The 69,059-nt window shown below is 43.9% G+C and overlaps 2 protein-coding genes across 3 annotated transcripts in view; both read left to right on the top strand.

The window, feature by feature from the left end:
- Positions 1-41,443: 41,443 nt before the first annotated feature.
- On the top strand, positions 41,444-60,730 carry LOC106586866 (arginine and glutamate-rich protein 1-B). 2 transcript variants are annotated; one of them, XM_014174590.3, is made up of 4 exons: positions 41,444-42,016; positions 43,888-44,152; positions 58,742-58,825; positions 59,329-60,730. In XM_014174590.3, the coding sequence occupies exons 1-4, from the start codon at positions 41,685-41,687 to the stop codon at positions 59,491-59,493; spliced, it is 846 nt and encodes a 281-aa protein (XP_014030065.1). In that variant the 5' UTR covers positions 41,444-41,684; the 3' UTR covers positions 59,494-60,730. The 2 variants fall into 2 exon arrangements, with proteins under 2 accessions (XP_014030065.1, XP_014030066.1); XM_014174591.3 differs by having other exon boundaries at positions 43,927-44,152.
- Positions 60,731-65,558: 4,828 nt separating this feature from the next.
- Positions 65,559-69,059, top strand: part of LOC106586865 (ephrin-B2a) — a 27,899-nt gene continuing 24,398 nt past the window's right edge. Inside the window, exon 1 of the mRNA XM_045707410.2 lies at positions 65,559-66,459. Coding sequence (XP_045563366.1) covers positions 66,347-66,459 — 113 coding nt within the window. The 5' untranslated portion in view covers positions 65,559-66,346. The remainder of the gene's footprint in view (positions 66,460-69,059) is intronic.

Consider the following 69,059-nt stretch of genomic DNA (forward strand, 5'->3'; position numbering starts at 1 on the left):
GGAGAACTTACTCGCGGAATTTTACATCTGACTAAGATGTTTGGTGCAGTATTTCTCAAGTGAAAAAAATGTGCAAGAAAAATATTTGTCTCTTGTTGAATGACAACCAACACTTTATTGAAGAATCCTGTTGACCAATCACCGACGAAGGGGCCTAGACATTGGCTACTGACTTCAGCTTGCTTGTCGTGTGCAAAAACAACCAAATTTAAAATTAAAAAAAATCCTTGCCGAAGACCAAAACTAACAAAAAACGTAACAAAATGTCTTCATAATACGTGCACAAACTGTTCCAAATTGTCTGAGATGGGAAGCTTAACATACCATTGATAGTCCTATAGAGAGCTATATTACAGTTTTTCTCAATTGTTTACACACAAATACTGGTACTTGAGACACAATGACCACAACATGTAACTCATGCACCAACCCCCTGAACCAATTCTGCTAAACTAAACTACTTTACACTCAAATTGCAGTTCTAAAACACACTTTTTTCAAAACACTACACACAATTCTTTGCATTTGGCACAATTTTCATGCAGAAAATCTCTCGTTTTCACAATGAACACACTGCCATTCAAATATGCACACTGACTCATCACATTGGCAAACACCCGTCACACAGTTTTACAATTAGCAATCAGAGCTTTAGCATAAAAGGGCAACAGGTGAGCTCTTCTGTTTTGGAGCAATGGATGCCAACATTGGAAACAGAGGCAGAGCCAGAGGAGTGAGAGTAAGAGGACGAGGACGGGGAGGACAAGAACGAGGAAGGCCAAGGACCGTAATCTCTGATGAGATCCGAGCCACTTTGGTTGATCATGTGGTCAACCATGGTCTAACAATGAGGGAGGCTGGGCAAAGAGTACAGCCAAATTTGAGCAGGTTCACTGTAGCATCCATCATCCGGACATTCCGAAATGAGAATAGGTAAGAAATCTACTCTCACTAGAAAATTGCAGTACTGCATATCAATACAGTACTCAATGAGTACAGTAGTACAGTATTGCCTGTGGACTGTTCTGTAGGACTGTAAAAATAAAGTATTTTTGAAGTATTTGGGAAATGTATTCCTACTTTGTATTTACAGTATTTGACTATTTGTTTGGCAGAACTGAAAGATTACCAACACAAGGTGGTCAGGAACGTGTTCTGTCTCCTGAACAGGAAACTGAAATCATGAACATGGTCCTAGAAAATAACGCCATAACATTACGGCAAATACAAAGAAAAATAATAGAAAACAATTAGATATTTCAAAATATTGATAGGGTAAGCTTATCAACACTGGTCCGTGTCTTGCACAGAAATAATCTCAGGATGAAGCAGGTCTACAGGGTGCCATTTCAACACAATTCAGAAAGAGTCAAAGAATTGCGATATAACTATGTACAAGTGAGTCCTATACAATCCCACAATTGATGCATACTCTCAACACTGTATAAATTATACATACTTCAGTATTGTAATCATAATGATTGTGCTTCACAATAGTGACCACTCCATGTCTATTTCTGATATTGTCATGTGTGTTTCAGAGAGTCCTTGAGCTAGAGGTGGCTGCAGTGGAGCACCAGTTCATCTTCATTGATGAGGTTGGATTCAACCTCACAAAAAGACGAAAGAGGGGAAGGAATATCATCGGCCAGCGTGCCATTGTTCAAGTCCCTGGCCAGCGCGGAGGGAACATCACAATGTGTGCAGCGATTACCCACCACGGCGTCATCCATCACCATGCTACCCTTGGCCCCTACAACACCGCCCATCTGATCACGTTCCTGGACACCCTACACAACACACTCATTCCACCAGATCAGGTAGATGGCCCAGAGCAGCTCAGGTACGTTGTCATTTGGGACAAGGTAAGTTTCCACAGGGCTGCTCTGGTTCGTAACTGGTTCACTGCCCACCCACGCTTTTTAGTTGTTTATCTCCCTCCATATTCTCCATTCCTCAATCCTATTGAGGAATTGTTTTCTGCCTGGAGATGGAAAGTGTATGACCGAAATCCACAAATGCGTATACCTCTTCTCCAAGCTATGGAAGACGCATGTGGAGATATAGCAGCTGATGCTTTTCATGGCTGGAATCGCCATGCTAGGCGATATTTCCCCCGCTGCTTGGCCAGGGAAAACATTGCTTGTGATGTGGATGAGGTGCTGTGGCCAGACCGCAACAGAAGAAAGGATGCAGCATAGTTAATTTTTTTTATTATTTTTTTTTTACTGTAACTCTATACATTAAATTCTTCTGTTTTGTATGTAGACCACTGTATGTGCAACTTTGTGTTGGTTGGGAATGGGATGTACACTGTGTACATTGTTTTTCTGGGGAAAAATAAAATATATTTGTTACCGTGTATTTGTGTGTTCTGAGTATAAAAACAATATTCTCAAATATTTTACAACACACTTATGTATGTACTGTCTGTAGTGATGGCAACACTGAACCAGAAAAAGGTCTAAGTCATTATGATGAATGGAGAAGAAGTGTTTTCCATTCATCATAGTGTTTTACATTGAGCACATCATTGTTCAACTGGTTCTTATAAATGTCTATTCATATGATGGTTTGTGTGTGTCATTTGAAAACAAAATACCATTTTGATAAGAAATAACATTGTTTTGAATGTAAAGTTTCATTTTGCTGGAGAATTGAGGGGTTTTGCCCATTGTGTGTGTTTTTTTTATTTGTGTGTAGAGTTCTGAGAATATGAGGCATGCTTTCAGAAAATGTGTGTAAACAATCGAGATACTGTAATGGTGTTCTTTTTGTAGGCACTAACTCCGCCATGGTTGATTGGACAAAGCCTATGGGGAAATGAAAGGAGTTTTTGTATGGTTTTTGGATAAACGCCGAAAGTAAGGTCTTGTGGTACATGTGAGATCTGACACGTTTTATTCTATGAGATAATCTTTATCAGCTAACATCACCGTTTGTGAATTTGTAAACATTTATGTAATCAAAACAAGCACATAAAAAGCTTCATAATTCATAAAGGTTATAATAACTGACTGACATTATCTCATAGAACAAAATGTATAATATCACCTAAGCCTGTGTTAACCTCAGACCAGCATTTATCCCAAAACACTATTCTTTCCCCATTCAGTTTCCACACTCAGTTTCCTCTCTCAGTTTCCCCCTCAGTTTCACCATTCGGTTTCCCCATTCGGTTTCCCCATTCAGTTTCCCCTCTCAGTTTCCCCTCTCAGTTTCCCCACTCAGTTTCCCATCTCAGTTCCCCATTCAGTTTCCCCATTCAGTTTCCCCTCTCAGTTTCCCCATTCAGTTTCCCCACTCAGTTTCCCCATTCAGTTTCCCCATTCAGTTTCCCCATTCAGTTTCCTCTCTCAGTTTCCCCATTCAGTTTCCCCATTATGTTTCCCCACTCAGTTTCCCCATTCAGTTTCCCCATTCAGTTTTCCCCTCAATTTCCTCCTCAGTTTCCCCATTCAGTTTCCCCATTCAGTTTCCCCATTCAGTTTCCCCATTCAGTTTCCCCTTTCAGTTTCCCCATTCAGTTTCCCCATTCAGTTTCCTCGCTCAGTTTCCCCTCAGTTTCCCCACTCAGTTTCCCCATTCAGTTTCCCCATTAAGTTTCCCCATTTAGTTTCCCCAATCAGTTTCCTCTCTCAGTTTCCCCATTCAGTTTCCCCAATCAGTTTCCCCTTTCAGTTTCCCCGCTCAGTTTCCCCACTCGGTTTCCCCATTCAGTTTCCCCACTCAGTTTCCCCACTCAGTTTCCCCATTCAGTTTCCCCATTCAGTTTCCCCGCTCAGTTTCCCCATTCAGTTTCCCCTCTCAGTTTCCCCATTCAGTTTCCCCATTCAGTTTCCTCTCTCAGTTTCCCCTCAGTTTCCCCATTCAGTTTCCCCATTCAGTTTCCCCATTCAGTTTCAGCCACTCAGTTTCCCCATTCAGTTTCCTCTTTCAGTTTCTCTCAGTTTCCCAACTCAGTTTCCCCATTCAGTTTCCCCATTCAGTTTCCCCACTCAGTTTCCCCATTCAGTTTCCCCATTCAGTTTCCCCTCTCAGTTTCCCCATTTAGTTTCCCCTCTCAATTTCCCCACTCAGTTTCCCCATTCAGTTTCCCCCTCAGTTTCCCCACTCAGTTTCCCCATTCAGTTTCCCCATTCAGTTTCCCCTCTCAGTTTCCTCTCTCAGTTTCCCCCTCAGTTTCCCCACTCAGTTTCCCCATTCAGTTTCCCCCTCAATTTCCTCCTCAGTTTCCCCAATCAGTTTCCCCAATCAGTTTCCCCAATCAGTTTCCCCATTCAGTTTCCCCTCAGAGTTTCCACACTCAGTTTCCGCTCTCAGTTTCCCCCTCACTTTCATCATTCAGTTTCCCCATTCGGTTTCCCCATTCAGTTTCCCCATTCGGTTTCCCCATTCAGTTTCCCCTCTGAGTTTCCCCATTCAGTTTCCCCAGTCAGTTTTCCCCTCAATTTCCTCCTCAGTTTCCCCATTCAGTTTCCCCATTCAGTTTCCCCATTCAGTTTCCCATCTCAGTTTCCCATCTCAGTTTCCCATCTCAGTTTCCCCATTCAGTTTCCCCATTCAGTTTCTCCATTCCCCACTAAGTTTCCCAATTCAGTTTCCCAACTCAGTTTCCCCATTCAGTTTCCCCATTCATTTTCCCCGCTCACTTTCCCTATTCAGTTTCCCAGCTCAGTTTCCCCTCTCAGTTTCCCCAATCAGTTTCCCCAATCAGTTTCCTCTCTGTTTCCCCGTTCAGTTTCCCCACTCAGTTTCCCCACTCAGTTTCCCCACTCAGTTTCTCCATTCAGTTTCCCCATTCAGTTTCCCTGCTAAGTTTCCCCATTCAGTTTCCCTGCTAAGTTTCCCCATTCAGTTTCCCCATTCAGTTTCCCCATTCAGTTTCCCCTCTCAGTTTCCCTGCTCAGTTTCCCCTCTCAGTTTCCCCTCTCAGTTTCCCCTCTCAGTTTCCCCAATCGGTTTCCCCAATCAGTTTCCCCATTCAGTTTCCCCAATTAAGTTTCCCCATTCAGTTTCCTCATTCAGTTTCCCCATAGGAATGGCTGAACAAACCATAAGTAACTAATTTCTGTTTTTCAGGACTACAAGCTGGGGAACTCTATTGGGGGGATATGCCTGCAGTTACTTTAAGAAGTATTCATTGGTACTGTTGTGAAGACACGAACTGGCCCACAAACTGGTCCAATCCAAAGCTTTTCTTTTCCTGTCCTACAATGGAAAAATTGTATAAGCAACAATGCCACGTATTTTACACAATGATTAGTTGTCTCCAAACAGCTCCATCACTGACAGGGACAGCTAACCCAAACATGAACATTTGTTAGATATTTTCAAAACCTCAACAGTGGTCAAGAGTCGATTCCAAATTCCACAACAACAAAAAAAAATGACTATTTCTACTGCTTAGTGTTGTATTACTCATGTCCTAATGTTACAGATCTACGTCGTTTTAACGGAAGAATCAACAATCTAAATTACCAAGAAGTTTGTGGATTGGGATCTATTAAGGAAGAACAGTTGACATCTCATTGTGTGTTAAATAACACACACCCAGATACACACTCCTAGACAGGGATCCTGGAATCATTTTGCCCGTCGCCTCTGTTATGTCTTTCAACTGTTAATTGATAATTGTGTTAACATTTCACAAATGGCCGGGAGGCTGCCAGACCATCTGTGATTGATTAGTATATGGATCACAGTTAACGTGTGTGTGTGTGTGTGTGTGTGTGTGTGTGTGTGTGTGTGCGTGTGTGTAATAGTGATGTTGTAAACTTGGCAGTAGAAAATCTTAACAGTATTTTTGACCTCTCAGCTTCCTTATCAAATCAAAAAACATTATATTTGTTTAACAAAAAGATCTGTGAAAAGCTTAGAACTAGAATAGCAACAACTGAGGGAGAGAGGCGAACAAAGAGTGTGAGAGAGAAACACAGAACATACAAGGTCTGAGGTCATGTGCCTTTAGCCTAAAGAGCTGGAACCCAGACTTCAACAACAAAAAAATGGAAATACAGACATTGTCATCCTACAAGAAACATGGTATAGAGGACATGTACCCACTGGTTGCCCTCTAGGTTACAGAGAGCTGGTAGTCCCATCCACCAAACTACCTGGTGTGACCTAACCCAGTCTATTAAATTAATCAAAACAGGAACATTTTACATCTGGCTAGAAATGAATGAGTAAATTATCTCAACAGAGAAAAATGTCCTCCTGTGTGCTACCTATATCCCCCCAGTAGAATCCCCATACTATAACGATGCCAGCTTCTCCATCCAAGAGGGGGAGATCAACCATTTCCAGGCCCTGGAACATTTCCTTGTCTGCAGCGACCTAAATACCACAACTGGACAAGAACCTGACACTCTTAGCACACAGGGGAACAAACACCTACCTTGAAGTGACAGCATTCCCTCCCAATTATACCCCCCTAGACACAACTAAGCCAAAACAACCAACACAAACGGGTCACAACTCCTGCAGCTCTGTCGCACGCTGGGTCTGTACATAGTCAATTGAAGGCTTGGAGGGGACTCCTATGGTAGGTACACCTACAGCTCATTCCTTGGCAGTAGTACTGAAGATTACTTAATCACTGACCTCAATCCAGAGACTCTCAGTGTTCACAGTCGGCCCACTTACACCCCTATCAGATCACAGCAAAATTACAGTCTAGTTGAACAGAGCTTTACTCAATCATGAGGATTCAAAGCCAAAGGAACCGCATAATACTAAGAAATGTTATAGATGGAAAGAAAGTAGCGTGGAAACCTACCAAAAAACAATTAGGCATCAACAAATTCAATCCCTTTTAGACAACATCCTGGACAAAACATTTCACTATAATAGTGAAGGTGTAAGCTTGGCAGTAGAAAATCTTAACAGTATAATTGACCTCTCAGTTTCCCTATCAAATAAAAAAAAAATGAAGCAGACAATCTAAGAAAATTAACAGCAATGACAAATGGTTTGACAAAGAATGAGAAATTGACAAACCTATCCAAACAAAAACATAGAGACCCAGAAAACCTGAGTCTACGCCTTCACTATGGTGAATCACTAAAACAATACAGAAATACACTACGGAAAAAGAAGGAACAGCACGTCAGAAATCAGCTCAATGTAATTGAAGAATCCATAGAATCTAACCACTTCTGGGAAAAGTGGAAAACACTAAGCAAACAACAACATAAAGAGTTATCTATCCAAAATGGAGAAGTATGGATGAACCACTTCTCCAATCTTGTTGGCTCTATAACAAAGAACAAACAGCAAAAAATATATATATATATGATCAAATAAAAATCTTTGAATCAACTATTAAAGTCTACCAGAACCCACTGGATTCTCCAACTACAATGAATGAACTACAGGACAAAATACAAACCCTCCAACCCCCCAAAAAAGCCTGTGAGGTTGATGGTATCCTCAATGAAATTATAAAATATATAGACCACAAATTCTAATTGGATATACTTAAACTCTTTAAGGTCACCCTCAGCTCTGGAATCTTCCCCAATATTAGGAACCAAGGACTGATCACCCCAATCCACAAAAGTGGAGACAACTTTGACCACAATAACTACTGTGGGATATGCGTCAACAGCAGCCTTGGGAAAATCCTCTGCATTATCATTAACAGCAGACTCGTACATTTCCTCAGTGAAAACAATGTACTGAGCAAATGTCAAATTGCCTTTTTACTGAATTACCGTACCACAGACCACGTATTCACCCTGCACACCCTAATTGACAAACAAACAAACCAAAACAAATGCAATGTCTTCTCATGCTTTGTTGATTTCAAAAAATCTTTTGACTCAATTTGGCAAGAGGGTCTGCTGTACAAAATGATAGAAAGGGGTGTTGGGGGAAAAAACATACAACATTATAAAATCCATCTACACAAACAACACCATTTATTTTCCTTAGGACGGTGGGCTGAGACAGCGATGCAGCTTAAGCCCCACCTTCTTCAACATATATATCAATGAATTGGCGAGGGCACTAGAACAGTCTGCAGCACCCATCACCCTACTAGATTCTGAAGTCAAATCTCTACTGTTTGCTGATGATCTGGTGCTTCTGTCGGCAATCAAGGAGGGCCTACAGCAGCACCTAGATCTTCTGCACAGAATCTGTCAGACCTGGGCCCTGACAGTGAATCTGAGTAAGACAAAAATAATGGTGCTCCAAATAAGGTCCAGTTGCCAGGACCACAAATACAAATTCATTCTAGACACCGTTGCCCTAGAGCACACAAAAAATTATTCATACCTCAGCCTAAACATCAGTGCCACAGGTAACTTCCACAAAGCTGTGAATGATCTGAGAGACAAAGCAAGAAGCGACTTCTACGCCATTGAAAGGAAGATACAATTTCTGTGTGTGTGTGTGTGTGTGTGTGTGTGTGTGTGTGTGTGTGTGTGTGTGTGTGTGTGTGTGTGTGTGTGTGTGTGTGTGTGTGTGTTATATGTGTTTGTGTGTGTATGTGTGTGTGTGTGTGTGTGTGTGTGTGTGTTTGTGTGTGTGTATGTGTGTATGTGTTTGTGTGGGCTTGCGTTTGTGTGTGTATGTGTTTGTGTGTGTGTATGTGTGTGTATGTGTTTGTGTGTGTGTGTGTGTGTGTGTGTGTGTGTGTGTGTGTGTGTGTGTGTGTGTGTGTGTGTGTGTTATATGTGTTTGTGTGTGTATGTGTGTGTGTGTGTGTGTGTGTGTGTGTGTGTGTGGTGTGTTTGTGTGTGTGTATGTGTGTATGTGTTTGTGTGGGCTTGCGTTTGTGTGTGTATGTGTTTGTGTGTGTGTATGTGTGTGTATGTGTTTGTGTGTGTGTGTCTGTGTGTGTGTGTTTGTGTGTGTGTATGTGTGTGTATGTGTTTGTGTGTGTGTGAGCTTGCGTGTGTGTGTGTGTGTGTGTGTGTGTGTGTGTGTGTGTGTGTGTGTGTGTGTGTGTGTGTGTGTGTGTGTGTGTGTGTTTGTGCGTGTGTATGTGTGTGTATGTGTTTGTGTGTGTGGGCTTGCGTGTGTGTGTGTGTGTGTGTGTGTGTGTGTGTGTGTGTGTGTGTGTGTGTGTGTGTGTGTGTGTGTGTGTGTGTGTGTGTGTGTGTATGTCTGTGTATGTGTTTGTGTGTGTGTGTGTGGGCTTGCGTGTGTGTGTGTGTGTGTGTGTGTGTGTGTGTATTGCGGGGCTACTGCACTCTGCATGGGATTGTATCTTGCGGTGTGACCTGTGTCTTCTCTATGATGTGCTTTAAGCCCCAGTGCTGTCCTGCTCTCTGGGTGTCAGTGGGAACCTTTGTGTGTGTCGGTCTCCAAGGTCACCCCTCCTCGTGACTTCACTCTGTTCTCAGCCCTTCTCCTACAATATGACTTCCTGGCCTGGCAACAAAGGCTATTTTAGTCAACAATGATTTTCCTCTGAGCTAGAGAGAGAGAGAGACTGACACAGAATCTCCTGGCCTGGCCTGGCCTGGCCTGGCTGAATAGGGCTGGCTGGACAAGCTTCCGTACCCTCACATCAACAACTGTCTGTCCTAGGCTACTGTCCCATACAGTCACACAGCAGACAATGAAACCCAGGTCGTAAACTACATCCAAAATAGATTGTCCTCTAGTCCAGTTGAACACAACAGTCCGCTGTAGGTGTGAAAGGTATTGTGTCTTTGGTAGCAGAGATGGCCACTTGGATCGAGTTGTAGTCAGTATGTTTCAAATCAAAACACTTCCCTTCGCACTACCTAAAGCGGAGGCAAATGTGTCATGAATTCAAATGACTAGAAAGCAGTGAGCATATTGGTTAGAGTCAACCTTCAGTGTTGTTATTTCTACAGTATGTTTTCCATGAAGGCATTATTTATGTATTTATTATTTGGAAACTGAAATGCACCTCTTTGAACATGCCCTGCAGTGTTCTGGTGGTCTGTACAGTGATCTGGTGGTCTGTACAGGGATCTGGTTGTCTATACAGTGATCTGGTTGTCTGTACAGTGATCTGGTTGTCTGTACAGTGATCTGGTGGTCTGTACAGTGATCTGGTGGTCTGTACAGTGATCTGGTGGTCTGTACAGTGATCTGGTTGTCTGTACAGTGATCTGGTGGTCTGTACAGGGATCTGGTGGTCTGTACAGTGATCTGGTGGTCTGTACAGTGATCTGGTGGTCTGTACAGTGATCTGGTGGTCTGTACAGTGATCTGGTGGTCTGTACAGTGTTCTGGTGGTCTGTACAGTGATCTGGTGGTCTGTACAGTAATCTGGTGGTCTGTACAGTGATCTGGTGGTCTGTACAGTGATCTGGTTGTCTGTACAGTGATCTGGTGGTCTGTACAGTGATCTGGTGGTCTGTACAGTGATCTGGTGGTCTGTACAGTGATCTGGTTGTCTGTACAGTGATCTGGTGGTCTGTACAGTGATCTGGTGGTCTGTACAGTGATCTGGTGGTCTGTACAGGGATCTGGTGGTCTGTACAGTGATCTGGTTGTCTATACAGTGATCTGGTGGTCTGTACAGGGATCTGGTGGTCTGTACAGTGATCTGGTTGTCTGTACAGTGATCTGGTGGTCTGTACAGGGATCTGGTGGTCTGTACAGTGATCTGGTGGTCTGTACAGTGATCTGGTGGTCTGTACAGGGATCTGGTGGTCTGTACAGTGATCTGGTGGTCTGTACAGTGATCTGGTGGTCTGTACAGTGATCTGGTGGTCTGTACAGTGATCTGGTGGTCTGTACAGTGTTCTGGTGGTCTGTACAGTGATCTGGTGGTCTGTACAGTGATCTGGTGGTCTGTACAGTGATCTGGTGGTCTGTACAGGGATCTGGTGGTCTGTACAGTGATCTGGTTGTCTATACAGTGATCTGGTGGTCTGTACAGGGATCTGGTGGTCTGTACAGTGATCTGGTGGTCTGTACAGTGATCTGGTGGTCTGTACAGTGATCTGGTGGTCTGTACAGTGATCTGGTGGTCTGTACAGTGATCTGGTTGTCTATACAGTGATCTGGTGGTCTGTACAGTGATCTGGTTGTCTGTACAGTGATCTGGTTGTCTGTACAGTGATCTGGTTGTCTGTACAGTGATCTGGTGGTCTGTACAGTGATCTGGTTGTCTGTACAGTGATCTGGTGGTCTGTACAGTGATCTGGTGGTCTGTACAGTGATCTGGTTGTCTGTACAGTGATCTGGTGGTCTGTACAGGGATCTGGTGGTCTGTACAGTGATCTGGTGGTCTGTACAGTGATCTGGTGGTCTGTACAGGGATCTGGTGGTCTGTACAGTGATCTGGTGGTCTGTACAGTGATCTGGTGGTCTGTACTGTGATCTGGTGGTCTGTACAGTGATCTGGTGGTCTGTACAGTGTTCTGGTGGTCTGTACAGTGATCTGGTGGTCTGTACAGTGATCTGGTGGTCTGTACAGTGATCTGGTTGTCTATACAGTGATCTGGTGGTCTGTACAGTGATCTGGTGGTCTATACAGTGATCTGGTGGTCTGTACAGTGATCTGGTGGTCTGTACAGTGATCTGGTGGTCTGTACAGTGATCTGGTGGTCTGTACAGTGATCTGGTTGTCTGTACAGTGATCTGGTGGTCTGTACAGTGATCTGGTTGTCTATACAGTGATCTGGTTGTCTGTACAGTGATCTGGTTGTCTGTACAGTGATCTGGTGGTCTGTACAGTGATCTGGTGGTCTGTACAGTGATCTGGTTGTCTGTACAGTGATCTGGTTGTCTGTACAGTGATCTGGTGGTCTGTACAGTGTGGGAGTTTTAACAACAGAAGCTGAACATATGTGCATGAGTTGGCGTGTCTTTACCTTGGCAAAAGCCAGTATGCAGTAAAACCTTGCACTATTTGTACGTATGTCTGTCTGTCTGTCTGTGTGTGTGTGTGTGTCGTGTGTGTGTGTGTGTGTGTGTGTGTGTGTGTGTGTGTGTGTGTGTGTGTGTGTGTGTGTGTGTGTGTGTGTGTGTGTGTGTGTGTGTGTGTGTGTGTGTGTGTGTGTGTGTGTGTATACTGCAAAATACGCGTGCGTTGGCCATGGTTGCAGTGTGTCGGCCCCACCTGGGATTTGAACCGGTGACCCTTGGAGCCCAGGGGGCCTATTGCCACCGACTCAAATCCACACAGGCCGGACCAACCCCTTTTCTAGCCCTCCTCCAACCCCCTCTCTTCTTTGATTGAGACAGGAACTCAGCCTTTCATCACAGTCTGGTTCCCATTCCTTAGATTTCCTGCGACAGCACACGCAGTGTCTGGCACAGCCCAGAGTCTGTGGGAGAACAGGGCTCTTGCTGCAGACACACACGAGAACAAACACCCAGGAGAATGCATACGCCACCTACAGGCATAAACCCACACAAGGAGGCGTACACATATCTAAATAGTTATGCACAGGGGAAGAGGCAGATTGCTATGATCTCAAAATATTAAGATCAAAGCGCCAAAAAAAAAACTGAAATGAACACAAACTCTCAAGATCTCTCTCTCCTCCATGCAAATAAAGGTGAAAGTGAAAGTATTTGCTGCAGTGTCTGTCTAGCTATTCGGGCCAAGTACAACATGAATGGCTTCATTCTGAAAATCACTAATCTAATGCATATTTTCCTTTGTCCAGGCCAAGAATTAGTTCCGAATTGACCCGCCTGGTAATTGACCAGCCAGGTAAAACAAAAGGTTAAATAAAATAAAAAATAAAAGTCTCTCTCCTCGTCTGACATGATAGTGTCCTTTCCATAGGAACCAAGGTAATGACATGACCCTACCCTCTCTCTCAGGGATGGGGTTAACCTCCTAAAATGATGCTCTCTGCATGGGGCAACCAGGAAACAAGGGATTAAGTGTAACTCCTCAGCTCAGGGATGGACAGTGACGTTTGTATTCTGTATTCTTTTTCCCAGAGGTTGCTATATTTATGGCTATTGTTTTGCTCTGGGAGCTCGCCTGTCTGTAAGGGGGGGGGGGGGGGGGTGTGTGTGTGTGTGTGTGTGTGTGTGTGTGTGTGTGTGTGTGTGTGTGTGTGTGTGTGTGTGTGTGTGTGTGGTGTGTGTGTGTGTGTGTGTGTGTGTGTGTGTGTGTGTGTGTGCACATGTGCGAGGGAGTGTTTCACCCACTCTCTCTTTCTGGCTGGACTCTGTCCAGAAATGGAAATAATATAGATTCTTAACAAAGAGCAATTTCTTAAGCAAGAAATTAGCTAACACTTCATCCCTTCAACCCTCCCTCCCTCCCTCCCCCCTCCCTCCCTCCCTCCCCCCTCCCTCCCTCCCTCCCTCCCTCCCTGTGTTTGAATCCCACCAGGTGAGCCCCTATAGACTGTAGGGGGAGCAGGCTTTAACTAAGTCATCAGACGGCCTAGAACCTCAATCAAAGTCCATCTGGACCCTGAACCACGAGTTACCCTGTCCTCAGTATGAGAAAAACAAATAAACAATGAGAATGGGTAGAGAGTGTGTGGAGTCAGAGAGAGACCGAGAGAGGGAGGAAAAGAGAGAGTTGGGCAGTATGCTAGTCATATAGGAAAGAGAGGGTAGTATGCTAGTCAGGAAAGAGAGGGTAGTATGCTAGTCATATAGGAAAGAGAGGGTAGTATGCTAGTCATATAGGAAAGAGAGGGTAGTATGCTAGTCATATAGGAAAGAGAGGGTAGTATGCTAGTCATATAGGAAAGAGAGGGTAGTATGCTAGTCATGTAGGAAAGAGAGGGTAGTGTGCTAGTCATATAGGAAAGAGAGGGTAGTATGCTAGTCATATAGGAAAGAGAGGGTAGTATGCTAGTCAGGAAAGAGAGGGTAGTATGCTAGTCATATAGGAAAGAGAGGGTAGTATGCTAGTCAGGAAAGAGAGGGTAGTATGCTAGTCATGTAGGAAAGAGAGGGTAGTATGCTAGTCATATAGGAAAGAGAGGGTAGTATGCTAGTCATGTAGGAAAGAGAGGGTAGTATGCTAGTCATATAGGAAAGAGAGGGTAGTATGCTAGTCATGTAGGAAAGAGAGGGTAGTATGCTAGTCATATAGGAAAGAGAGGGTAGTATGCTAGTCATGTAGGAAAGAGAGGGTAGTATGCTAGTCAGGAAAGAGAGGGTAGTATGCTAGTCATGTAGGAAAGAGAGGGTAGTATGCTAGTCAGGAAAGAGAGGGTAGTATGCTAGTCATATAGGAAAGAGAGGGTAGTATGCTAGTCATATAGGAAAGAGAGGGTAGTATGCCAGTCAGGAAAGAGAGGGTAGTATGCTAGTCATATAGGAAAGAGAGGGTAGTATGCTAGTCATATAGGAAAGAGAGGGTAGTATGCTAGTCATGTAGGAAAGAGAGGGTAGTATGCTAGTCAGGAAAGAGAGGGTAGTATGCTAGTCATGTAGGAAAGAGAGGGTAGTATGCTAGTCAGGAAAGAGAGGGTAGTGTGCTAGTCATATAGGAAAGAGAGGGTAGTATGCTAGTCATATAGGAAAGAGAGGGTAGTGTGCTAGTCAGGAAAGAGAGGGTAGTATGCTAGTCATGTAGGAAAGAGAGGGTAGTATGCTAGTCATATAGGAAAGAGAGGGTAGTATGCTAGTCATATAGGAAAGAGAGGGTAGAATGCTAGTCATATAGGAAAGAGAGGGTAGTATGCTAGTCATATAGGAAAGAGAGGGTAGTATGCTAGTCATGTAGGAAAGAGAGGGTAGTATGCTAGTCATATAGGAAAGAGAGGGTAGTATGCTAGTCATGTAGGAAAGAGAGGGTAGTATGCTAGTCATATAGGAAAGAGAGGGTAGTATGCTAGTCATATAGGAAAGAGAGGGTAGTATGCTAGTCATGTAGGGAAGAGAGGGTAGTATGCTAGTCATGTAGGAAAGAGAGGGTAGTATGCTAGTCATATAGGAAAGAGAGGGTAGTGTGCTAGTCATATAGGAAAGAGAGGGTAGTATGCTAGTCATGTAGGAAAGAGAGGGTAGTGTGCTAGTCATATAGGAAAGAGAGGGTAGTATGCTAGTCAGGAAAGAGAGGGTAGTATGCTAGTCATATAGGAAAGAGAGGGTAGTATGCTAGTCATGTAGGAAAGAGAGGGTAGTATGCTAGTCAGGAAAGAGAGGGTAGTATGCTAGTCATGTAGGAAAGAGAGGGTAGTATGCTAGTCATGTAGGAAAGAGAGGGTAGTATGCTAGTCATATAGGAAAGAGAGGGTAGTATGCTAGTCATATAGGAAAGTGAGGGTAGTATGCTAGTCAGGAAAGAGAGGGTAGTATGCTAGTCAGGAAAGAGAGGGTAGTATGCTAGTCATGTAGGAAAGAGAGGGTAGTATGCTAGTCATATAGGAAAGAGAGGGTAGTATGCTAGTCATATAGGAAAGAGAGGGTAGTATGCTAGTCAGGAAAGAGAGGGTAGTATGCTAGTCAGGAAAGAGAGGGTAGTATGCTAGTCATGTAGGAAAGAGAGGGTAGAATGCTAGTCATATAGGAAAGAGAGGGTAGTATGCTAGTCATGTAGGAAAGAGAGGGTAGTATGCTAGTCATATAGGAAAGAGAGGGTAGTATGCTAGTCATGTAGGAAAGAGAGGGTAGTATGCTAGTCAGGAAAGAGAGGGTAGTATGCTAGTCATATAGGAAAGAGAGGGTAGTATGCTAGTCATATAGGAAAGAGAGGGTAGTATGCTAGTCATATAGGAAAGAGAGGGTAGTATGCTAGTCATATAGGAAAGAGAGGGTAGTATGCTAGTCAGGAAAGAGAGGGTAGTATGCTAGTCAGGAAAGAGAGGGTAGTATGCTAGTCAGGAAAGAGAGGGTAGTATGCTAGTCATATAGGAAAGAGAGGGTAGTGTGCTAGTCATATAGGAAAGAGAGGGTAGTATGCTAGTCATATAGGAAAGAGAGGGTAGTATGCTAGTCATGTAGGAAAGAGAGGGTAGTATGCTAGTCATGTAGGAAAGAGAGGGTAGTATGCTAGTCATGTAGGAAAGAGAGGGTAGTATGCTAGTCAGGAAAGAGAGGGTAGTATGCTAGTCAGGAAAGAGAGGGTAGTATGCTAGTCATATAGGAAAGAGAGGGTAGTATGCTAGTCAGGAAAGAGAGGGTAGTATGCTAGTCATATAGGAAAGAGAGGGTAGTATGCTAGTCATATAGGAAAGAGAGGGTAGTATGCTAGTCATATAGGAAAGCGAGGGTAGTGTGCTAGTCTTATAGGAAAGAGAGGGTAGTATGCTAGTCATATAGGAAAGAGAGGGTAGAATGCTAGTCATGTAGGAAAGAGAGGGTAGTATGCTAGTCATATAGGAAAGAGAGGGTAGTATGCTAGTCATATAGGAAAGAGAGGGTAGTATGCTAGTCAGGAAAGAGAGGGTAGTATGCTAGTCATGTAGGAAAGAGAGGGTAGTATGCTAGTCAGGAAAGAGAGGGTAGTATGCTAGTCATGTAGGAAAGAGTGGGTAGTATGCTAGTCATGTAGGAAAGAGAGGGTAGTATGCTAGTCAGGAAAGAGAGGGTAGTATGCTAGTCAGGAAAGAGAGGGTAGTATGCTAGTCATGTAGGAAAGAGAGGGTAGTATGCTAGTCATATAGGAAAGAGAGGGTAGTATGCTAGTCATATAGGAAAGAGAGGGTAGTATGCTAGTCAGGAAAGAGAGGGTAGTATGCTAGTCATGTAGGAAAGAGAGGGTAGTATGCTAGTCATGTAGGAAAGAGAGGGTAGTATGCTAGTCAGGAAAGAGAGGGTAGTATGCTAGTCGTGTACGAAAGAGAGGGTAGTATGCTAGTCATGTAGGAAAGAGAGGGTAGTATGCTAGTCAGGAAAGAGAGGGTAGTATGCTAGTCATATAGGAAAGAGAGGGTAGTATGCTAGTCATGTAGGAAAGAGAGGGTAGTATGCTAGTCATATAGGAAAGAGAGGGTAGTATGCTAGTCATATAGGAAAGAGAGGGTAGAATGCTAGTCATGTAGGAAAGAGAGGGTAGTATGCTAGTCAGGAAAGAGAGGGTAGTATGCTAGTCATGTAGGAAAGAGAGGGTAGTATGCTAGTCATATAGGAAAGAGAGGGTAGTATGCTAGTCATATAGGAAAGAGAGGGTAGAATGCTAGTCATATAGGAAAGAGAGGGTTGTATGCTAGTCAGGAAAGAAAGGGTAGTATGCTAGTCATATAGGAAAGAGAGGGTAGTATGCTAGTCATATAGGAAAGAGAGGGTAGTATGCTAGTCAGGAAAGAGAGGGTAGTATGCTAGTCATGTAGGAAAGAGAGGGTAGTATGCTAGTCATGTAGGAAAGAGAGGGTAGTATGCTAGTCATGTAGGATAGAGAGGGTAGTATGCTAGTCATATAGGAAAGAGAGGGTAGTATGCTAGTCAGGAAAGAGAGGGTAGTATGCTAGTCAGGAAAGAGAGGGTAGTATGCTAGTCATATAGGAAAGAGAGGGTAGTATGCTAGTCAGGAAAGAGAGGGTAGTATGCTAGTCATTTAGGAAAGAGAGGGTAGTATGCTAGTCATGTAGGAAAGAGAGGGTAGTATGCTAGTCATGTAGGAAAGAGAGGGTAGTATGCTAGTCATGTAGGAAAGAGAGGGTAGTATGCTAGTCATGTAGGAAAGAGAGGGTAGTATGCTAGTCATATAGGAAAGAGAGGGTAGTATGCTAGTCAGGAAAGAGAGGGTAGTATGCTAGTCATATAAGAAAAGAGAGGGTAGTATGCTAGTCATACAGGAAAGATAGGGTAGTATGCTAGTCAGGAAAGAGAGGGTAGTATGCTAGTCATATAAGAAAAGAGAGGGTAGTATGCTAGTCATACAGGAAAGATAGGGTAGTATGCTAGTCATATAGGAAAGAGAGGGTAGTATGCTAGTCATACAGGAAAGATAGGGTAGTATGCTAGTCAGGAAAGAGAGGGTAGTATGCTAGTCATATAAGAAAAGAGAGGGTAGTATGCTAGTCATACAGGAAAGAGAGGGTAGTGTGCTAGTCATACAGGAAAGAGAGGGTAGTATGCTAGTCATGTAGGAAAGAGAGGGTAGTATGCTAGTCATATAAGAAAAGTGAGACAGCTACAGAAAAAATGAATATGGTGGGGGCAGAAATATGAGGTAAATAAACAGACTGACAATGAGAGATGGAAGAGAGAGCAGAGAGGCAGGAGACCCTGACCTCTACTCACACATAATGATTCAGGAGAGAGAGAGAGAGAGAGAGAGAGAGAGAGAGGTCATTGACCCTAGCCACGGGTGTGGGAAGGAGAGGTCCAGGTGATGAAGTTCCATCCATCCTCATCATCGTTAACATCAGGGTTAGCCCCATTGCATACTGTAGATAATCCCAACAGACCAGATGGTCTCTGACTCAACTGTCTACACTTCACTGACAGTCTGCCTGGTCTGGAATTCCCCTTTCTTCCCCTTCTCTCTCACTGGTCTACACTAACCCTAACTCCAACAATAACCCTAACTCCAACACTAACCATAACTCCAACACTAACCATAACTCCAACACTAACCGTAACTCCAACACTAACCGTAACTCCAACAATAACCCTAACTCCAACACTAACCATAACTCCAACACTAACCATAACTCCAACACTAACCATAACTCCAACACTAACCATAACTCCAACAATAACCGTAACTCCAACACTAACCGTAACTCCAACAATAACGCTAACACTAGCTTCATGTCCCATCTCAACCTTCACATAGCCTTAACCCTACATATTCTATTACTATGCACATTAACTTAAAACACACATGCAGTCGCCTACTTTCATACATTTCTTCAGTCATTAGTTCAGCAGCTATTATTAATGTGAAAGGTTAACATCATGTAGATGAGATACTGTACTATATTTGTTGCATAAATGAATATTTCCATGAGTGAATTATAATACATTACACTTTATCAATAGAGTAAATTCTACTCCACATATACACACACACTATCGTACTGTAGGTGACATGACCTGAGCTACGAGAGTATTGTGTGTTTAAAAACAGGAACAGACCCTTGAGAAAACCCCAAACTGAAAGGCTAGCTATAATTAGCCGAGTGTTGTGTTACTTCCATTAAACCTGGAGGATATGGCGTCACTGTGCAGTGATCAGCAGCCAAGTTGGCCTGAGAGCTACCACCAGCTTGGGTTTACTGACTAGCTAAATATTTACTGTAGTAAAGTTTTACTCACTGGGACTTTGATTTGTGGTTGTCTCACCAAAGCTATATTAAAAGATGAACGCACCAACTATAAGTCACTCTGGATAAGAGTGTCGGGGGGATCGATACATTAGAGTATCACAATATTATTATTGACATTATTCTATTGATAATGTGACTCCAAGTATCGATTCTCAAACAGATTCCATATATACAGTATATATAAATATGTATGCTGCAATATTTTATGTGTCGGGGAGCTAGGATCAGTCTGTTATATCTGGAGTATTTTTCCTGTCTTAACCGGTGTCCTGTGTGAATGTAAGTATTCTCCCTCTAACTCTCTTTCTCTCTTTCTCTCTTTCTCTCGTTTCTCTCTTTCTCTCATTTCTTTCTTCTCTCGGAGGACCTGAGCCCTAGAACCATGCCTCAGGACTACCTGGCCTGATGACTCTTTGCTGTCCCCAGTCCACCTGCTGTCCCCAGTCCACCTGCTGTCCCCAGTCCACCTGCTGTCCCCAGTCTACCCCAGTCCACCTGCTGCTGCTCCAGTTTCAACTGTTCTGCCTCGTCTATGGAACCCTGACCTGTTCACCGGACGTGCTACCTTGTCCCGAACTTGCTGTTTTGGACTCTCTCTCTACCGCACTTGCTGTCTCTAACTCTAATGATCGTCTATGAAAAGCCAACTGACATTTACTCATGAGGTGCTGACTTGTTGCACCCTCTACAACCACTGTGATTATTATTATTTGACCCTGCTGGACATCTATGAACATTTGAACATCTTGGCCATGTTCTGTTATAATCTCCACCCGGCACAGCCAGAAGAGGACTGTCCACCCCTCATAGCCTGGTTCCTCTCTAGGTTTCTTCCTAGGTTCCTGCCTTTCTAGGGAGTTTTTCCTAGCCACCGTGCTTCTACATCTCTATGGCTTACTGTTTGGGGTTTTAGGCTGGGTTTCTGTACAGCACTTTGTGACATCGGCTGATGTAAAAAAAAAAGCTTCATAAATAAATTGATTGAAAAATAAATTTGATTGATATACGTCTGCGTATTTTGTACGGTAGTTAAAGTTAACATTAGCAGGTGCTAGTCGGCTGTACCAGTGCCAAAGCTCTGGTATTTGTCCTTCGATAACTTGTTCTCAATCTTGTTTTTAAATGGTGTGCAAACATGTTTTTAGCACTTTTATTTCCATGACTGATCAGAACAAATTTTTCTCATGCTTTCCCTTGCTCTCTGCAGCAGGACATATATATAGTGAGCAACATGTTTGGAACGTCAAATTACAATAAATATAAAATCACAATACATATTATATTGGCACCCAAGTATCGTGATAATATTGTATGGTGATAATATCATATCGCGATAATATCATTTGATGATAATATTGTATCGTGATAATATCGTATGGTGATAATATCGTATCGTGATAATATCGTACTGTGATAATGTTGTATTGTGATAATATCGTATTGTGATAATATCGTGCCGTGATAATATAATCTTGTGATAATACCGTATGATGATAATATCATATGGTGAAAATATTGTATGGTGATAATAGCAAATCGTGATAATATCATATGGTGATAATATTGTATCGTGATAATATCGTATGGTGATAATATCGTATTGTGATAATATCGTGCCGTGATAATATAATCTTGTGATAATACCGTATGATGATAATATCATATTGGGAAAATATTGTATGGTGAAAATATCATATTGTGATAATAGCATATCGTGATAATATCATATGGTGATAATGTTGTAACGTGATAATATCGTATGGTGATAATATCGTATGGTGATAATATCGTATCGTAATAATATCGTATGGTGATAATATCGTATTGTGATAATATCGAATCGCGAGATCCCAGGAAAAGTCCTGACAGGGACTAGAGCAGAGGTGTGGCAGAGTAAAAACATGGTCACCCACCATGCCAGGGGTAATAAGGACAGCTATGTGTGCTCCTAGCAGACCTCATACAGCTCTGGGCTTTAAACCAATACAGTCCTGTGTTGTGACAGTGAACTGGCCGGCTTCATCAGCTCCACAGGGATGGGCCAAACCATTGCTGGGGCTGGGTGAGGGGGTGAACTACACCACTCAGTGGGTGTGTGGGTGGTTGGAAAAGTTGGGGGATCTACTTGCTTTGATCAAATTTGACTGGTAGTTGTTTCTTTGGGGTCATTGTAGGGTCAGGAAAAACAACAGATTGGTTTGGTTTTAAACGGTGATAAATGTTGTGTAAATTACTTGACAAATGGGAATCGGAAAATGTCCTGCTTTTATTTGATCTATTTCTCATTCTCATTATCTGTCACACACTCACTCCCACTCTCTTCCTCTTTAACCACTCTCTTCCTCTTTCTACCACTCTCTTCCTCTTTCTACCACTCTCTTCCTCTTTCTACCACTCTCTTCCTCTTTCTACCACTCTCTCCCTCTTTATTCCACTCTCTTCTTCTTTCTACCACTCTCTTCCTCTTTCTACCACTCTCTTCCTCTTTCTACCACTCTCTTCCTCTTTACCACCACTCTCTTCCTCTTTCTACCACTCTTCTTCCTCTTTCATACCACTCTCTTCCTCTTTCAACCACTCTCTTCCTCTTCTAACCACTCTCCTTCCCTCTTTCTTACCACTCTCTTCCTCTTTCTACCACTCTCTTCCTCTTTCTACCACTCTCTTCCTCTTTCTACCACTCTCTCCCTCTTTATTCCACTCTCCCTCTTTATTCCACTCTCTCCCTCTTTATTCCACTCTCTCCCTCTTTATTCCACTCTCTTCCTCTTTAACTACTCTCTTCCTCTTTCTATCACTCTCTTCCTCTTTAAGCACTCTCTTCCTCTTTATACCACTCTATTCCTCTTTCTACCACTCTATTCCTCTTTATACCACTCTCTTCCTCTTTCTACCACTCTCTTCCTGTTTATACCACTCTATTCCTCTTTCTACCACTCTCTTCCTGTTTCTATCACTCTCCAACTCTACTCCTCTATCTTCTCCCACCTCTCTCTGTTTAACTGTAGGGCAACACACTGACCTCTCGCCCTCTGCACATCCCTTATCAGAGAGACTGACGTCAAGGTTTGTGTGGGGTCCCCTGTGGCTCAGTTGGTAGGACATTGAGCTTGCAATGCCAGGGTTGTGGGTTTGATGCCCACTGTGGGGGAAAATGTATGTACTCACTACTGCGTCCGCTAAATGACTGAAATGTAAGTGTACAAAATGTGTGTGAGAGATCACTTGATGTGAGATCACGGGTTGCGACCACGGCGTTAGCCGGGTTGCGACCACGGCGTTAGCCGGGTTGCGACCACGGCGTTAGCCAGGTTGCGATCACGGCGTTAGCTGGGTGACTAAGTGCTGTTACATGTTATTAGTGTGATTTATTTGTCTCTTCTCTACTCCTAAAGAGTTTACAAATCGTTTGCGCTCAATTCTTGCAGGTCAGGAAGGGGAGGTGCTACTCTACTCTCTCTGGCAGATGCTGCTGTCAATCAAAGGCTTGTTTCCAGATAGAGACACATAGCTCACTAAGTTTTAGAAAACTCTCATATGTCACAGGGTCAGTGTGAATATCTACCCCTCAGTCTGTCTGATGGTGTGTGTGTGTGTGTGTGTGTGTGTGTGTGTGTGTGTGTGTGTGTGTGTGTGTGTGTGTGTGTGTGTGTGCGTGTGTGTGTGTGCGAGATTGATTGACAGGGGCAGATGGTAGTGTGACCAGGCACCTGTGGAGCAGTGGAATTGGGCTCAGATGCCCCCCTTGACTCTTGCTACTGACCACTGGACACCAGAAACACAGTCATAACACCACACCATCTATTGACCACAGAAACACCCACAGTCACCCTGTCTTTAATAACTATCTAACGGGTATGAGTTTGTTGCGATGATCTGAATATTGGAATCTAGGTGAAGACATTGAATAATGAATCTGATTGGGAGCAATATTTACAGCGCAGATGTCACAATCTTCGTCGTCTGAGGAGGAAGAATCATCGGACCAAAATGCAGCGGATAAAGTGCTCATCTTCATTTTTATTAAAGAACCACACTAAAAACTAAAAACAGTCCCGTAAGGTGCACTGACTATACAAGGAAACAACTACCCACAAAACCCATGAAGAAAAACCACTACTTAAATATGATCTCTAATCGGAGGCAACGAGGATCAGCTGCCTCCAATTAGAGATCAACCCAAACATACACAACATAGAAATAGAAGAACTAGAAAGAAAACATAGAAATAGATAACATAGATCAAACCCAAAATCCCAAAACACACAAAACAAACACCCCCCTGCCACGCCCTGACCATACTATAATAACAAAATAACCTCTTTACTGGTCAGGACGTGACAGCAGATGAACATTCGTAAGACTCTCACGTGGAAAACGTTGTTATGATAATTGTATACTGAACAAAAATATAAACGCAACATGTAACTATTTCAAAGATTTGACTGAGTTACAGTTCATATAAGGAAATCAGTCAATATAAATAAATGAATTAGGCCCTAATCTATGGATTTCACATGACTAGGAATACAGATATGAATCAGTTGGGCAAAGATACCATTAACAAAAGGTAGTGGCGTGGATCAGAAAACCAGTTCTCGCCAATATGCAGCAACTTCACACAGTCATTGAAGCGGAGTAGGACGACATTCCACAGGCCACAATCAGCAGCCTGATCAACTCTATGCAAAGGAGATGTGTCGTGCTGCATGAGGCAAATGGTGTTCACTGCAGATACAGTGCCTTCTGAAAGAATTCAGACCCCTTGACTTTTTCCACATTTTGTTATGTTACAGCCTTATTCTAAAATGTATTCAATAAAATAAAAATCATAACCACTCTCCATCTATCTCCACCTCTCTCTCTCGCCACCACTCTCCCTCTATCTCCACCTCCCTCTCTCTCCACCACTCTCCATCTATATCCACCTCCCTCTCTCTCCACCACTCTCCCTCCATTTCCACCTCCCTCTCTCTCCCTCTCTCGCCACATCTCTCCATCTATCTCCACCTCTCTCTCTCTCTCTCTCTCTCTCTCTCCACCTCCACCTCTCTCCATCTATCTCCACCTCTCTCTCTCTCCATCTATCTCCACCTCTCTCTCTCCCTCCCTCTACCTCTCCATCTCCACCTCTCTCTCTCTCTCCATCTCCACCTCCCTATCTCTCCATCCATCTCCACCTCTCTCTCTGTTATGGTGTGGTCTAGCTGCCTCTTAATTTAGCTCAGTGGGTATGCACTGTGAAGGGCAGCAGATAGTCTTATCATTGATAAGGTCGTGGGCATGTTAAACAGTGGACGTTCCCCAGATGGAGAGATCAGACAGTCAGCTGACAGTGAGGAGAAGGTCAACTCCAGGTCAACCACTGTGACTGTACTAGCACCTCTCCAAAGAAGGGTGTGGCGCTGTGGAGGGAGGGAGGGAGGGAGGGAGGGAGGGAGGGAGGGAGGGAGGGAGGGAGGGAGGGAGGGAGGGAGGGAGGGATGTAAACACTGGTTTGAGGTGAAGTAATGTGTGTGAGACTATGCATGTGATGCATATGAAAGAGAGAGAACGAAGAAGAAGAAAAGTATGTGTGTTTGATAGACACAGCAGCTGTCCTCTGCTCTGCATGCCTTTGCCACCTACAGAGGGGCTATCTGAGGACACAGAGGAAACAGGAGGGCACATTATGTCTGGGCGATATGGCCAAAATCTAATTTCGCAAACATTTTCCCGCATTTTTGACAGAATGACGGTATTTGGCGATATTTGGAAACACATAGCTTCTAAGTGTTTTTAATGGGGCTTTGTCCATTCTGATTGTTTATACTGTTCAATGAAACTGAATGAAAAAGCCACAGAGGGGTTATTTTGACAGAGTAGGAACCAAAGTGTCTGTCAGTGTTTCCCAGTGGACCCTAATGGATGTTACATTAAATGCTTTCTCTTACTAGGTTGTGACTAAACGGAGTATAGCTATGACAGGAAGTTACATTTTTTTAGCAGGTTAGGAAAGCATTTTAGCTGACCCTAACCCTACCCTTCCTCCTTAACCTAATTCTCCTAACCTGCCAGGTAACTAACGTTAGCGATTAGCATTAGCACTAACAAGAGTTACTTTATCCACAACTTGCTAAGAAAATAAAAACACATTTTTTGCAGAGAAAGTAAGATACACAAACTAATAGTGTGATTATTGAACGCTTGTGGATTTATGAGTTTTTTCCTAATTGTTTACACACTAAAATTTGAACTTGAAATGCAATCACCTGAAACCTGAAACTCGTGTACTAAATCCCTAAACCAAGTCTGCAGAATTGCGAGCACAATTCGTGCTTTACACCCAGCTTTCAATTATATATATCACACTTTTTGCAAAACACGACACACAGTTCTCTACATTAGGCACAACATTCAAAATTAAAATCCCTTTAGTCCCTTTGGATATCAACACCAATCACAATGCCAAGCTCTATACACCAATTGGCAACACCCACTCCTCACAGGTGTGAACACTAGTTGCTGAATTGTTCACTTACAAATCAGAGCTTTAGCACTATAAAAGGTCACAGATGAGCTCTCCTGTTTTGGAGGAAAATGGAAGTCAATGGTGAAGCAAGAGCTAGAGGTGAAGGAGTGAGAGGAAGAGGAGGAAGAGGAGGACGAGGAAGGACAGTTGTCTCAGATGAGATCAGGGCCACATTGGTTGACCATGTGCTCAACCATGGATTGAGTATGAGGGAGGCTGGGCAGAGAGTTCAGCTCAACCTAAGCCGCTACACGGTTGCATCTATCATCCGTACATTCAGAAATGACAACCGGTACATTACCTACCATCTACACTATGCTCTTTATGTATGTATACTGTAGTACGCTGCAGTCCAACATATCAGTAGGCCTATGTTACTCAGTGATTGTTGGCCAATGTTACAGTAATGTCATTTCATACTGAAAGAAAATAGATTATTTTAGCTTACTGTAAACAATCATATCATATTTGTGTATCTTCTGCAGAACTGAGAGACGGCCAGGCCGTGGTGGAAGACACTGGCCGTTCACGCCAGAACAAGAGACCGCTATTGTGAACATGGTGGTGGCAAACAATACCATGGGACGACGAGAAATCCAGAACCACATAATTGCAGACAACACAATATGGTGGGCTTGTCTACATTGGACCTATTACAGCGCCATTTGAGTGAAACTCAGAGAGAATTAAAGAACAGCGTTATAAATATGTGTGTGTGAGATTATTTTATTTCTTACTCACTAAACTTTGTCATGAGGTGCAAAAGTTGATGTTTTGCTTTAAATGCATGATCAGGTCTAACTTGAAAATCCCAAAAGCCAATTGATTTGAAAACTCTGCAACCCTGATCCCGGTTGGGTCTTCAGCTGGCTTTATGCCACAACACTGTTCCTGCTGCCTACTAATTAACTCTGTTTACAACCCCACAGAGTGGCTGTTTATAAGCAGAGGTTTGGAGCTTTAAGTTCCAGGTAAGAGGTCAGCTATGTTTAATAGTACTCTGAGGGGCGTGGAGTCTTGTACTGTTTCATCAGAGAGGAGACAAGTAAGTAGAGCTACATCCTAACCTCCATATTGAATTGGTATTAGGAAGGGGCCTGGATAAACCTATTGTTAAGATTAAATAATGTGTCCTCTGTGTTTAGCTGTCCTCTGTGTTTATCTGTCCTCTGTGTTTACCTGTCCTCTGTGTTTACTCTGTCCTCTGTGTTTAGTTGTCCTCTGTGTTTAGTTGTCCTCTGTGTTTTGTTGTCCTCTGTGTTTAGCTGTCATCTGTGTTTATCTGTCCTCTGTGTTTATCTGTCCTCTGTGTTTAGTTGTCCTCTGTGTTTAGTTGTCCTCTGTGTTTAGTTGTCCTCTGTGTTTAGCTGTCCTCTGTGTTTAGTTGTCCTCTGTGTTTATCTGTCCTCTGTGTTTAGTTGTCCTCTGTGTTTAGTTGTCCTCTGTGTTTAGTTGTCCTCTGTGTTTAGTTGTCCTCTGTGTTTAGTTGTCCTCTGTGTTTAGTTGTCCTCTGTGTTTAGCTGTCCTCTGTGTTTAGTTGTCCTCTGTGTTTAGTTGTCCTCTGGGTCTCAGTACTCCAGCGTGCTAATCAGACCAGACCAGGAGGGATGGTCAAGTTGAGAAGAAACCAACAGCAGACTTTCTCCATATCAACCGTAGTCAATTTGATACTCCATTAGAAGTATATTTTATCTGCTTCACCCAACACACAAAATCACACCTTTATCCAAAGCTATCTTATCAGGGCTGCGTGCAATTAAACGGAGACGTTTCTGTTCTTAACGACCAGTTGAAAAACAGGGAGGGGTTGGCTTGTGGCTTAGGGAACGCTGGTCGCATGGCCCCTTTAAATAGTCACTCGTGGCTTTAAGCCACACCTACCACACACAGCAAACGTACCTCAAAGTCTGTTCAACAACGTTTTGGGGAAACGTGTCATTCAGTTCAAACCGTTCCGCAACGTAGCAAAGGTTCAATAGAACCGAACGCACCCCAGTCCTTCACCAAGGCCTTTCCTAAGAGAAACCTGGGTGTAAAGCATGTTCCAAAATGTCCGACAAATTAACTCTCTGTCCCCCTCACCTCTAGTTATCTCCAGATGGGGTTGATTCTACCTTCCCTCCCTTATCCTCCTCACATTATCACAGTGATATCTGTGGAACATTGGCCCTGGGGTCAGCCCAGCTACAGTGGGGTGTCCTCAGAACCAGTTCTAACAGGTTTCAGACCGGGACAAGGCCTCCATACATACCACCCAGGCCCACCTGCTGATCGCAGCATCCCCCTGCCGCTCTGCTCTGGGACTGAGGCCACGGTTTCTGCCTGTGACAGGGAGATGGATGAGGATAGGAACATTCTTGTTTAAGGCAAGTGACATCTACATTGTATTTGACACGTGAGCACTCCATCCCGTGCCGTGAGCAACCACTTCACTAACTTTCACTGGTGTGGAATGGTATGGACTCACAAAACATCATGGACTCATATGTAAAATACATTAGATTACTCTGGCCTCTTGAAAGTCAAATTAGATTCGTCTCACACACACACACACACACGCATACACACACGCATACACACACACACACACACACACACACACACACCCACACACACACACACACCCATATACACACACACACATACACACACACACACACACACACACACACACGCATACACACACACACACGCATACACACACACACATACACGCATACACACACACACACAAGCATACACACACACACACACATGCACACACACACACACGCACACACACACATGCACACACACACACACACCACACACGCACACACACACACACACACACACATGCATACACACACACACACACATACACACACATGCATACACACACACACACACACACACACACACACACACACACACACACACACACACACACACACACACACACACACACACAAGCATACACACAGGCATACACACACACACACATGCACACACACACATGCATACACACACACATATACACACACACACACACACGCATACACACACATACACACACGCATACCCACCCACACACACACACACACACACACACACACACACACACACACACACACACACACACACACACACACACACACACACACACACACACACACACACACACACACACATACTCACAAAGAGTGGAAATCTGCACAAAGGGGATGACAGCAGGCTGAAGAGGTGATGGATATGATGTATCAATCACACTTTAATCAGGACGTCAGTCAAAGCAGAAGACTAGAAGTGTGTGATCTAGAGGAGCGGGTATAACTAGAACACTCTTTGTGACCAACGTTTTAGTCCCGGACAGGCAGTGGTGAAGGGGGCTGGGAGTGGAGATATGGACTGTTCTCTCTCCACTTCCTCGTAAAGCAACGTGTCTTACTGCACTGCCAACGATCAACAGACTGTATTGATCCTCAGAGACATCTATAAGTCACTTCACTGGGAGTCTCAACGCAGGCTAGACAACCAGCTCAAACTCCTGCCTGAAAAGCTTACGTCTCTAATTGCAGTTTGTTTGGGCTCATCAAATAGAGAGGGAGAGAGCGAGAAATGGAGAAAAGAAATTATTCATTTACTCAGTATATTCAGAGACACATCACGTAGTTTAGATTAGAAGTTCACACGGAAACTATGGAGAACGTCGTCACTGATGATAAACAAATGCCCTGAATAAATACTTTGAAAAGTAATAAAAGAAATGAAAATAAAAATAAAAAAATCTATGAATATAAAGTTTTCCAGCACAACATCACGTAGCCATTGGTGCAGAACAGCAGGTGAAAAGAGAGAGAGAGAGGGAGAGGGGGGGTGTTGACTGGTGGGGCCATGTGTGAGCTTGTACCCTCTGTCAGGAACCTTAGCGAGACCCTGGCCCTTCTCCTTTGTCCCCCTGGCACCTTGCCAAACCTGAACTCACACTGAGCCCAGTGGTGGAGCTCTGATGAAACACGATCAGCTCCTACAAACAGACCCCTGTCACACCCTGGATCCTCCCCAGCTGCACCCTACTATATCCTGCTTTATCCTGCCTCATCCTGCTTCACCCCGCCTCACCCTGCTTCATCCCGCTGACCCTGCTTTATCCCGCCTCATCCTGCTTCACTCCGCTGACTCTGCCTCATCCCGCTGACCCTGCCTCACCCCGCTCAACCCTGCTTAATCCCGCTGACCCTGCTCTATCCCGTTTCACACCGCTTCACCCTGCTGCACTCTGCTTCACCCTGCTATATCCCGCTTCACCCTGCTGCACTCTGCTAAACCTGCTTCACCCTGCTATATCCCGCTTCACCCTGCTATATCCCGCTTCACCCTGCTTTACCCCGTCTCATCCTGCTATATCCTGCTACACCCGGCTTCACCCCGCTCCATCCTGCTATATCCCGTGCACCCTGCTGCACTCTGCTGCACCCCGCCGCACCCTGCTGCACCCTACTATATCCCGCTGCACCCAGCTGCACCCTACTATATCCCGCTCCACCCTGCTGCACCCTACTATATCCCGCTTCACCACCCTGCTGCACCCTACTATATCCCGCTGCACCCTGCTTCACCCTACTATATCCTGCTGCACCCTGCTGCACCCTGCTATATCCCACTACCCTGCTGCAACCCCTACTATATCCCGCTGCACCCTGCTTCACCCTACTATATCCCGCTTCACCCTGCTGCACCCTGCCGCACCCTGCTGCACCCTGCTATATCCCGCTGCACTCTGCTGCACCCTGCTGCACCCTACTATATCCCGCTGCACCCTGCTGCACCCTGCTGCACCCTACTATATCCCGCTGCACCCTGCCCTACCCTGCTGCACCCTACTATATCCCGCTGCACCATGTTTCATCCCGCTGACCCTGCGGGATATAGCAGGGGGGAGAGGAAGAGGTGGTTATAGCAAGGACCAAGTGCCTCCTTGTCAACCTTCTCCAAGGTTACAGCTCTTTTTGCCCTGAGGCTAATCATGATAACTTGGCATTCATCTCATATCTACACATCAGCCAAGTTCATATCTTGGATGTGAACCAGCAACGTTCTGGCTTCTGCTCCTTTAAAACCTCCAAGCTGCTGTCTCATGCTTGTATTCATAAGCAGAGAGGACTGTGCTCCCTGCTCTGTAACGTTTGTGTGATCCTAAATGTTGAAGAGAGAAGGTTCACTATAACTATAATGAGGAATTACTTACGAGCCCTACTTGTTGTAGTAAAAACCCTTGGCCTCTTCCCTTTCGCCACTTCTAGAGTTTTCACCATTACTCATTCAGTCACTGTTCACTGTGACCCCAGCCTTCAGGAAATGCTCATTGTTATAGTGGAGAGCTTGCAGGTACTAAGAAACTGTGTGTGTGGTGTGTGTGTGTGTGTGTGTGTGTGTGTGTGTGTGTGTGTGTGTGTGTGTGTGTGTGTGTGTGTGTGTGTGTGTGTGTGTGTGTGTGTGTGTGTGTGTGTGTGTGTGTGTGTGTGCGCGTGCGTGCGTGCATGTGTATGTGTATGTGTGTGTGTGTGCGTATGTAGTGGCAGAAGGGGGGATTTGTACTCATGATAAATGTCTCTCTTCCTGTATGTAGATTCTAAGAAACACTTATTTTCCCATAAACAGGGCCTCATTTTCACATTTTAGTTGGTTTACTATTCTAGTGAGGACTTCTGGTACTCAAGTGTGGTAAAACGTGTACACACACACACTTAAACACACACCCACACAAACACACACACACACAACTGGGTTGGAAGTAAACCACCATACTTTCTCAAGGCCCGCTGTTGAAGAGGGAGAGGGAGAGAGAGAGAGAGAGAGGTAGAGAGAGAGTTAGAGAGAGAGAGAGAGAGAGAGAGAGAGAGAGAGTTAGAGAGAGAGAGAGAGAGAGAGAGTTAGAGAGAGAGAGAGAGAGAGAGAGAGAGTTAGAGAGAGAGTTAGAGAGAGAGAGAGTTAAAGAGAGAGTTAGAGAGAGAGAGAGAGGAGAAGAAAGGGAGAGGAGATGAAAGAGGAGAAGAGGGACATCCCCTTAGACCAAAGGATCTGCCAAAGACACATAGAGGAGGACGGGAAAGTCTTTTAAGTCCTGTTTTTTTTGTTCTAAGGCAGTGAAAGTACTGACACAACACAGCACCCATGAATCCCCTTCACTCTGTAGGGACTTCAGTTGAACAAACACAGGAAGAAATACTCTTCACTACCTGAAAGATTTGAATTTCAACTTTTGTCTAACTTTTGTTCTTCGGTTGTCTATGGCGACCCTCAGGGATGTTCACGGTTAGAAAAAAGGGATGGACATCATCCTCAAATTAAGTTGGAAAACAAGAGCTCAACAAGATCAGCTTTCACGTCCAATATACTTCAAACGTGACCCTGACCCCTGACCTCTCCCCTCAGCCTAAGTGTCATATTCACCTGTCTCTCTCTCTCTCTCTCTGTCCTTCCATTCCTGGGAAAGCTCATCCTGGTGCGCTGACCACCGCTTGTCTCATATATGGTGGCGGCAACCTTCGCCTCCCAGCTCCCATGACCCTCCCAAGTCCCTCTGAGGCTCGTCACTGTGTGACACATAATGTCGTCTCCTTGGGCAAGAGGGGAACCACTGTAACATGTGGACAGACACAAAGCCAAACCCTTCAGTGACCAGCACAGATACAGACCTAAGAGTTAAATATGAGACTTATGGAGACTATGGTTAAAGGACATGTTAAACAGGGCCAGGGTTTGGATTAGTTGAATGCAGAGGTGTTTGATACACAGATAGCATTACCTCCTCTGCATGACCTCCTCTGCATTAGCTCCTCAGCATTACCTTTCTATGACAACCCCCAATGAGGATTGAGGAGGGGGAGTCACTGGTCCCTGGTGTGTGGCCCTCAGCTCTCTGTCACTGAGATGAGAAAATGACGTCTCACAGAGTCCAACCCCAGGGACAACTCAGGAGCTCACTTACTGGAACTGACCACTCCCCTGACCCTCCTAAACAATACTGCTATCCCCCTTACCTCACCCCTCACCCCCAACCGCTATCCTATCTCTTCTCCCTCTCCCTCCCCCTCACCATCTCACACACTCAGGCCAGGGGAAAGAAAAACCCTTATTCACAGAGGAAAAACTTGTTTTCAAGTCCCTCTCCCCTCAATGGTTCTTTATGCCAGGGCCTCTGAGACATCAACATGACAATGTGACAATGTGTTAGTCCCTTTAAAAAGGAGATCCTGTGTTTGTTAAGCGATCCTTTCCCCTTGAAGATCACTGAGATCAAGGGGACCTGAGAACGAGAGACTTTGATCACACACGAGAAAGAAAGGATGGATTTTTGATTAACTTGAGTGCTGTGAGTGGCATCTGTCTTTCTATCTATCGTCGGGAGATATTGGACGAGGTGACGTTATCATTGGAAGTTAATAATCAGATAATTGCCATTCGTTATGTTTGCTAAAAACACAAAGCGAACAGGTTCACTTCTCATGTTCTTCCACCACTACTCAACCAGCTTCTAGTAAACAGACCACAAACTTCCAAAAGTCTTTCAATTAAACACTATTATTTCTCGGAATCAACTTTTCCATTGGAGTATACAAGCAATGTTTCCTTATTCACTACATTTACGTAACACTTTCTATTATTCATCAAAGGGGTTTAAGCATCTCTCCTTGCTGTCAAACTGTAACGAGCGAAAACAAGAGACATCTCCGGGATGTTGAATTAAGGAATCATTCAAAAACACCCAAGTCGGAATGGTGCAGGAGGGTTAGAGAGATTGAAACAGAAAGAGAGTAAGAGAGACAGAGACAGAAAGATAGATAGACAGAGAGAGAGAGAGAGAGAGAGAGAGAGAGAGAAAGATAGTCAGAGACAGAGAGAAGAGACAGAAAGATAGATAGACAGCGAGAGAGAGAGAGAGAGAGAGAGAGAGAGAGAGAGAGAGAGAGAGAGAGAGACGGAGAGAGAGAGAGAGAGAGAGAGACGGAGAGAGAGAGAGAGAGAGAGAGACGGAGAGAGGGAGAGAGAGAGAGAGACGGAGAGAGAGAGAGAGAGAGACGGAGAGAGAGGGAGAGAGAGAGAGAGAGAAAGATAGTCAGAGACAGAGAGAAGAGACATAAAGATAGATAGACAGCAAGAGAGAGAGAGAGAGAGAGAGAGACGGAGAGAGAGAGAGAGAGAGAGAGAGACGGAGAGAGAGGGAGAGAGAGAGAGAGAGAGAAAGATAGTCAGAGACAGAGAGAAGAGACATAAAGATAGATAGACAGCGAGAGAGAGAGAGAGAGAGAGAGAGAGAGACGGAGAGAGAGGGAGAGAGAAAGAAACAAAAAGAGACAGTAGGAGCTACCCTTGCTTGCCATTTCTACCCTTAAAATATCACAACTGTTCCTATTTTCCTTTATTCCTGGTGACATGTATTTTGGTGTTATTGAAGCTCACCTTCAGCGTGTTTCTGTGAAGAAAGTAAAGTATGATATGTAGGACAATTACAGACTGCAATGACACACAAAGAAAGAGCAGAGGTGTCTTTATCTGGTACAGGAATGACAGATGTGCCTCGCATATCATTAGAAACATAGTGGGAAACGGCATCAATGCGTTTAGGCTACAAAACACAGTGGATGTTATGATCACAACTTTGATAAGAAAGACGTGACTCAACGATAAAACTCATGCCTCTCTTAAATTAGAAGTTGTTTTGATATTGCAAATAGCAGGCAAACTGACAGTTAAATCTCTCTATTCAAAAGTTGTTTGGATATTGCAAATAGCAGGCAAACGGACAGTTAAATCTCTCTCTTTAGAGAACTTTCATTCTTAGCACTGGCACTGACCTTTCCATTGACTCACTATGCCACTGAGTTATGAGTGTTAAATATAGTAATGGCAGCTTATTTTAAGAACAGCACTCAAAAGATTCAGGAGTTATCACAATGGCCTCCTTTTGACAGAGTAGGATGGTTATCTCACAGTTTGTGTGATTGTGTCATTGTCAAGTCATTTCGCCCCATTCATTCTGCCATAGACCGGCCTATGCCCCAATCTGTCCCTGTCTGTCCTTGCAGAACGACCTCAGATAAAAACCACTGAAAATAACATTCAGACATGAACACAGACAAATACAGAAACAAATATAGACACTGAGCGTTCCAAAAAAAAAAATGATACAAATATAAACCGTTATCGGTACATTGAGATCAGTTAGCTATTTTTGAAATGTAATTAAACTCGTTAATCTAGTAGTGCTGTGGCATAACTACCTTTTTCCCAATGATGTGATGTTTTATTAGTCTTATCGCATATTATTTATGGCAGGGGACTGGTATTTAGATCCAAGCCTGGAGGTCCGGTCACTTCTGTTTTTCTGTTCTACAATTAATTGCACCCACCTGGTTTTGGGGGGGGGGGGGGGGTGGGGGGGGGGGGGGGGCGTCAGTGGAACTGGCTTTATGGTCCAGATTTACAATTTGACTGGTTTAGATGTACAGTATGAGTTTGAAGGACCGAGTCTCCCGAGTGGGGCAGCGGTCTAAGGCACTGCATCGCAGTGCTAGAGGCATCACTACAGACTAGGGTTTGATCCCGGGCTGGGTCGCAGCTGGCCGTAACCGGGAGACCCATGAGGCAGTGCACAATTGGCCCAGCATCATCTGGGTTAGGGGAGGGTTTGAACCAGCGTCGTCCGGGTTAGGGAAGGGTTTGGCCGATGTCCTTTTCCCATCACGTTTAGCGACTCCTTGTGGCTGGCCGGGCGCATGCACGCTGACTTCGGTTGCCAGATGTAAGGTGTTTCCTCCGACACATTGGTGCGGCTGGCTTCCGGGTTAAGTGAGCAGTGTATCAAGAAGCAGTGCGGCTTGGCAGGGTCGTGTTTTGGAGGACGCATGGCTCTCGACCTTCGCCTCTCCCGAGTCCATACGGGAGATGCAACAATGGGACAAGACCGTAACTACCAATTGGATATCACGAAATTGGGGAGAAAAAGCGGTAAATAGTATAAAATAAAATAAAAAATTAATAAAACAATGAGTGTGAAGACCAATCAGAGAGGAATCAGAAAAGTATAGACCTACCAAAATGTTTGAGCCTAGATGCATAATGCAGAAATTTTGATGGGGTAACTTGCTCTGCTACATCATATCACTGATGGTAGGCTTGTTATCTCGAGGATTTCGACATATGCACCGACATCCTTCCTGTTTAACTCCTCTGTGTTGTCTGGATACCGATCACATGAAAAAAATCGCATTTGATTTGGGAAAAAGTTAGGTCAAGTGGGCAATGGCAAATTCAGTGGGATGACTCGTTGGTTAGCCCTCATAGAGAATGATAGAGGTCTCTCATGGCCAAAAGGCTATTTTAGCATGGGCAGCACTATAGAGTGCTTCCACCATGCTTCTGCCATTTTAGAGTAGTCAAAGTAGTCAACAGGGTGTGGAATCCTATGGGTTGTGGCCTCAATGGCGCTGCCCATGTTGTCACAGATGTTACTATGGCACAGCTATAAAGAGGAGTCCTCTATCTATCTCTATGGTCTGCCTGAACTCCTGTCAATTTAGCGCCTTGAGGTTCTTCTTCTACAATAACATTATGGCGGTCCGCAAATAAACGTTAGAGATGCATGACGCCACCTACTGTACTGAACTGTGTAGTCAAGCACAGTTTACAGACTAAATGAATAAAAATGTAAAAACCTTAAGTGAAACTAAACCCTCCCATCTAATCCTGTACTACTAAGAAAATAATACAAAGAGACCTACTAACTTCTAACAACACTGTCTGTGCTGCTAAGCCTAGCATCACTGGGACCGGAAGCCCAGGGGACCACACTGTCTGTGCTGCTAAGCCTAGCATCACTGGGACCGGAAGCCCAGGGGACCACACTGTTTGTGCTGCTAAGCCTAGCATCACTGGGACCGGAAGCCCAGGGGACCACACTGTCTGAGCTGCTAAGCCTAGCATCACTGGGACCGGAAGCCCAGGGGACCACACTGTCTGTGCTGGGCCCAGTAACATCCTACAGTAACGCTTTATTATAAGGGTCCATAATAAACTACTTACAAGCCATTTCTCAGACATGTACAAACTGTTTGCTCACCTTTGGTGAATCATTACTCCTACTTTGTAAATGTTAGCAAGCTAGTTAGTCAAACATTTACAGTTCATTCGGAAAGTTATCAGACCCTTTAATTTTTCCACATTTTGTTACTTTACAGCTTTATTCTTCAATGGATTAAATCAATATTTTTCCTCCTCAATCTACACACGATACGCCATTATGACAAAGCGAAAATCGTTTCAAATTTTATTTTTGCAAATGTATAATAATACAAAATAAATAATACCTTATTTACAGAAGTATTCAGACCCTTTGCTCTGAGACTCGAAATTGAGCTCATGTACATCCTGTTTCAATTGATCATACTTTAAATGTTTCTACAACTTGATTGGAGTCCACCTGTGGTAAATTCAATTGATTGGACATGATTTGGAAAGGCACACACCTGTCTATATAAAGTCCCACAGTTGACAGTGCATGTCAGAGCAAAAACCAAGCCATGAGGTCGAAGGAATTGTCCATACAGCTCAGAGACAGGATTGTGTCGAGGCAGAGATCTGGGGAAGGACACCATAAAATGTCTGCAGCATTGAAGGTCCCCAAGAACACAGAGGCCACCATCATTCTTAAATGGAAGAAGTTTGGAACTACCAAGACTCTTCCTAGAGCTGGCCGCCTGGCCAAACTGAGCAATCGGGGGAGAAGGGCCTTGATCAGGGAGGTGACTAAGAACCCAATGGTCACTCTGACAGAGCTCCAGAGTTCCTATGTGGAGATGGGAGACTCTTCCAGAAGAACAACCACCTCTGCAGCACGGAAGCCACTCCTCAGTAAAAGGCACATGACAGCCCACTTGGAGTTGCACCATTTTGTAAGTCGCTCTGGATAAGAGCGTCTGCTAAATGACTTAAATGTAATGTAATGTAATGAGTTGCCAAAAGGCCCCTAAAGGCTCTCAGACTATGAGAAACAAGATTCTCTGGTCTGATGAAACCAAGATTGAACTCTTTGGCCTGAATGTCAAGTGTCACATCTGGAGGAAACCTGTAACCATCCCTACGGTGAAGCATTGTGGTGGAATAATTTTTATTTATTTTATTTAACCTTTATTTAACTAGGCAAGTCAGTTAAAAACAAATTCTTATTTACAATGTCGGCCTACCCTAACCCTAACCCGGACAATGCTGGGCCAATTGTGCGCCGGCCTATGGGACTCCCAATCACGGCCGGTTGGGATACAGCCTGGAAACAAACCAGGGTCTGTAGTGACACATCTAGCACTGAGATGCAGTGCCTTAGACCACTGTGCCACTCGGGAGCCCCAAAGACTAGTTCCCTGACAGGGAATCGAATCTGGGCGCCGGTGAGAGCACCGAATCCTATTCATCCCCTTGGCGTTTTTCCTATTTTGTTGCATTACAGCCTGTAATGTAAATTGATTTTTATTTGGATGTCATGTAATGGACATACACAAAATAGTTGAAATTGGTGAAGTGAAATGAAAAAAAGAACTCGTTTCAAAAAATTCTAAAATAAAATAAAAACGAAAAGTGGTGCGTGTATATGTATTCACCCACCTTTGCTATGAAGCCCCTAAATAAGATCTGGTGCAACCAATTACCTTCAGAAGTTACATAATTAGTTAAATAAAGTCCACCTGTGTGCAATCTAAGTGTCACATGATCTGTCACATGATCTTATTATATATACACCTGTTCTGAAAGGCCCCAGAGTCTGCAACACCACTAAGCAAGCAGCACCATGAAGATCAAGGAGATCTCCAAACAGGTCAGGGACAAAGTTGTGGAGAAGTACAGATCAGGGTTATAAAAAAATATCCGAAAATTTGAACATCCCACGGAGCAACATTAAATCCATTATTAAAAAATGGAAAGAATATGGCTCCACAACAAACCTGCCATGAGAGGGCCGCCCACCAAAACTCACAGAACAGGCAAGGAGGGCATAAATCAGAGAGGCAACAAAGAGACCAAAGATAACCCTGAAGGAGCTGCAAAGCTCCACAGCAGAGATTAGAGTATCTGTCCATAGGACCACTTTAAGCTGTACACTCCACAGAGCTGGGCATTATGGAAGAGTGGCCAGAAAAAAGCCATTGCTTGAAGAAAAAAATAAACAAATATGTTTGGTGTTCACCAAAAGGCATGTGGGAGACTCCCCAAACATATGGAAGAAGGTACTCTGGTCAGATGAGACTATAATTGAGCTTTTTGGCCATGAATGAAAACGCTATGTCAGGCACAAACCCAACACCTCATCACCCCGAGAACACTGTTTTTCATCGGCAGGGACTGGGAAACTGGTCAGAATAGAAGGAATGATGGATGACGCTAAATACAGAGAAATTCTTGAGTGAAACCTGTTTCAGTCTTCCAGAGATTTGAGACTGGGACGGAGGTTCACCTTCCAGCAGGACAATGACCCTAAGCATACTGCAAAAGCAACACTCGAGTGGTTTATGGGGAAAAATGTAAATGTCTTGAAATGGCCTAGTCAAAGCCCAGACCTCAATGTACTTGAGAATCTGTGGTATGACTTCACGATTGCTGTACACCAGCGGAACCGATCCACCTTGAAGAAGCTGGAGCAGTATTGCCTTGAAGAATGGGCAAAAATCCCAGTGGCTAGATGTGCCAAGCTTATAGAGACATACCCCAAGAGACTTGTAGCTGTAATTGCTGCAAAAGGTGGCTCTACAAAGTATTGACTTTGGGGGGGTGAATAGTTATGCAAGCTCAAGTTCTGTTTTTTGCCTTTGTTTCACAATAACATTTTAATTTTAATTCAAGGTTGTAAGGCAACAAAATAGGAAAAGTGCCAATGGGGGAGAATACTTTCACAAGCCACTGTACACAAGCATCATGCTGTGGGGATGTTTCTCAGCTAAAGATGAACGGAGCAAAATACAGAGAAATCCTTGATGAAAACTTGCTCCAGAGCACTCAGGACCACAGACTGGGGCAAAGGTTCAACTTACAACAGGACAATGACCCTAAGCACACTGCCAAGACAACGCAGGAGTGACTTCTGAAAAAGTCTCTGAATGTCCATGAGTGGCCCAGCCAGAGCCCGAAGTTGAACCCGATCGAACATCTCTGGAGAGACCTGAAAACAGCTGTGCAGTAACACTCCCCATCCAACCTGACAGAGCTTGAGAGGATCTGCAGAGAAGAATGGGAGAAACTCGACAAATTCAGGTGTGCCAAGCTTGTAGCATCATATCAAAGAAGACTCAAGGCTGTAATGGCTACCAAAGGTGCTTCAACAAAATACTGAGGAAAAGAGTCTGAAAAGTTATGTAAATGTGATATTTAAGATTTTTTATTTGTAATAACTTTGATAAAACTGTTTTTGCTTTGTAATTATAGGGTATTGTGTGTGTAGATTGAGGAGGGAAAAAACAAGTTAATCAATTTTAGAATAAGGTTGTAATGTCACAAAATGTGGAAAAAGTCAAGAGGTCTGAATACTTTCCGAATACATTGTACAGTTGAAGTCAGAAGTTTACATACAACTTAGCCAAATACATTTAAACTCTGTTTTTCACAATTCCTGACATTTAATCCTAGTAAAAATTCCCTGTGTTAGGTCAGTTAGGATCACCACTTTCTTTTAAGAATGTAAAATATCAAAATAATAATAGAGAGAATGATTGATTTGAGCTTTTATTTCTTTCATCACATTCCCAATGGGTCAGAAGTTTACATACACTCAATTAGTGTTTGGTAGCATTGCCTTTAGATTGTTTAACTTGGGTCAAACATTTCAGGTAGCCTTCCACAAGCTTCCCACAATAAGTTGGGTGAATTTTGGCCCATTCCTCCTGACAGAGGTGGTGTAACTGAGTCAGGTTTGTAGGCCTCCTTGCTTTTTCAGTTCTGCCCACAAATGTTCTATAGGATTGAGGTCAGGGATTTGTGATGGCCACTCCAATACCTTGCCTTTGTTGTCCTTAAGCCATTTTGCCACAACTTTGGAAGTATGCTTGGGGTCATTTTTCCCATAGGGGATTGTAGAAAAACTTTAAATAGGGGCTGTGTTTTGTGCAGGTTTACACTGGTGTGACGTTTTGATAACCGTGTAAATCTCTCTTGGACAAGGTGACTTTTATCAACATATTCACTTGTATTTACCCGGTCGGGGGCCGAGCAGGTGCCATACCAGGTAGTGATGCAACCCGTCAGGATGCTCTCGATGGTGCAGCTCTATTCTCCAACATTAATTTCGCATTTCCACAAACTTCAAAGTGTTTCCTTTCAAATGGTATCAAGAATATGCATATCCTTGCTTCAGGTCCTGAGCTACAGGCAGTTAGATTTGGGTATGTCATTTTAGGCGAAAATTGAGGAGAAAAAAAGGGTCCTTAAGAAGTTTTAAGGGCTTGTAAGTAAGCATTTCACTGTAAAGGTCTACACCTGTTGTATTCGGCGCATGTGACAAATACAATTTGATTTGATTTGAATTCTGACAGGTATAGCGTGCTCCACCCACTGGAGTGCAGCTACTATCGCCAACAGTTAAACAGAGTATACTGCCTCCTTGAGGTTATCAAACGAGTGTCTTTTGATGGATTATTTTGTGAGAACGTATTGATTTTTTTTATTAACCATTTATTAATGTCCATCATGCTACGTATCGCACAGGTGAGTTCATCAACTCAGCACAGGAGAGTCATGCATGAGCCGGAGATAGTCGGAAAAGACCGAATGCATTGCATTGTGGGAAAAAGGAGCTAGTCGCCATCTTGCTTTAGCGCCGCAAGTTATCAGGGCAGAATAATAACCACGTTTGAATGAATATTTTTGAGACATACGAGTGTTTTAACAATTAAATTTGAGCAAATATTGCAGGTAGTGAGGTGTACGCGTGTGTAGGTGGAACACCGTGCTGTTTGTTGGAATATTTCCGACTATAGAACTAGCTAACTGGGATTTTTCGACTTGAGGTGATCATGGGTCGCTCTAGGAGTCGCAGTTCGTCCCGTTCCAAACACTCCAAAAGCAGCAAGCACAGTAAAAAACGGAGCCGGTCGCGTTCAAGGGACAAGGAGAGGTCCAAGAAGCGATCCAAGTCCCGTGAAGCGAAGAGGAACCGGCGCAGAGAATCGCGTTCTCGTTCCCGGTCAGCTACAGCATCGACCCGTAGGGAAAGGGAAAGAGCGGTCACACCGCCGGAAAGAATTGACATATTCGGCAGGACACTGAGCAAGAGAAGCGCCTTGGACGAAAAACAGAGAAAAGAGGAGGAGGAGAAGAAAGTCGAAATGGAAAGACAGAGGAAGATGTAAGTTGTAGCTTAATATTTTAGTCATAATGCAAGACATGTTTACTAGGTAGGTAGCTAGCTTGCTAATACCAAATATATTGGCGCTTACTTTTTGGCTACATGAGTTAATTAGCTAGAATGCTAACAGATATACACACAGGCATAAGCGCTAGCAAGCTAGCTAGCTGCCTACTAAATACGTGTCTTGAGGAGGCCCAAGTAAGCTATGCAAGCCTGCACCATTAGACAACCGGCTAGCTAACTAAGTCACTTGGCTGCAATTCATTTGTCTTTAGCCTAATGGAATGTATATATTTAAATTCCTTTCATTTATGCACATGTATAGTTCTACAATTGTGCAGTTGTGCGTAGGTGGCAATCTGGCTGGTCATTTGTCATGCATCACAAATCAACGACCTGGTGTCATGATTGTGGCCTACAGTGGTTTATGTGTCCTCAAAAAGATTGTCTACAACATCTCTCCTCCAAGCTGTGAGTTATGTGAGACATTATGGCCAAATGTAGTCAACGAAATATAAATTCATGATATAGGCCTTGTCACTGGTAAACTGTTTTAAAAGGGAGGGAATTCAAAACTACAGTATCTCACCTGTCAAATGAAACATGTCAGGTACCTATGCCCCTCTGGTTCTCAACTACTGAAGTCAAACCACATGATGTTCATCTAACCACAGTCACTATAATATGTACTTATGTCAGTCCAAATTAGCATTCTAGGCAAAAGACTTACGATAAGTCACAGTCCAGTCGGAAATGTAACAACGAACACCCAGAGGCACAGTTACTTCTGTTTTTATCTGTTTCAGAACCACATTCCTTTACGTGTCATACTACATTATCCATGCTTTTTGCACATTGCAAAACCCTGAGGTGTCACCATTTTATAGTGCAATTCAAGGGAAGAGAAATGTTGATGACTTTTCTGCTTCAGCGAGCACCTTGCATAATAACCCCCTCCATTGTTTTGTAGTTAGATGATATTGGTCTGACAGAGAAATAAAGACATGGGGGGGAAAACTTGCTGTTGGGCACCTTTTGGCCAGAGGCTGATAAGACGCCTGATACCTACAACACCGTGAACTACACCTGGTCTGCTGTGTGGGCTTTTACTGCACTGCCACAGGGTCACTTAACCAGCCACACAATGTCCAATAGAGACACGGACACCAGATAAGGATACTGGTTTTAGATTTCCTGGTGGTTGTGTGTAACCTGAAATCAGAGAGCGGGACAGTGTTGTGTTTTTAAGTCGTGCCTGAAGCAATGTGACAACGACTCCTGATAGTCACGTCCTGTTGATAGTGCAGCTGAAACAATTTAAAAGCATTTGAACAGTAAACAGGACGCCTGCCTTGTGTTCGTGTGCGCGACCTGACTCCTCCCCCGGGCATGCCGTTTGAACTGACCCACAACCTACGTTTACCCCCCCCCCCCCCCATTTCTCTGCTTCTCTGGACAAGCTCACTTTCACCCACTAAATGGGAGGGGGGGTCATCATGTCACATCAGGTCCCCCCCCTCATCTCCTGTTGTTAATGGGTCAAATCTGTTTCCACACACACGTTGTATGTTTAGTACATATGTCATAATGACATGCTGCAATTCCCAAATCACTGAAACACCTTTTTTTTTTTTTACATATAGCAGCTTTATAACCCTGATTTTAAACTTACAAATGCACCATTCCCAGAGTTTGTAGCTAGGAACACAAGCATTTCGCTACACCTGCAATAACACCTGCTAAATAAGTGTGACCAATAAAATGTGATTTGTTCTTATAGCAATGTCTTGACTTTCTTAAAGTTACATTGATTCAACTGTACCTGAATATGCATTGATTGTATCATGTCACTTGTGCTACCATGTCAGCAACCCTCCCCTCTTTCTCTCGCCACCCTTGCCGTGCAGCCGGCAGGTGGAGATAGAGGAGAAGCTGATCGAGGAGGAGACGGCGCGTCGTGTGGAGGAACTGGTGGCCAAGCGGGTGGAGGAGGAGCTGGAGAAGCGTAGAGATGAGATCGAGCGGGAGGTTCTGCGGCGTGTGGAGGAGGCCAAGCGTATCATGGAGCGCCAGCTGTTGGAGGAGCTGGAGAAACAGAGGCAGACGGAGCTACAGGCCCAGAAGGCCAGAGAGGTAACGCTCGGTCGTTGGGAATGCAGGCACCCCCACCTCTACCCCGCCCCACTACTGCCTTCTCTGGCAAGTGGGGTCCCCCTTCTTCCCCGCCCAAACTGGCCATGACATGTTTCAGTGCTCCAGGGAGGGTGAGAGGGTAGGACACGGCTGCTGAGGCTCAGGATAGGTGGGTTTGGTTAGAGCTCTGTGCTTTAAGGGTAGTAGACTGAGGGTTGGGTTAGAGCTCTGTGCTTTACGGGTAGTCGACTGAGGGGTTTGGTTAGAGCTCTGCTTTAAGGGTAGTAGACTGAGGGTTGGGTTAGAGCTCTGTGCTTTACGGGTAGTAGACTGAGGGGTTTGGTTAGAGCTCTGCTTTAAGGGTAGTAGACTGAGGGTTGGGTTAGAGCTCTGTGCTTTACGGGTAGTAGACTGAGGGTTTGGTTAGAGCTCTGTGCTTTACGGGTAGTAGACTGAGGGGTTTGGTTAGAGCTCTGCTTTACGGGTGGTAGACTGAGGGGTTTGGTTAGAGCTCTGCTTTAAGGGTAGTAGACTGAGGGTTGGGTTAGAGCTCTGTGCTTTACGGGTAGTAGACTGAGGGTTGGGTTAGAGCTCTGCTTTAAGGGTAGTAGACTGAGGGTTGGGTTAGAGCTCTGCTTTAAGGGTAGTAGACTGAGGGGTTTGGTTAGAGCTCTGCTTTAAGGGTAGTAGACTGAGGGTTGTGTTAGAGCTCTGCTTTAAGGGTAGTAGACTGATGGGTTTGGTTAGAGCTCTGCTTTACAGGTAGACTGATGGGTTTGGTTAGAGCTCTGCTTTACAGGTAGACTAAGGGTTTCTAAATGGGGAAGTTAAACGGCCAATATTTGGCAGTGGACAGTCAAGACATGCAGGATTCATTTGAGACTTTTGCCATGGCCGAGTTATGACAATTTACTGACTTCATCCCTTTATTTGCTCTCATCATTCTCCCTCCTTCCCCATTCATACATTCCTATTCAGAATGACTCATTTACTTTTTTACTTTCCTTACTGTAAATATCTAAAATAAAAATAAAGCTCTTTTTTTCAAATTGACATTTCATTATCAGTAACTGTCTCTGTGTCCAAAATTCAGTGAAATGTTTTATTTCCCCAGGCAGGCAGAGAACACAGATTTACCCATCCACGACCCATCCAGAAACAAATAGGGATGGAGGAACTTTGGCTTATTAGTTACAAATCAGTCCCTTTCTTAGCCCAATAGTTTATTTTAGGGCTGTAATGGTACATGTATTCATACTGAACCTTCTGGTACGGGGACCTCGATTCGGTCCTCACTTTGAACCCGATTGAATATATATAAAAAAAATATACAAACACTAGGTCTATAGGCTATGCCTACGCTACGTTGTATATCTCTAGAGTAAATCTCAGCAACAAAAAAAAACATTTCAGGCTTTTCTGTTGAAACAACTAGAGCCTGTGAACACGTTGTAATCAAAATTCAAATCTTCGTTGGCGAATTTCAAACTGTTGCTTTTGTGAGGCGCAGCCGGGAACTAGTTCTGTACGATGGCGAGTGGTGGGGGTCGATAAACCAGAATTGTTTAAATGTCCAGTTAGGGAACATTTTTAGGCTTTCCAGTAGATTACAACGGCGATGGACAGAGAACGTCACCACTGCTCACCTAAGAATAGCCTATGCAGCTGCCAACACTAAACACGCTGACACATTTACACCGACATCACCTCAGTATGCCTACCACCGGGGGAAAAATCCTTATTCAAGCAGCCCTTCGCAGCTGATTCTGACTGGGTCAAAGAAATTACACGCGATAGGTATGTTTATAGCTGCGGACATGCGCCCATTCCCGATGGTTGGAAAGAATAGGGGGTTTTAGCACCTTGTGAAAATTCTCACGCCACGTTACGAACTTCGCCCTCTCACATCTATTTCAGCAAACAGGTAGTACCAGCTCTATATAAGCAAAGCTAAAGCCCAAGTTGTCCATGAATGGGCCCAATGCACCCCGTGTTGCACTTCCTACAGATGTCTGGACCTCCAGGGCTACAGAGAGCATCTTAACGGTGACAGCCCATCACATTACCCCAGAGTGGAAGATGAGAAGTACTGTGCTACAGACAAGCTGTCTTTATGAGGCACACAAATACGCATATTTTCCTCTTTGGTAAGAGAACATTCTAGCATGGGTCCTATACAATATCTGAGCCATGTTTACATGTTGATTTCACACGCGTATTGCACTTTATTTTAGTGTTGTTGATGAGTAATCGTGTTTTCATTTTAAAGTGTTGATATGCCTGATTTGTGCTTTCATCAGGCATGTGACTCATGATCATATACTGCGCCGTGATAAAGTATTTTCCCCCTTTCCCAATTTTTTCTTTTTTCTACTATTGCATATTTTTGATACTGAATGTTATCAGATCTTCAACCCAAACCTCATATTAGATAAAGGGAACCTGAGTGAACAAATAAAACAACATTTATATTCTAGCACAAGCTGTTCCTGGAAGACTGTGTGGTCACGCTCTCCGCTGCCGATGTAAGACCTTTAAACAGGTCAACATTCACAAATCCGCAGGGCCAGACTGATTACCAGGACGTGTACTGCGAGCATGCGCTGACTAACTGGCAAGTGTCTTCACTGATATTTTCAACCTCTCCCTGTCCGAGTCTGTAATACCCACATGTTTTAAGCAGACCACCATAGCGCCTGTGCTTAAGAACACCAAGGTAACCTGCCTAAATGACTACTGACCTGTAGCACTCACTTCTGTACCCATAAAGTACTTTGAAAGGCTGGTTATGGCTCACATCAACACCATTATCCCAGAAACACTAGACCCACTCCAATTTGCATACCGCCCCAACATATCCACAGATGATGCAATCTCTATTGCACTCCACACTGCCCTTTCCCACCTGGACAAAAGGAACACCTATGTGAGAATGCTATTCATTGACTACAGCTCAGCGTTCAACACCATAGTGCCCACAAAGCTCATCAATAAGCTAAGGACCCTTGGACGAAACACCTCTCTGCAACTGGATCCTGGACTTCCTGACGGGCCGCCCCAAGGTGGTAAGGGTAGGTAACAACACATCCGCCACCCTTATCCTCTACACGGTGGCCCCTCAGGGGTGCGTGCTCAGTCCCCTCCTGTACTCCCTGTTCACTCATGACTGCACGGCCAGGCACGACTCCAACACCATCATTAAGTTTGCCGTCAACACAACAGTGGTAGGCCAGATCACCGACAACAACGAGACAGCCTATAAGGAGGAGCTCAGAGACCTGACCGTGTGGTGATAGGATAACAACCTCTCCCTCAATGTGATCAGGACAAAGGAGATTATTGTGGATTACAGGGAAAAAACGACAGAGTACGTCCCAATTCTCATCGACGAGGCTGCAGTGGAGCAGGTTGAGAGCTTCATGTTCCTTGGTGTCCACATCACCAACAAACTAACATGGTCCAAGCACACCAAGACAGTTGTGAAGAGGGCACAACAAAACCTATTCCCCCCCAGGAGACTGACAAAATTTGGCAACTGCTCGTCCTCCAACCCCAAGGCATTACAGAGGGCAGTGCGAACGGCCCAGTACATCACTGGGGCCAAGCTTCCTGCTATCCAGGACCTCTATACCAGGCGGTGTCAGAGGAAGGCCCTAAAAATTGTCAAAGACTCCAGCCACCCTAGTCATAGACTGTTCTCTCTGCTACCGCACGGCAAGCGGTACCGGAGCGCCAAGTTTAGGTCCAAGAGCCTTCCAAACAGCCTCTACCCCCAATCAAATGGCTACCCAGACTATTTGCATTGCCCCTCCCCCCCTACACCGCTGCTACTCTGTTATCATCTGTGCATAGTCACTTTAACTCTACCTACATGCACATATTACCTCAACTAACCAGTGCCCCCCGCACATTTTATTCTGTACCGGTACCCCCCTGTATATAGTCTCCACATTGACTCTGTACCGGTACCCCCTGTATATAGCCTCCACATTGACTCTGTACCGGTACCCCCCCTGTATATAGTCTCCACATTGACTCTGTACCGGTACCCCCCCTGTATATAGTCTCCACATTGACTCTGTACCGGTACCCCCTGTATATAGTCTCCACATTGACTCTGTACCGGTACCCCCCTGTATATAGTCTCCACATTGACTCTGTACCGGTACCCCCCCTGTATATAGTCTCCACATTGACTCTGTACCGGTACCCCCCTGTATATAGTCTCCACATTGACTCTGTACCGGTACCCCCCTGTATATAGTCTCCACATTGACTCTGTACCGGTACCCCCCTGTATATAGTCTCCACATTGACTCTGTACCGGTACCCCCCCTGTATATAGTCTCCACATTGACTCTGTACCGGTACCCCCCTGTATATAGTCTCCACATTGACTCTGTACCGGTACCCCCCTGTATATAGTCTCCACATTGACTCTGTACCGGTACCCCCCTGTATCTAGTCTCCACATTGACTCTGTACCGGTACCCCCCTGTATCTAGTCTCCACATTGACTCTGTACCGGTACCCCCCTGTATCTAGTCTCCACATTGACTCTGTACCGGTACCCCCCTGTATATAGTCTCCACATTGACTCTGTACCGGTACCCCCCTGTATATAGCCTCCACATTGACTCTGGAGTGGTACCACCCGTATATAGCCTCCACATTGACTCTGTACTGGTACCCCCTGTATATAGCCTCCACATTGACTCTGGAGTGGTACCACCCGTATATAGCCTCCACATTGACTCTGTACTGGTACCCCCCTGTATATAGTCTCCACATTGACTCTGTACTGGTACCCCCCTGTATATAGTCTCCACATTGACTCTGTACTGGTACCCCCCTGTATATAGTCTCCACATTGACTCTGTACCGGTACCCCCCTGTATATAGCCTCCACATTGACTCTGGAGTGGTACCACCCGTATATAGCCTCCACATTGACTCTGTACTGGTACCCCCTGTATATAGCCTCCACATTGACTCTGTACCGGTACCCCCTGTATATAACCTCCACATTGACTCTGTACTGGTACCCCCCTGTATATAGTCTCCACATTGACTCTGTACTGGTACCCCCTGTATATAGTCTCCACATTGACTCTGTACCGGTACCCCCCTGTATATAGTCTCCACATTGACTCTGTACTGGTACCCCCCTGTATATAGTCTCCACATTGACTCTGTACTGGTACCCCCCTGTATATAGTCTCCACATTGACTCTGTACCGGTACCCCCCTGTATATAGCCTCCACATTGACTCTGGAGTGGTACCACCCGTATATAGCCTCCACATTGACTCTGTACTGGTACCCCCCTGTATATAGCCTCCACATTGACTCTGTACCGGTACCCCCTGTATATAACCTCCACATTGACTCTGTACCGTAACACCCTGTATATAGCCTCCACATTGACTCTGTACAGGTACCCCCTGTATATAGCCTCCACATTGACTCTGTACCGGTACCCCCTGTATATAGTCTCCACATTGACTCTGTACTGGTACCCCCTGTATATAGCCTCCACATTGACTCTGTACTGGTACCCCCTGTATATAGCCTCCACATTGACTCTGTACCGGTACCCCCTGTATATAGTCTCCACATTGACTCTGTACCGGTACCCCCCTGTATATAGTCTCCACATTGACTCTGTACCGGTACCCCCCTGTATATAGTCTCCACATTGACTCTGTACTGGTACCCCCCTGTATATAGCCTCCACATTGACTCTGTACTGGTACCCCCTGTATATAGCCTCCACATTGACTCTGTACTGGTACCCCCTGTATATAGTCTCCACATTGACTCTGTACCGGTACCCCCTGTATATAGCCTCCACATTGACTCTGTACTGGTACCCCCCTGTATATAGTCTCCACATTGACTCTGTACCGGTACCCCCCTGTATATAGTCTCCACATTGACTCTGTACCGGTACCCCCCTGTATATAGTCTCCACATTGACTCTGTACCGGTACCCCCCTGTATCTAGTCTCCACATTGACTCTGTACCGGTACCCCCCTGTATCTAGTCTCCACATTGACTCTGTACCGGTACCCCCCTGTATATAGTCTCCACATTGACTCTGTACCGGTACCCCCCTGTATATAGTCTCCACATTGACTCTGTACCGGTACCCCCCTGTATATAGTCTCCACATTGACTCTGTACTGGTACCCCCCTGTATATAGCCTCCACATTGACTCTGTACTGGTACCCCCCTGTATATAGTCTCCACATTGACTCTGTACCGGTACCCCCCTGTATATAGTCTCCACATTGACTCTGTACTGGTACCCCCCTGTATATAGCCTCCACATTGACTCTGTACCGGTACCCCCTGTATCTAGTCTCCACATTGACTCTGTACCGGTACCCCCCTGTATATAGTCTCCACATTGACTCTGTACTGGTACCCCCCTGTATATAGTCTCCACATTGACTCTGTACCGGTACCCCCCTGTATATAGTCTCCACATTGACTCTGTACTGGTACCCCCCTGTATATAGTCTCCACATTGACTCTGTACCGGTACCCCCCTGTATATAGTCTCCACATTGACTCTGTACTGGTACCCCCCTGTATATAGTCTCCACATTGACTCTGTACTGGTACCCCCCTGTATATAGTCTTCACATTGACTCTGTACCGGTACCCCCCTGTATATAGCCTCCACATTGACTCTGGAGTGGTACCACCCGTATATAGCCTCCACATTGACTCTGTACTGGTACCCCCTGTATATAGTCTCCACATTGACTCTGGAGTGGTACCACCCGTATATAGCCTCCACATTGACTCTGTACTGGTACCCCCCTGTATATAGTCTCCACATTGACTCTGTACTGGTACCCCCTGTATATAGTCTCCACATTGACTCTGTACTGGTACCACCCGTATATAGCCTCCACATTGACTCTGTACTGGTACCCCCTGTATATAGTCTCCACATTGACTCTGTACTGGTACCACCCGTATATAGCCTCCACATTGACTCTGTACCGTAACACCCTGTATATAGTCTCCACATTGACTCTGTACTGGTACCCCCTGTATATAGCCTCCACATTGACTCTGTACTGGTACCCCCCTGTATATAGTCTCCACATTGACTCTGTACCGTAACACCCTGTATATAGTCTCCACATTGACTCTGTACCGGTACCCCCCTGTATATAGTCTCCACATTGACTCTGTACCGGTACCCCCCTGTATATAGTCTCCACATTGACTCTGTACCGGTACCCCCCTGTATATAGTCTCCACATTGACTCTGTACTGGTACCCCCCTGTATATAGCCTCCACATTGACTCTGTACTGGTACCCCCCTGTATATAGTCTCCACATTGACTCTGTACCGGTACCCCCCTGTATATAGTCTCCACATTGACTCTGTACTGGTACCCCCCTGTATATAGCCTCCACATTGACTCTGTACCGGTACCCCCTGTATCTAGTCTCCACATTGACTCTGTACCGGTACCCCCCTGTATATAGTCTCCACATTGACTCTGTACTGGTACCCCCCTGTATATAGTCTCCACATTGACTCTGTACCGGTACCCCCCTGTATATAGTCTCCACATTGACTCTGTACTGGTACCCCCCTGTATATAGTCTCCACATTGACTCTGTACCGGTACCCCCCTGTATATAGTCTCCACATTGACTCTGTACTGGTACCCCCCTGTATATAGTCTCCACATTGACTCTGTACTGGTACCCCCCTGTATATAGTCTCCACATTGACTCTGTACCGGTACCCCCCTGTATATAGCCTCCACATTGACTCTGGAGTGGTACCACCCGTATATAGCCTCCACATTGACTCTGTACTGGTACCCCCTGTATATAGTCTCCACATTGACTCTGGAGTGGTACCACCCGTATATAGCCTCCACATTGACTCTGTACTGGTACCCCCCTGTATATAGTCTCCACATTGACTCTGTACTGGTACCCCCTGTATATAGTCTCCACATTGACTCTGTACTGGTACCACCCGTATATAGCCTCCACATTGACTCTGTACTGGTACCCCCTGTATATAGTCTCCACATTGACTCTGTACTGGTACCACCCGTATATAGCCTCCACATTGACTCTGTACCGTAACACCCTGTATATAGTCTCCACATTGACTCTGTACTGGTACCCCCTGTATATAGCCTCCACATTGACTCTGTACTGGTACCCCCCTGTATATAGTCTCCACATTGACTCTGTACCGTAACACCCTGTATATAGTCTCCACATTGACTCTGTACCGGTACCCCCCTGTATATAGTCTCCACATTGACTCTGTACTGGTACCCCCCTGTATATAGCCTCCACATTGACTCTGTACCGGTACCCCCTGTATATAACCTCCACATTGACTCTGTACCGTAACACCCTGTATATAGCCTCCACATTGACTCTGTACAGGTACCCCCTGTATATAGCCTCCACATTGACTCTGTACCGGTACCCCCTGTATATAGTCTCCACATTGACTCTGTACTGGTACCCCCTGTATATAGCCTCCACATTGACTCTGTACTGGTACCCCCTGTATATAGCCTCCACATTGACTCTGTACCGGTACCCCCTGTATATAGTCTCCACATTGACTCTGTACCGGTACCCCCCTGTATATAGTCTCCACATTGACTCTGTACTGGTACCCCCCTGTATATAGCCTCCACATTGACTCTGTACTGGTACCCCCTGTATATAGCCTCCACATTGACTCTGTACTGGTACCCCCTGTATATAGCCTCCACATTGACTCTGTACCGGTACCCCCTGTATATAGTCTCCACATTGACTCTGTACCGGTACCCCCCTGTATATAGTCTCCACATTGACTCTGTACTGGTACCCCCCTGTATATAGCCTCCACATTGACTCTGTACTGGTACCCCCTGTATATAGCCTCCACATTGACTCTGTACTGGTACCCCCTGTATATAGTCTCCACATTGACTCTGTAACGGTACCCCCTGTATATAGCCTCCACATTGACTCTGTACTGGTACCCCCCTGTATATAGTCTCCACATTGACTCTGTACTGGTACCCCCCTGTATATAGCCTCCACATTGACTCTGTACTGGTACCCCCTGTATATAGTCTCCACATTGACTCTGTACTGGTACCCCCCTGTATATAGTCTCCACATTGACTCTGTACTGGTACCCCCCTGTATATAGCCTCCACATTGACTCTGTACTGGTACCCCCCTGTATATAGTCTCGCTATTGTTATTTTACTGCTGCTCTTTAGTTACTTGTTACTTTATTTTTTTTCTTCTTTTTTTTTCTTGTCTGTATTTTTTTTAAACTGCGTTGTTGGTTAGGGGCTCGTAAGTAAGCATTTCACTGTAAGGTCTTCACCTGTTGTATTCGGCGCATGTGACAAATAACATTTGTATTATTTTATTTCAGTAACAAAGTTAAGCAGCACCCAATGCCCCTGTGTGAAAAAGGAATTGCCCCCAGACACTCAATAACTGGTTGTGCCACCTTTAGCTGAAATGTCTCCAACCAAACACTTCCTTTAGTTGATCAGTCTCTCACTTCGTTGTGGAGTGATTTTGGCCCACTCTTCCATGCAGCACTGCTTTAACTCAGCGAGGTTTGTGGATTTTTAAGCATGAACTGCTCATTTCAATTCCTGCTACATCTAAATCGGGATTAGGTCTGTACTTTGACTAGGCCATTATAAAACTTCAAATGTGTTACTTTTTAGCCATCTGCATGTAGAATTTGATTGTGTGCTTTGGATCATTGTCTTGCTTCATGACCCAGCTGCCCTTCAGCTCACAGACAGATGGACTGACATTCTCCTATAGAGTTCTCTGATACAGAGCAGAATTCATGGTTCCTTCTATTAACGCGAGTTGTCCAAATACCGAGGCAGCAAAGCACCCCCAAACCTTCACCTTTCCATCACACTTGACCGTTGGTATGAGGTTCATACTGTGGAATGCAGTGTTTAGTTTTTGCCAGGCATAATGGCACCCATCTCATCCCAAAAGTTCAGTCAAGTTTGCCAAAAAGCACCTGGAAACACCTGAATGATCATCAAGACTCTTGGAAGAATGTTCAGATAAGTTTAAGTATAACTTTATGGATGACATGGGTCCCATTATGTCTGGTGAAAACCAAACACTGCATTCCACACAGTAAGAACTTTATACCAACGGTCATGCATGGTGGTGGTAGTGTGATGGTTTGCTGCCTCAGGACCTGGACGACTTGCCTTAATGGAAGGAACCTTGAATTCTCCTCTGTATCAGAGAATTCTACATGAGAATGTCAGGCCATCCGTCTGTGTGCTGAAGCACAACTGAGTCATGTAGCAAGACAATGATCCAAAACACACAATCAAGTCTACATGAAGATGGTTAAAAAGCAACAAATTAGATGTTTTGGAATGGTGTAGTCAAAGTCCAGACCTAATCCCAGTTGAGATGTTGTAGCAGGACTTGAAATGAGCAGTTCATGTTTAAAAACACACAAATGTCGCTGAGTTAAAGCAGTTCAGTATGGAAGAGAGGGACAGAATTCCTCCACAGCGATGTGAGACACTGATCAACAACTGCAGGAAGCATTTGGTTGCAGTCATTGAAGCTAAAGGTGACACATCCAGCTAAATCAAATTGTATTGGTCACATACACATGGTTAGCAGATGTTAATGCGAGTGTAGCGAAATGCTTGTGCTTTTAGTTCTGACACTGCAGTAATATCTAACAATTCCCCAACAACTGCCTAATACACACACATCTAAAGGGATGGAATAAGAATATGTACATATAAATATATGGATGAGCGATGGCCGAACGGCATAGGCAAGATGCAGTAGATGGTATAGAGTACCGTATATACATATGAGATGAGTAACATAAGATTTATTAAAGTGGCATTGTTTAAAGTGACTAGTGATCCATTTTATTAAGTGGCCAGTGATGAGTATATATGTTGGCAGCAGCCTCTAAGTTAGTGATTGCTGTTTAGCAATCTGATGGCCTTGAGATAGATGTTTTTCAGTCTCTCGGTCCCAGCTGTGTTGCTGACCTCGCCTTCTGGATGATAGCGGGGTGAACAGGCAGTGGCTCGGGTGGTTGATGTCCTTGATGATCTTTCTGGCCTTCCTGTGACATCGGGTGCTGTAGGTGTCTTGGAGGGCAGGTAGTTTTGCCACCAGTAATGCGTTGTGCAGACCGCACCACCCTCTGGAGAGCCTTGCGGTTGCCGTACCAGGCGGTGATGCAGCCTGACAGGATGCTCTCGATTGTGCATCCTTAAAAGTTTGTCAGGGTTTTGGGTGACATGCAAAATTTCTTCAGCCTCCTGAGGTTGAAGAGGCGTTGCTGCGCCTTCTTCACCACGCTGTCTGTGTGGGTGGACCATTTTCAGTTTGTCCCGTGATGTGTACGCCGAAGAACTTAACTTTTCACCTTCTCTACTACTGTCCTGTGTCCGTGATGTGACTGGTTTTCTTTTTTGTTGTCTGTGATTTCCTGTAGATCCTGCCACATACGTCTCGTGTCTGAGCCGTTGAATTGTGACTCCACTTTGTACCTACACTGACATTTATGGAGTGTCTAGGGGCAGTTACTTTTTCACACCAGTACATTGGGTGTTGCATAACTTTGTTAAATAAATCAAATACATATACTTATTTTATTTCATAAAAAAAAAAAAATTAACTTAACTCAGGTTCCCTTTATCTAATATCAGGTTTTGGTTGAAGATCTGGTAACATTCAGTCTCAAAAAGGGGGAAACTATTTTTCCCACCACTCTATATGGCATCAGAAATACCAACACTGTATTTTCCTAAACATTTTTAAAAAAGCACAACTAACTCTTGGCATTCCATTTTCCCGCTGTACCGAAACCGAACCGCGACCCCAAAATGACAGTACGTACCGACGGCAAGTAGCCTGGTGGGTAGGAGCGTTGGACAAGTTTCTGGATTGAATCCCCGAGCTGACAAGGTAAAAATCTGTCGTTCTGCCCCTGAGCAAGGCAGTTTAACCCACTTGTTCCCCGGGCGCCCATGACGTGGATGTCGATTTTTAAGGCAGGCCCCCCCCCCCCCCCCCGCACCTCTGATTCAGAGGGGTTGGGTTACATGTGGAAGACACATTTCAGTTGAATGCATTCAGTTGAACATCTGACTAGGTATCCCCCCTTTCGCTTAAGTGACCCCCCGCCCCCCCAAAACGACAATACGTTCCGAACACTGACCCCAAAACGACAACGTACGGAACCGTCACCCCAAAACGACAATACGTACGGAACCGTCACCCCAAAACGACAATACGTACGGAACCGTCACCCCAAAACGACAATACGTACGGAACCGTCACCCCAAAACGACAATACGTACGGAACCGTCACCCCAAAACGACAATGCGTACGGAACCGTCACCCCAAAACGACAATGCGTACGGAACCGTCACCCCAAAACGACAATACGTACGGAACCGTCACCCCAAAACGACAATGCGTACGGAAGAACTGTCACCCCAAAACGACAATACGTACGGAACCGTCACCCCAAAACGACAATGCGTACGGAACCGTCACCCCAAAACGACTACGTACGGACGAACCGTCACCCCAAAACGACAATGCGTACGGAACCGTCACCCCAAAACGACAATACGTACGGAAGAACCGTCACCCCAAAACGACTACGTACGGAAGAACCGTCACCCCAAAACGACAATACGTACGGAACCGTGGGTTTGGTGAACCGTTACCCATAGTTTGGACTCCCGAGTGGCGCAGCGGTCTAGGGCACTGCATCTCATTGTAAATCAGAATTTGTTCTTAACTGACTTGCCTGGTTAAATCAAAACAACAACAACAAAATCTTAGTGGCTAATTTGGTTAGTGTGGTCTATAATCTTCTCAGTAGATTGAGAGACTGGGCATAGACAATATATTGGTGAAGCTAGCTCTTCCCCCAGGCTTAATTTAATGAGGGTCAGGTTTGTCTATAGTACTGTAATAATGTTCTGTGAATGAGTGGAGCAGCCAATGCCCAGCCACCTTGACTCGCACAGTGATCGACCGGTGGCTCAGTACTAATCAGGTGAGAAGTGGCCCCAGTGCACCTCACTGAGCTACCCCCTCCCCCACCATCGCTCTTATTCAGACCCCCCCCCCCCACCCCCCTTTCCAGATGCAGCAGTAGACCTGTCACTCCACTCTGCTTTCTGTTTTTTGAATAGATAGCCTAATAAAAGTACATGATTACATACACAATTTAGTTTAGTGTGTCCAATAAAGTTTATATTATCGTCCTCTCTTAATCCTTGTTTTGAATAGCTCCCATTTTAGAAGGCATCTGCTCTGGGATACGTAACAATGAAGGACCTCCATTTCCTGTTTCCTGTTTGCAAGGTCAACGATCTCTGGTCTAACCCTGTCTGTTAATGCTACTTATTTAATACTGCTTTTTTTTATGTTGAAACTAACACGTTTTTAAAGAACAACCAACCACAGAAAATGTTCTTGATTTGATTTGACGTCCTCATGACTTGCTTCTCTTTAGGGGTGTTTTTTAATATATTTTTTCTTAATTTCATTTTGATTTCTGGACCTTGTGTTCTGGACCCTGTGATTTCTGTGTTAACACCATTTGACCTGAGCTGGCCTGCAGACAGCTCCCAGCTCATGTGCTGTGCTGTGTTCAGGCCTCCTCCACACTGTACTCTACTGCTGCGGTATGTTGTCTCCATGTGAACTGAGCCAGAGAGAGCGGCTTTAAAGAGTGCGAGCTGGGCTGCAGGCGGCAGGCTAGCAGTACACAGATCAGTTTTAAAGAGGAAGGCCACAGGCGGGCCGGGCGCATTTGGTGTATGGCAGCCTCCCCCAGGAGCGCTTCTCTCTCTGCAGGGGACACAGTCTGGACGAGACAGTAAATATTCAACCGTTTTAATGCTGAATGTAGGTACACAGGCAAGGAAAATGCGTAGGTATACGTACATTGGTGAGCTTAAACTATTCACTCCTTTTTTAAATGAGTTTTTTCATCCATTTTCTCTTGCTTGATAAGAAAGAAGCAAATAGATTTTCTTTTTTGTATCTTTTATTTTTTATATCTGCTATGTAAGTGTGACGAGTGGGTTTCCCCTCTATATATATTCTCTTTAATGAACCAGTGAAGGCTACAAGTCTTATTGAGTGATTCCTGTATGGGCAGGGCTTCTTTTTGCCTTTTGATATATTTTGTGCTCCTGTGTTCTGAAAGCATTCTGCTTGACAGAGAGAAGAACGTATGGGAGAGGCTGGTTGTGATGGGAGAGGCTGGTTGTGATGGGAGAGGCTGGTTGTGATGGGAGAGGCTGGTTGTGATGGGAGAGGCTGGTTGTGATGGGAGAGGCTGGTTGTGACACACTCCTTTGTGTAGGATGAAGACGAGTGACTGCCCACGTGTGTGTGTTGAGAGGCCAATAATGTATACATGGGAGTGTGTGTGTTTTGGGGGTGTATGTGTTGGGAGTGTGGGGATGTATGTGTTGGGATGTTGTGCGGCTGTATCCTGTGCTAACATGGCGTTGTGTCTTTAGGAGGAAGAACGATCCAAACGGGACGAGCTGGAGAAAATCCTGGAAGAGAATAACCGCAAGATCGCTGACGCTCAGGCCAAGCTGGTAAACCCCCTGTTTCCTCCTCTCTGTTCTGTTCAAACGGGGCAATTCTATGATGAAATATGGTCGTTCTTGATATTGAAATACGTGGTCTTTGTAGCTTTCATGCGAAATGCGGTAGTGGCATTTTGTTGTTATGCCATTTGAGGGTGTTGACGTAAATTCCCTTCTGTGAGAAACGCTACTTTAGAACAACACAGTACCACATCCTGGCACCGGCTTTGCCTTGATGCTTATCACTAACCATTAACAATAAGTGTTGTTTTTTCCCCTTTCGCCTGTTTATATTCTGGTTCTGAAACTTGACTCATTTTGTAAGATGGATTTTTATTTGGACATGTACAAATCACTATTGTGGTAAACAAGGTGAAAAGCAGCAGCAACAACAATCTGATTCTAATAACATCTTGGTGGCGCTCAGAAAACATGAACAGTTTGTGGGCATTTTGGCATTGCAGGATCTCTATCCTGACCCGTGTGTGTGTGTGTGTGTGTGTGTCCACCAGGCTGAGGAGCAGTTGCGTATCGTAGAGGAGCAGAGAAAGATTCACGAGGAGAGGATGAAGCTGGATCAGGATCGCCAGCGGCAGCAGAAGGAGGAACAGAAAATGATCCTGGGCAAGGGAAAGTCCCGGCCAAAGCTCTCCTTCTCCCTCAAAGCCACCGAATGAGTCTCTCATCCCTCCTCTCTTCCTTCTCCTGCCCTTCTCATCCCACCCAGCTCTCTGCTCCTCCTCCTCCTCCTCCTCTCTGAAACGCTAGCTGTGTGGAAGGCTGAAGGAAGGGAAGCTCACGGCGCTGTCCTGCCACACACCGCCCTGCTCTACAGACCTTTCCCAACCAAGCCTTGGAGGGAGTCCCACCCACCTCAAACACCTCGCCGCTTGACCCCTTTGACCCCCCCCCCCCCCCAACCTCCCAATGACTTTGTGTTTTTTATTTTTAAGGATTTGATCTGTCATGTACAAAACTGTCACTACTTGGTCGTCTTACTGTGGCCCACGAGCGGTTGAGTGCCCTCTGTTTCTTTAGGGTAAGTGTGTTCTGTTGAAGCTCATTAAAACTGTGGGGTTTAGGAGTTGGCCTAGGTTTTCCTGTGCCGTATGAGTCTAACGTAGAAAGCTGATTTTCTCCAAGCAGGGCTAACCTAAAGTGATGCTGCAGCCAGGGCTAACCTATACTCAGTAAAGCACGGTGAACCTCCACCTGACAGGTTAATCTTCAACCTCCCTACACCTCACATCAGATGTTTTTATACTCACGTTTCTCCTCGATTTAGATTAGCATCAAATACAAAAACCAAAACATGTGGACAAAGAGACCCCACTGCTGCACAGGGGAACCCAGGCCAATTCCCAATCTACCCATGGAGGTGGTCAGGTTGGCGTTGCAGGGTTGGAGCAGGATACGAGTCTCATCCATGGTCAGGAGTGGAGGTGGGGGGGGGCGGGAGACGAGAGACATTTCCTGTATGATGTAATATTTAGAGTCTCTGTCATGTGGTGTCCTACTCCTGTGAGATAATATATGAAATGAATCCAAACAACAAGGGATTTATTAATCGTGCATCATTTTACTGAACAGTTACTGTTTCAATCTGAGTGAATTGTGCTCTGAAGTAGCCGGTTTCGGACCTCCTGCTCCTTAGTTTGTGTAGAATATTAACTTTCCCCTTCAACTCACTATTGGTTCCTAAAGGATGTCAAAGTCCAGGTAAGATTGACTAGCTACATGGTTTAGGTCTGACAGAGACAGAGAGAGAGAGAGTGTGTGTGTGTGTGTGACAGTATGTATGGCTGACCTCTGGTAAGGGGCTTCATGAGTAAGTGAAATTTGTCTTGTGGTAATTTCCCCAATTTGTTAATGGGGACTGAACAATTTACCAATAAATCCATTGAATGCATACAACTGTCTCGGATTGTGTCTTCCGTTCAATGGTTATTTCCCATTGGTCAAAATATCTAATTGGTCAAAGGACCAATTATGTGAATATCAGAATTGGGCTGCATGTGTAAACCGCCAATAACCACGTTGCTATGCTAGTAAAGTCCATATATAAAAAAATCAGGAAAGCTGTGATGTAATAGGAAGTTTCGGGTACAATTTTATAAATGCTGACATTTGTTCATTCGACATGGTGTGGTCTTTTTGTGTCAGTAAAATGTATTATGCGAGAGAATGGCTAGCCAGTTAGCGAAAATGGTGGTGGAAACGCCTTTGTGCGCAAATACTAATATAATAATCATATTAACGCGAATTTCGGGAATCACGCGATGATATGGTTGTGTGGTCCTCTCAATAAACATACGGAAAATCATGCAGTTTATTAGTCTACTGCATAAATTATAATTAACGTCATAGTGATCTTAATGCTCATTTCCAACCGATATTGAAGATCTTCTGGTGACATGATCAATGCTTGACTGCCGTTTGACAAATACAAATATTCTTTCTCTTTTACATAATAATGCCATGTAGAGCAGCCTACGAGCACTGAACCTGCGAGCTGTTGGCTGGAGCTACGTGTCGAGATCAGAGTGGGCACGTTTTGCTGTTTTATTAAAGCAACAGTTTTTGTGAACACAACTATTGGTAGTGTTGAAACACTTAACTTTAGATTTGTATTCGGTACATGAACACGAGTTAAATAAAATACACTATAAGAGAAAAGGTAGGTTTATTTTGTTTTGTTTTTGGAGCGCACTGTAATCATGCACTGGTTATTTCCCCCCAACAACTCAGTTCGGTGAAAAAGCCACTGGTGTGGAAAATGCTCATATTTTCTTTATGTGAATATTATATTTGCATGTAAATCTGTCGCCAGTTGGATGGAAAAATAGCTAATGCATCACTATTTGCTCATGGATTTTCTCAGGATTTTCCCCAGTGAGCCACATTCCAGGGGATTTTTAATTTTGAACTGGATCACAATTTGTAACCTTTTTTTTACCGTTTTTAACGGTCTACCTTTCTCATTTATCTATTGTAACCTTAAGCATCGATGAACGTTTAAACATCTTGAAGAATAATCTGGCCTTAATGGCCGTGTACTCTTATAATCTCCACCCGGCACAGCCAGAAGAGGACTGGCCACCCCTCAGAGCCTGGTTCCTCTCTAGGTTTCTTCCTAGGTTCCTGCCTTTCTAGGGAGTTTTTCCTAGCCACCGTGCTTCTACACCTGCATTGCTTTCTGTTTGGGGTTTTAGGCTGGGTTTCTGTACAGCACTTTGTGACATCTGCTGATTTAAAAAAGGGCTTTATAAAGACATTTGATTTATGATACGATTTATATTTGATTTAAGGAATGAAGAAGATGATACAATTTGCATTTTAAATAAATTCGTTTGTATATTTGGACAGTTGATCTTAGCAGTGATGTGAATTCAAGATAATTATTTTGAAAGACGGGAGCTGACTGAAGTCTGTCACATGAACTTCCAGGTGGATCACACACAGGACGTTGTGCCAAAAGGTTCAAATGAAATGTTTGACATGCCAAATCCTGGACGTGAGAGCGACCGTCCATCCTTAAGTAACCACCATGTCCACGCTTTTAAAACCAACCCGGGTAGTTGGAGACAGTGACGTTTCTCTCTCTCTCTCTCTCTCGAACACGCAGAAACTAAGTACCAAGACAAATATGCCACTATTGTAACACATCTGAAAGTACCCATCAGCGTTGAAACGAAGCATTAAGTCGGGGAAGACTTTGGAACATTATAGTATAGATCACTTTAAATGACGTGTGTGTTTACTGGGTTTTCAGCGACAGGGTTCATGCATAGTGAGTTCAGCAGGACTCTGTTTGATCCCGTTACAGGTTCAGGACACCCACCCATAGACCTGATATGTTCACCGTGTAATGTTGGTAACACCAAAGACAAGAGCAACTGGATAAACAGAGGTCCGACCATGATAACTCAGTCCCGCTGGTTAGCGGGCCTTTCAAGTGAGAGAAAAAAATGGAAAGTTTAGCTACATCAAGTCTATTCAATTGTTTTTGTTTGAAGTAGGCTGCAGTACAATAGCCTATGATGATAAAAGTAACACAGAGGACAACCATTTTCCATTACAAGCTTGTCTATTTTCTGCCTAAATGACTTTGCCAGAAAAAAGTTTTTCCCAGCAGTGTAGGCTAGCCTACAGCAGAACGACACTATCAATGATAGCCACACATTAAATTCAATTTAAGCCATGTATAGTTTCTATTTAAGTGAAGAGAAATATATTTAAACATTTCACACACATATTACTATGAATGTTTCTCTTTTAACAACGCTATGCTTTAGGCCTAGTGTTAATGCAGGCTTTTTATCACCTAGTTATGCAATTTAAGGTTGATTGGAGATGGAACGTTTGAAAGTATTTGAGGAGTAATTTCAAGCTAAACGATATGTGGCGGTTTCCCACGAATAGTCCTGGAATAAAAACAAACTCAATAGAGAATCTCCATTCAAAAGGCTTTATTTTTTAGATTAGGTCAATTCTTAATATGTGTCCGGGAAACTGCCCCTAAATTATGATAATACTACTACTACTACTAATAATAATAATGACAATAATAAGAATATGATTCTTGAAATTGGCTTACTTTATTGAACCGTCTGGTGTTTTACTTCTTGCTGTTTTAAGGAGACATAATTCCTGGCAACAAATGTATTCTGATTATTATAACACATTTCACAACAGGCCTAATTCACTATGGACATATTCTATTGTTATTACGTTTCACATTTGAGTAATTTATCAGACGCTCTTAATAACCAGAGCGACTTATATAGATAGGCTTAATAACAAAACTGTCCAAACATCTGTCTTACAATATATTTATATATTGAAGCTGAATGTGTTTAAAAGTGCACTATTCAGAAACTTAACCAATGTGTTGAAGAGAGTTTGTGTGTATTTTCCGATTCCTTGCTAGACTTGCTGACTGATAGCCTACCCAGGAAAGGCGCAGAGCAATCACTACCGATTGTTTACGGCTAATACGGGGGATATTTTTAAGACTGAGGAACTCGCCGCTTCCTCTCTTCTCCCGAAGGCAGCATATTATCTGGAATACTGACACTATTCCATTACACTTCCTATTGTGTTTGCAGAGAAGGTAAAAGGACTAAGCGTCTATATAGGCTTCACTTTTTTATTAGTTCACTTTACATTCTGTAGACTTTTTTTTTTGTCTTACATTTGCACATTGTAAGCACAAGCATCCGTTACTTTATAACATTCACATGTTTATTTAGATATTTTGTTATTCCTCCTTAATCGTTCGTTCATCTTTCGTTTGTATTTATCATATGTTCTTAGCCTAATCTTCGCCAAATAAACATACATTCGACGGCGGTCATTCTATCCGTGTAGACTGGCCGGTAAAGTCGCGCATTCCACCCTGGACCCTAATGATCTATGTCGTGCGACTACAGCCCATTTTTATCAGCTAAACAAGTAGTGCAATAAGCAATTGTAGCTTTAAATACATCACTGACTAAATTAAGCTATTCGAAAGTGTGAAAACGTCCCACGTTTGGACTGACACATGTTATTACGTTTGAAAAGGTGTGTGGGTTGCAATGGCTCATCAAATCTGCGGCCATTACACTAATTACAGTTTATCTTGAGCTTATCTTGAGCTGTCTCAATTTACTATAAAAGTACATTTTAGGTCCCATTAGGTGATTCTCATTAAAAAAAAAACCGATGCGCATTTTGTTCTATAGGACTAATATCTAGAAATCACATTGTTGTAGACTGGTGGTGGTAAGTTTGTAATAACTTAATAATAACTTAATGATAATAATGACAATAATTATCACAATAATTATAGCCTAATAATTAAATAAAGAATTCGAGTTGGAAAATAATCAAACACCGAAACCATAAACCAAAGATATGTGTTTTATAAATTGATGATAAATTACATAATTATCGATAATAAAGATTCAGATTCTCCCTTTGAATGACTTATTGGTAAATTTTGATCAAACATTTATTAAAATAAATATTCGATTGTTCAAAACGTCCACTCACCCTTCTCCAAGCGAGCATCCGCTAGTGTGCGCTGTTGCCTTTTGCAAAAAAGTTGCCTTCAACGCCTTGTTGTTTGAGGCGGTTGATGTGGATCCCAATGTGGGACATTTCATATACATTCTGATTTAGGCCCTACAATATTACTACACACGTCGTGAATGTTGTGTGGAGTATTTTGATATTAATATAGGAATGTCATCAAGCAATAAATCAAGTGTTCGCTAATGTGCGAGGTTACCTATTACAAATAAAGATCGAGTCACTTTATCACGCCAAGTTAAATAAAGGTTCAATTTGAATGTAAAACAAAAAATAAAATCACCTGCTTAATATTCTTGACATATCATATCCCCTAGTTATTATACTTGACCTACATCGTGTTGCCTAAAGCGATGCTGTGAGAACACTATAGCCTAAATTTCATGCATATTGCATTTTATTTTAAAGATCGTTTTTGACATACAATTTCTATCTTGGTCAATGTACTATTAATACAATAGAACGTCATTTGAATGCTTTCTCCAATTCTATTCCATTCGTTCATACTGCTGTTTTACACTTGAACCAGTCGCCGAGTTGCCTCGTTTGATTGACAGGAGTATTCCTAATGACTTTCGGACATGTGCCCAATGAGGAGCAACGTGGGCGGAGTCACGGTAAAACAAGCTCTGCCAAACATTCTGAATCCCGGTCAGTTGCTCTGCGCAGCATTCAAGCGTTCAAAGCATCGCTGTACGTTTTCGACCAAAGCATTTTCATTCGGATCTGCAGGATTCAAACCACAGCAGTTCATTTGTAACCGAAATGGACCCATAGTATGACAACTTTCATTTGACTTGATTTTTTTTTTTTTTCTTCTTCATTGTCATATTTGATATTTATTTTTCTTCATCCGATATCATTTATTTTTCTTTAATTTTTCTACTCTCATCCACAATTGATTTGCAGGCAGTTTGCTCACGACCACCCAGCTCTAAAGGGAATACTGTATCTCGAGCCGATCTCTCTCTTTCTGTCTTTCCTGCTGCTATTCGAGAGGAGCTCGCGCACTTTGGATTGGTACCTTGACGGGTTTACCAAGAACCGGACAAAAAGGGGGATTTATTCTTTGCGTGTGCGCTTGTGGAAGTGGACAACGGCGGTGACAGGGTCGCCTTTCTGTTGTGAGGAATGTACCCTGTGCTCAGGTCTGCTCGCTGAGGGAGAATATCAACGCGTTATCTTCTTCTTCTCTCTGAATGAAAGACTGCTTTGCACCTTTAGTTTTGTATTCCCGAGGTGTTCACATAAAGGGACTAACTCGGCAGCAGGTCTTTTGTTGGAGATGCACTACATTTGATTGGTTTTACGCATTCACTATTTCGTCCCTTTTTTGTCTCCATTTTCAGATCGTGATATAGAGTTTAATTGCCTCAGTCATTCTCTTGGGCGTTTCACGTCTTTTTGGACATATAATTTCGGATCGGATTGTGACCCTCCCGAAAGACCGTAATAATGGGGGACTCGATGTGGAGATATTATTTAGGAGTTTTGTTTATTGCCTGCAAGGTGATCTTGACCAGGGCGATAATTATGGACGCCATATATTGGAACACAACAAATACCAAGTAAGTGAAGCACGCGTCGACCACACTCATTCAACAAGGGGAAAATACCATATATATATTGAATTCAATTTATTTGGGGTAAAGACATGATTTAGCGCAGTCCATGACCTTTGTAAATAAGGCTTGTCACGCTATATTATAAACAAGGTGTCCATATGAATACGTGACATGATAGCTGTAATATTCCCTAAAGGTTACATTTATAGAATAGCTCATTGACATACATTTTATAGAGTTTTTTTGTTGCGTTGAGGCGGTTTTTGCGCCGACGGCAACGCATCGGGCGAAGGTGGTAACGTACTTAGACGTACATAGGCGATACAAAACCTCTGTTGATAGCGAGATGATGAATGCTAGTAGGGTATTTTGTAGTTTGTATTATTTCCTGTGTTTACTGTAGATGCTATAGTGGTCAGTTGTTTACAGAAAGTCTGCTTATAAACACGATGTGGTTATAGTTCAGACAAACTTACTTGAAAAAAAAATGCTCCACTTCTTTGGTCAATAATAGTCACATATACTTCACCAAATTATGGAAAATCGTAATATTTCAATATTTTGAACACAAATGGAGACCTATAATATACCCTTCCATTTATGTATGTTCATGTTAGCCTCTTCCGCACACGTTTGAATAAATGACATTATACATGCACTTTGGTGTAGCCTATTAAACACATCCATGACGTTTTACGAGAATGCTATTAGCCAATATGAAAATAAACGTATGACATATTTGTAATTGTAAATTATTCACATAAAGTTAGACCATGGTTCCTATTAGTTTGACAATAGCTTTAGAGCGCTGTAAGCATATTCGGGCTATTGCTCTTCTATGGACCAATGTTTTTGTTTGGTAGGCCTATTCAACTTTATCATATACAGCATGGGTCCAGTCTAAATTAGTAGACCCACTTGGTTTTAACATCTACATACAGTAAAAAAAAAACGTATAATATGTGAAGAATTACGATAGTATAATCACTACTGAATTAAAACCTTTATTAGGTCAGTATATTCCCTTTTCATGTGCAACCATCACTAACTCAAGTCAGCCTCCATGAAAATGAAGTGTTGAATTATGCAGTAAACATCGCAACCTCAGACGAGGAATTTCAGGGGGTCAAACCCCAATGGTGAGGCTCTCTCCTCTTTGTGCCAATTTCCACACGGCATAACTCGGATTTGCTTAATAATTAAACTTTTGGCTTCAATTCAACAAGGAGCTTGCATTCCCCAGCTACCCCCTCCTAAACAGGCCTGAATAAATACACATGAAACAAGTGGTATCGGGAACGTTATGACAGATAGACTAACAGGTGTCCATTGTCGATTTGACTTCATGATTGATAATCACAGTTTTAAGGATGCGGGCTCTTCTCTCGTCAGATTATCTTTAGACATGCCAGTCTGTGCGTTCTGACGGCGTTGACTTTATTGCTGTGGCATTTATCGTCGGAATTCATGAGAGGATTTCAGTTTTTGCTGTGGAGCTTGGATCCCACGGAACAGTTCCTATGCCGCATGCGTATAGAGGTCTGGCTTTTGGCTGGAGGCTTCAGTGGTTGTGGAATGGTGGTAGCAACAACCGTTTGCATTTAGCAGGAAGATCGACGATTAGCAGAAGTCGTTGTCAATGAAACGCCTGTAAATATCTACCAAATACGTATTTTTGTTTCTATTTATTTTAGACCCACAATTTACGGTACATCATTTGAAATCATTACATCAGCCTCGAGCGAGTGAGATGAAGTAGGGAGATAAACGGAAGGACACTCATTAGATGATGGTTTGGCTGAAGGTGGGGGAGGCGAGGAGTTGAGTGGGTCTGTAGCGCGGTTGCGAGACGATTGATGCGGATACAACGCGTCGCAATGACGCCTGCTTTGCATTAAGCAGTTGGTCACACACTCCAAGTGCAGTGTGACTTTATTTAAGCAAACTTTTAACCTCCGTCGTGACACATTGTTGTCCATTCAGTGTAAAAGCAACACCAATAAAAACATTCTTCGTTTCTGACATCATCAAATAATCAGTCAATTCATTAATTGGTGGCCTATACCTAGCCAATACGCCTTTCAAAGTCTATTCTTCTAATCTATCCTAACCTCTTTTGTTGTCCTAGTCCTCCAAAATATAGAAATATATAGGCCTATGTGCTTGTAGAAATAACCTATATTTTATATTCTTTAAAGGGAACATTCTTCATTTATAGCAGTAAATGCATGCCTTTAAAATTGCTGTGTGTCATTTAACGTGGCACGTTACCATTCCTATTGAAATAAAGTGTTCACCCTCGAAGCAAGTATAGGCGTTAACTAGGGCCCACAAAGACAGCGGGCATTCCACGGAATTAGCTTGTGTGCACATTCTTTACGTTCTGTCTGGGTGACGAGTTCAAAGCTGATCATCAGGTAAGGTGATGTTATTCTATAGTCATATAGACACTATTGTCTAGACAGGAACATTTTGGACCTCAGCAATTCACCTTTTCTATATTCTGCTGACAGAATTACAAAGTTAAATCAACGTTTACCTCACTTGAATATGCCTATAGTACTTAGTCATATTGGGCCTTGTTAAAATACAGCCTCAATTCA

Source organism: Salmo salar, chromosome 25 (genome assembly GCF_965601325.2).
Source record: "Salmo salar chromosome 25, fSalSal1, whole genome shotgun sequence".
In the NCBI taxonomy this organism is placed as follows: domain Eukaryota; kingdom Metazoa; phylum Chordata; class Actinopteri; order Salmoniformes; family Salmonidae; genus Salmo; species Salmo salar.

Excerpts from the sequence above, each read along its gene's own strand:
- LOC106586866 (XM_014174590.3), top strand. The coding sequence starts at position 41,685 with ATGGGTCGCTCTAGGAGTCGCAGTTCGTCCCGTTCCAAACACTCCAAA. Across the intron at positions 42,017-43,887 it reads ATGGAAAGACAGAGGAAGAT|CAACCCTCCCCTCTTTCTCT; the intron begins GTAAGTTGTAGC and ends CTACCATGTCAG. Across the intron at positions 58,826-59,328 it reads CTGACGCTCAGGCCAAGCTG|GCTGAGGAGCAGTTGCGTAT; the intron begins GTAAACCCCCTG and ends TGTGTCCACCAG.